General features: G+C 40.9%; 1 long non-coding RNA gene and 1 other non-coding gene across 2 annotated transcripts; both read left to right on the top strand.

Moving 5' to 3' along the window:
* The first annotated feature begins 23,009 nt into the window (after window positions 1-23,009).
* LOC121805333 lies at window positions 23,010-24,919 on the top strand. The gene is made up of 2 exons (XR_006051453.1): window positions 23,010-24,489; window positions 24,560-24,919. It is a non-coding gene; the product is annotated as an uncharacterized LOC121805333 (long non-coding RNA).
* A 10,868-nt stretch (window positions 24,920-35,787) lies between these two features.
* LOC121806106 lies at window positions 35,788-35,894 on the top strand. The gene has a single exon (XR_006051639.1). It is a non-coding gene; the product is annotated as a small nucleolar RNA R71 (small nucleolar RNA).
* The last annotated feature ends 36,195 nt before the right edge of the window (window positions 35,895-72,089 follow it).

Below are 72,089 nucleotides of genomic sequence, written 5' to 3'. Positions count from 1 at the left end.
GTTGCTTAGTTAGAAAGGGCGATTGAAGAAGCGCTGCAGAATACTTGTTATCTGTCTGCGTTTTCTAAAGTTTCCCGCCGAGATTCTTATCGGTTTTACCCGCTTTCGTAGTTTCCAAAGTTCTAGCTTAGTTTAAATTTCTCGTTGTACTGTTCTCAGTTTTAGTTTAATCAAAGTTATTTCGTTTTCATCCTCGCATTTAATGTTACGTTTTTGCCTGCAATTCACTTAACCCAGTAGTTAAATTGACCTTGATCAAGAGCAAGTTTAATTCCGCCTAGAGTAAATCAGTAGTTAAAAACTCCCAAGTTAAAGCGTGGCAGCAGCCAACCCCCCTCCCCCATGTTCACTACTCACACACTCGACACACCAACTTCTCTGTGGGATCGACCCCGAACTTTCCGCTAGTAGTGCAAAATTGGGAATTTATAAATTACATTGCTAGGAACGAGTGAGAGCGAGTTTGCATCGATCAAGTGGCAACGACATTTGCTAACTAATCCAATCGGTTCAGTTATCTTCAATATAACTTGGTCTGAATTCGCTGTGCATCTCGAGGCCGTCCAAAATGGCGCCGTTGCCGGGGAAGCATGGTGTTACTTTATGTTTGTGCGTAGTGCGTAGGTGTATATAATCTTGTTTCTTTGTTTTCTCATTTTGTTTTTTTTTTACTGTTGATGAGAAGGTACCAACGTGGTAGACACTGGAATCATCCCTTTCTATACAGAGAGGCTAACGCTCATTGGAGAGTCCAGGAAGCCGGAGTTGTCACCACTCGTTACAGAGTAGCATTATAAGCCGCAACAGCCGCTGAACAGAACACACAACCACCACCACCACTCGAACAAGCAGAGATGGCCCTCGTTGTTGACGACTTAGGAATTGGCTCTCTGCACGTTCATGATGAGAAGGAGCCCACACATGCCATTGCTGCTACTCTTGGGATGCGGACCATCGCGATCAAATCGGGAGTACTGTCCGTTTTGTCCCACTTTTACGGTCTTTCGAAGGAGTGTCCGTATGCATTCCTGGAGGAGTTCTGCAGATACTGTGATATTCAGCCCGTGCCGACTGGATCCACATCCGAAGATTACAGGCTCAAAGCTATTCCCTTCGTTTTGAAGGGCGATGCGGGTGTCTGGCTGTCAAGGCTGCCAGAAGGATCCATCAGAACCTGGGATGAATTCCGCATGATATTCCTACATCGTTTTTTCCCAGCATCGAAGACAAGTGCCCTGAAAAGGGAGATTACAGAAGCTAGGCAGGAGTACGATGAACCCCTCGGACAATACTGGGACAGATTCCAAGGTTTGCTTCAAGCATGCCCCAACCACAAGATGGAAGAGAAGGAGATCTACTCTGTTTTCTACAGTGACTCACTGTGGATAGCAAGAACGACCTCAACCTCAACCTCGCGGCGCATGGGGATTTCTCGAAAACCGCATTTAGCCAATCCAAGAATATACTGGAGAGGCTGATCGAGGCTAAGCGGTCGTACGAGACGTCTCGAGGGAAGTATAGGAGAGGAGCTGTGCACGCAGCAGAGGTGCGCAACGATGAAAAACTAGAGGCTCGATTCGAGCAAATGGAGAAGAAGCTGCTTGAGGCAGTGGAGAAGGTCCGACCACCACCACCACCAGCACCAAAGGAGACACAGTATGTGCCGCAACCGTCCCCACCAGAAGAGCATCACTATTATTACTGTGAATTCCCCCCTGAGGTAGAGCCGCAGGCCCAAGTGAATGTCGTTGGCCACTGGAATGCAAATGGCAACTGGATCCAGGGGAAGCAGAGAGATGCTCCATGGAGAGACCACCCAAACATTAGGTGGACTGATCAAAATCAAAGCCAACTACCCTCGATTCAGCAGATACAACCCACTGACAGGCAACCCAACTGGCCTGCTCGAATCCAAGAGAGGCCAAACACTAGAGGGAATAAAATGCAGGGAAGTCGGGCAGGGTGGTCAAGTGGACCTCAAGGGAACTGGTCAAGTGGAGGACAGTTCAACTGGTCAAGCCGACAATAGGAAGGAGATTGGGGGTACCAGCACCAAGTCCCTCAGTTTAGCAATCAGGGGAGGCAGCCAAATAATCAAGTGGTGAATTATGTCCCGCAATACCAAAGAGGAAACCAGCAACCCCAAGGGAACCCACAGTACTTCCCAGGGAACCAACAGAATCATTTCCCCCAGAACCAACCGGAGCAGTATGGACCTTCCGGCTACTACCAGCAAGGCCAGGGAGGAGGCTGATTTAATCAGAGATATAACATGCAGCAAAATAAAGGTTCAGAAGATGTGGTGATCCCGCATCAACCCCAGGATGCAATGCGAGAAATACAAGAAGCTCAGAAGGAACAGAGGGCTGCACTCGAGATGCTTACAAAGTAGTTATCTCATGTCGCCATGACACTAGGCGAACTGAGAGGCAATGAAGGAAAGATTCCGGCTACAGTGCAGCAATCTACTAGGCAGGAAAATGTAAATATGGTCACTCTGAAATCAGAAGGGGTTTATCAAAGCTCATCTGCGAGTTTTCCAGCACCCAGACCCAATAATAACGAGGGCCTTGAGTCCAGTGCCCTTGATCAAGTCAGAAAAGAAGAGGAGTCTAGCACTCGTAAACAGGCTGCTGGGAAAGGGAAGATGGTCGAAGCAGAGAATGAGACCGGTGTAATCCAACCTAGTGATCTCCCCCCAAAGAAAGCTTACCCAGGGGTGTTTACGCTTCCAATCTCCATCAGAGACGTTCTAATGGAGCAAGCAATGTGCGACCTATGGGCTTCCATCAATGTTATGCCATATTCTATGTATGAAAAGCTGGGGGAAGCAAAGCTAGTCGAAACCGATATGGTGATACAGCTAGCGAATGGGTCTTGCATTTACCCCGAGGGAATTCTAGAGAATGAAATCGTCAAGGTGAACAAATTTGTGTACCTCGCCGACTTCTTTGTCATAAAGATGACAGAGCCAGAAGCGGAGGAGTCCGTTGGAATTCTCTTGGGAAGACCTTTCCTATCCACCGCCAGCACAGTCATTAATGTTCGCCATGGGACGATTTAATGGAGAACGACTTACAGTCGACATTAATGAAGCTGCAAGGAAGCCACGGGACAGCGGAAGCATACAACAGGTAGATACCGTCAGGCCTCTGGAACAAAAGAGTCTGGATGCTGAACTCCTCATTAAACCATCTTCTGATTCCACTGATAATGAAAAGCTTAAGAGAGAAGCAGCTGATTGGTTCGAAGCAACGATGACTGCGAAAATGGATGATGAAGCCATTGAAGAAGCAATTATGAATTTCTGCAAGCCAACACGACCAGCCAAGACAGAAGAAATCACTCAACCAAGAAGAATCGAAAAACCACCTGACCAAGCCATTCCACTGAGAAGAAAGCTGGAAGCGAGTCCCTCGCCTACGAGGCAGCTATTGTCTTTACCTGGGTCGCCAGTTTCTCTCAAGGATTTTTCCAATCAGAAGAATCACAAGCTAGATCTGCAAGAACAGGGAGGACAATTGATGGAAAAACTGAGACCGAGTAGGGAAGGAGTCAAATGGAAAACAGCAGACCTGATGGAGATGAACCCAAATTGGTACATACATCCAGCCACGGTGGAAAAAGGAGTGACCGACCTCTCCTCAAGGAAGGAAGAGCCAATCGGTGAATAGGAAGGGTTACCATTTCAGTATCAAAACAAACTAATATCCAGGAAGCGGAAACCGGAATGGGAGAACCCTAATACCACCATGGCGACATACACATTGGAGGCAAACACGCACAAAGAAGACCCCCCCCCAATTCGCTCTCCTTCGTGGGAAAGGGTCATCGGGTTGAACCCTACAGAGACAAGGCCGAAGCAGGCATGGTGGAAGAAGTTCCACCAACCCTGCCCAATCTCAGCCAGTGACCAGGTAAATGGAGTGATCGGGTACTCCTGTTTAGTCCGCTTGATCAAACAACAAATTCTAAAACTATTAAACTGATCAAGTGACGTCCTAGGGGAACCCGGTCAAATCCTTGTAGCTAGTGTAAATAGTTTTTTCGAAGAGTTAGTTTCTTTTTATGTCTTAGAAAATTAAAAGTCGAAAGTGGAGGCAAGAAACTGATCAAGTGGAATTATTGAGTTTGCATCTGGATTTAACTTACCACTTGATCAGTGCAACGAAAGCTAACCAATGGCCACAGTGATTTAATTGATCAGGGACAGGTGGTGATAGGACATATGGAGTCATTGTAGAAGTGCCAGGCTGCGCCAACTGTCGCAATAAAGGAACGTCCCAGGGAGAAGGAGAAAGCGTATCAGGGAAGCTAAGCCAGCTGGCACTCTGAAAAGGCGCGCCCGTACATGAACAGTCGCAGAAATCTCAACCGTCAGAGATCCCAACAGTCGTGATATCAGTTCAATAGGTAGATCTCAGAGCCGGATTTCACTTTCAACTAAAAGCGACTACAGTGCATTCCTTTTACTCCCTCCACACCGCTCCAAGTTCTGAACCCTCACCTAAAACACTTTCTCCACCAGCACCCATCACCACTATTAGCAAAGATGTTGATCGAGCAAATTCTCACTCCTTCTTCATCATCCAGTGCCGGCGCCGACGGTGGTGACCGAGAAATTTCATCCCAAGGTCGTCAAGGAATTCCTAACCCTTCTACGACGACCACCGCCCCACAGCAAACCAGCACCGCCATTCCACGTTCCGAAGTAGATAAGGAAACTCTACGGAACCTCGATAAAATCCTCCGGAGTATACCCCGCTAGTTGGACGATGCAGCAGCATATGCCGAACTCAAAGCTAGATTTGGGATTTCCCGGTCTAAAAATACTGCTTCGTCCTCTAAACTAAAGACCCCACCTAGCCCTCCTACATCACCTCCACCATCTCCCACCCAACCTACACCTTCGTCCCCAACCCAGCCGATGCAATGCAGCGCAGACGCCTCCAATGAAGAGGGATTGAGAGAAGATTATGGGCAGCCATTCACTATTCCGTCGCCAGCAAGCGGTGGCGGCTCCACTTCGATCCATGAGCCACATTTGACTGAGATCGGTAACATCAACGATGAAGAGGTAGAGGAATTCCGCCCGTTGTTCGACTATGGAGAGACGGAGAAAGAGTAGGAGGAGTCGTTACGCCGTCAAACGAGGCGCACGACAATGGACAAGCTCCTGGAGGTAGCAGAAAGCCTAAAAATTCAGGGTGAGGAGGGAATGGTGGTACAGAGGGAACGCACAGTACAGAGGCTGGTGGATGAAGAGGAACCAGAAGAGCTTCAGATCCAGAAGGCTGGAGAGGAGAGATAGGCTACCGAGGGCAGCCTGGCAAGGGAGAAGAGAGAGAAAAAGAGGAAGGGGAAGGAAAGTGTTCTCCCTACTCCCAAGAGAAGCCGCCCAGCTAACACAGCGGTCGCCGTTGCAGATGCTTCCGCACCCGCTTCCCCACGGCCAGGAGATGAGGGCAGTAATTCGACGGGACAGGAATTGCGTTGGACCCGAACGTCCAGAAGACAACAAGGAAGGCCTGCAACCTCTCCTTCCACGTCCTACTCTCCTCGGCATGTGGTGTTGACCCCTGCTCTTCGACAAAAGATGTTGGAATTCAATGATCCTAAAATGCAGAGGGAGGTACACCAAAGGGTGACTTCCCAGAAGAAGTTAAAGGCGGGGAAGATGCTGCACCAGCCATCCCTGGAAAAGATAGAGATGAATGGGAAGTTTCTGCCTACATTGTTGGCATCAGTTTTGAATGGTTGCTAGAGGTCGATGAGACTCCTGTGCCGGAGGACCTGGCCAAGGAGTTCTTCACATCCTTCCAATTCTCCGGAAGCTCAGATCTGAACGAAAGAAGTATCTCCTTTAGGGTCTTTGGCCAGGACCAACTAATGAGCCTAAATGAATTTTCTATTCGGATGGGCCTCTATACAGAGAGTCAGGTGACTAATGGGGTTTGGGTTGGGCGCGATATCGGTCTCCCACAGAGGAAACCCGAATTCGATCAGCAGGCCGTCTGGAAGGCCATATGCGGTGGACGCGCCCCTATTTTCAGAACCTCTGAATCCAGAGGACATCTTATCGCTGATCCTGCCCTCCGCCTAGCCCAGGTCTACCTGGCCTGTAATCTCCTCGGGCAAGGTAATACACTGGCAATCCTCACTCTAGCCGAGCTCTACATTATGTGGAGCATGACAGAACAGAAGAAAGTCCACCTTGGGTTCTGGCTGGCTTATTCCATAAACCAAATGGCTACCCATGCTGCCCGCCATTTAAACGTCTGCCACCTCCTCGGTGCCTATCTAAGGAGAAACTGGACCGTGAAGAATGTCGGACGCCCCATCCTTTGCCCTAGTCCAGAAATATTTGACCTTGACTTCTTGGTTAGAATTCAGGTTTTAGAGAAGACGCAATGAGGGAATTTCCAGTTTTACGCAGCAGGTCGGCGGGAGCAACAAAGAAGCCAGCCCTAGAGGAGAAGAAGGCTAGATGAGACATCAGCAACCCTTGCCGATGGAGAAAAGGAGGATACACACCACGCGCCCACTCCAAGGATGGAGCAGGAGGAGACTGCAAGCACTGACAGTGCATGGAAGCTCCGAGTGGAGCAGACATTGATGCAGCTGGTGGCTAGGTTGTTGGGAACCATCCAAGACTAGACCCCCTGCCAGACGACCACCACCTCCCTCTACAACCTCTCCTCCGTATCGGCACCCGTCATCCTTCAAGCATACCTTAGTCTCTCCCAGTAATCCTTCCGGAAATCATTGAGTACAACTCCCCCCATCTCAGCTCACGTTAATTTCAAAACAATTTTAGTTTTAATTTGTTTTTGATATGTATAACTGTCATTCTATTCCGCATCACACTTAGACCTGTGTTGGGTCTAAGTGTGAGAAGTATGCATGCCATTTTTCTTTTTTGCCTGCCTTATGTGTCTTTTGTTGTTGTTTTTCTATATTTGTTAGCATGTTTTGATTGTCGGCACTGTCTCACACCTAGCCCAGTGTCTGGTCTAAGTGTGAAAAGTTTCCCTTGTTTGTTGTTATGTCGTTGCCTGTGCCTAACCCTTTTTTCCACTGCATCCAGTCCCTCGAGGACGAGTTCGTATGCAGTGGGGAGGGGGGACGGGTTAGTTACAGTAGGATCACACATGCTTAAAAAAATTTCAAAAAGACAATTTCCAGTTAGTAATAAATAGGCAGTGTGCATGAAATTGAATAGGTGGAAGACTTGATTGCCTTTTGGAAGAGTTAGAAAAAGGAGTCGGTATGCTTACATGTAAAAAAAACTTGATTGCAAAAACTTTATAAGTTTGAACGACGTAAGTATGATGGAAACGCTCAATTTTTAATCAACTGTGAAGCCTCTCTATAAGTGAGTTATAAGCCAAGAATAGAACACTTTCTATTATTTTTACAAAGAAAAATATTACGAGAGGCTATATTTTGATATTGAGATGAAAATTGCACAAGTAGTAATGACTAAAGGCATTAGGACTTAACCAGTTGAGCCGTTTTCTTCTTTCGTTCCATGAAACCCGCCTCATCAAGTAAGGCACCCCTTAGTTAACCACGTTGAGCCCATACACTCTTACCCGTTCTTTGAAGCCTTAAAACCAAATTCAAGTTTCATATCACATGAGGAGAGATGGTCAAAGAGATGAAGTTTTTCAAGGAAAACAAGAGGGGATAGCAATAGAATGGTCGAAATAAAGGGTAGCCGGGTTGGTCAAGTTAGACAATCGGGTTGATCAAGTTTTAAAAAAAATGTGTTGAGAAAAAAGAAAGGGCAGGAAAAAGTTATAACCTGACCCAGGAAATCAAAAGTCAGGAAATAAGCCAAAAATTTGAAAGGCTAAAAAGGTTGAAATTTGACCAAGTATCCAGTAGAAAAAAAATTAATATCCCACTCTGATCCAGCAAGTTTAGTCAGATCTTTGGTCTTTTGACTCATGTGGTTTTCTTTTTACAGTTTAAATTTTTATTTTTAAACTTAGAACCCCTAGGACCCTACCCAATACTCTACTACCCCTAAGCCACATTACGACCCAAAACAAAGACCTTAAGGAACTATCTTGTGCAGTCCGAATTCAAGGTATTAAATTTGTGGCAATACCGAGTGAACAGTCCTAACATCTCTGGTGGGAAATGAGCGACTGAGTGAATCCAACAGTGGTTTAAATTGAGCAATCTTGACAAACCGACAACTTGATCAAGCAAACGCGAAAGAGAAGAAACATAAGCTACTGGCAAATGAATTGACCTCAACCTCGGGTATGATTGTTTGAAATTTATTCGGTCTAATGCATACATGTAAATATATGTTTTTGGTTATTGTTTTTCTTTTCGTCTTCCTTTTTACTTTTGTGAAATGAGCAAACCATGCCTGAAATTTGTCTTATCTTTTCTTTTTCTTTATAATTCAGGACAAATATGTTTTAAGTGTGAGCAGTTTGATAAGGCTCATTTCATGCATCGGTTTAAGGGTAAAATATAGGCTACTTGATCAGTTTTATCATGCAAAACAAGTGTTAAATGTGCAGAAATGCCGCTTGACCAAGGCAACTGGGTCAGACTAATCAAGCAAGTACAAAAGGCGATAAAAGGCCAAAAATGGGGGGAGTTGATCAAGGGGGAGTAATCAAGCAGTTAGGCAGGGACCGCTGGCTTCTAGAAGAAGAACACGTGAGGAAATGAGCTGGATGTGGCGCACCATTCTGTTATCAAGGACGACGTTCTAGAAGGGGACACGTGCTGGCATATGAGACGCAAGGACGGAGCTGAGCCATGAATCTGTTACTCAAAAGCGTCGTCATTCTAGAAGAAAGGCACGTAGCAATCAATGAGTCGCTCATTCTCAGCATGAGTGAATATTCCCTGTCAAGATCGTTATCCAGCTGGAGGCCGAATCAAGCTTATAAATAGAGGATGTGCCATCACAAGAGGGATGGGATCCTTTACTTTCCGTCTAGTTTAGCTTAGTTCAGTTCTCTAGATAGCTTAGCTTAGCCTAGACAAAGTGTTGCTTAGTTAGAAAGGGCGATTGAAGAAGCGCAGCAGAATACTTGTTATCTGTCGGTGTTTTCAAAAGTTTCCCGCCGAGATTCTTCTCGGTTTTACCCGCTTTCGTAGTTTCCAAAGTTCTAGCTTAGTTTACATTTCTCGCTGTATTGTTCTCAGTTTTAGTTTAATCAAAGTTATTTCGTTTTCATCCTCGCATTTAATGTTACGTTTTCGCCTGCAATTCACTTGACCCAGTAGTTAAATTTACCTTGATCAAGTTAGAGTAAATCAGTAGTTAAAAACTCTCAAGTTAAAGCGTGGCAGCAGCCAATCCCCCCCCCTGTTCACTACTCACACACTCGACACACCAACTTCTCTGTGGGATAGACCCCGAACTTGCCGCTTTACTGTTAAAGTAGTGCAAAATTGGGAGTTTATAAATTACATTGGTAGGAAACGAGTGAGAGCGAGTTTGCAACGATCAAGTGGCAACGACATTTGCTAACTGATCCAATCGGTTCAGTTATCTTCAATATAACTTGGTCCGAATTCGCTGTGCATCTCGAGGCCTTCCAATGGAGATCCTATTGGAGTTGGGACCCAAAAGAAACTTGTGCCTTTATTACTAGGATCATATTTGCAATTTATTTACATACTCAAACAAATATATAATAAAAGGGTACAAATTCAGCAATTGTAGCGTTTATTGGGTTTCTTATAATTTGGATATGCTATTTTGGAGTAAATCTATTAGCAATAGGATTACATAGTTATGGTTCATTTACATTAACATCTAATTAAATTCAAAAAGGAATTCTTACTACTTACGAATAGGAATAGAAAAGCATACAACACATATGAATATCACTTTGTGTGAACTAACGAGAGCCCCGTGACTTTGATTCGCGAGACTCTTGCTAGTTCAAATTCATTTTTTTTTACTTAACCCAAGATAAGAAAAAGCCTTCTTTTTTTCTTTTTTCATTGTACAACGAACCTTTTTGTAAACAATAAGATCGTTTTTTTTTTTCATTTTTTTATCAATAAAAAAACGATCTATAAAAAGAATTAGATAGGATAACTTCAACCTTTTCAACTGATAGTGAAAGAACGAAATCTGGGTATATACCAATACCGAGTACGGGTAAAAAAATAGAGATTGAAAGAAAAAATTCTCGCGGCCCAGAATCAAAAAAATAAGAGTTTGGGCCGTTAAATATCTTGTATCCATAGAACATCTGGCGTAACATAGATAATAAATAAATAGGGGTTAATATCATTCCAATTGCCATTACAAAAGTAATTACGATTTTTGTCATTAAAAGAAATTTTGGACTAGTAACTAATCAAAAAAAGACTAGTAATTCGGCAACAAAACCACTCATACCTGGTAATGCGAGGGAGGCCATCGAAAAACTACTGAACATCGTGAACATTTTTGGCATTGGGATAGCTATTCCACCCATTTCATCAAGATAAAGAAGGCGTATTCTATCATAAGTTGTTCCGGACAAGAAAAAAAGTGCAGCACCGATAAATCCATGAGAGATTATTTGTAAAAGGGCTCCGTTGAGCCCGATATCCGTAATAGAACCAATTCCTATAATTATAAAACCCATATGAGATACAGAGGAATAGGCTATTCTTTTTTTTAAATTCCGTTGACCCAGAGATGTTGAAGCTGCATAGATTATTTGCATTGCGCCCACTATTATCAACCAAGGAGAAAATAGCGAATGAGCATGAGGAAATAATTCCATATTGATCCGAACTAATCCATACGCTCCCATTTTTAATAAGATTCCGGCTAGAAGCATACAAGTACTATAATGCGCTTCTCCGTGGGTATCTGGTAACCATGTATGTAGGGGTATGATTGGTAATTTGACAGCAAAAGCAAGAAAAAATCCAATATAAAAGAATATTTCCAAGGCCACCAGATAGGACTGATTAGCCAATATTTCCAAATTTAATGTTGGTTCAGTAGAACTATATAAGCCGACGCCCAGAACTCCCATTAAAAGAAAAATAGAACCCCCTGCCGTGTACAAAATAAATTTTGTAGCCGAATACAGACGTTTTTTTCCTCCCCACATGCAATGGCGGATCCAGGAATAAAATGTCGTGGGGTCGAAAGAAATAATAGAATATACTAATATATACTTATAAAGATACATTATAAATGAAATATCTCTATTTTATATGTACTTCTACGATATTATGAAACTGTCAAAATTAGTTGCGAAAATATCTTCTAGTTGCTGTTGTTTTTGTTCGCCATTAGCATTAGAAGAGTTGATGGAAACTCAGAGATTTTTTCAAAAATGAATACTCTATTAGTCCTATAATATGAGTCACATTTGATGTAGACATGAGTTTTAAGAAATGTAAAGAATAATGGGTAGAAAAAGTGAGTGGAACATGAGGCCCACTTTTTATATTGATTTTTTATAATAAAATGTGAGTGAAGTGAGTCAGTGGAATGTGAGACCTATTTACCATTTATGATAAAAGTTAAATGTGACTCTTATTGTAGGACGGACCGAAATGACAAAATATGACTTTTATTGTGGGAGGAATGAAGTATCTATTAATCTAAAATAGAAGGAAACTAAAATCAATAATTAAAAGTAAAAGATAGGTATTACTCCATCCGTCCCATAAAAATAAATACATTTTCATTTTGGAATGTCACATAAAATTATCTCCTTTTATAGTATTTGGTAACTTCCTTTTCTAGTAGATGAGCCACATTCTCCACTAACAATACTATAATTACTTTTTCTTTCCATTTCTCTCTTATTTTAACAATTGTACATTAATTTCCGTTTAATTCCAAATATTCATATTTTTATCGGAAGGAGGGAATATCTATTAAAATTAGGTTAAAATTTATCGGTTACTATGATAATAAAATAAATTAATTGATAAAACATGACTACAAGATGTTCAATAAACTATACTCCTATAATATAATGCACCGAATCTTTTTTTGCACAGCCTATGCTCTACGCCTCAAACCCTTAATTTGAATTAAAATTAATTTAGATACCGAGCAATCTTTGTTGTAATTTGGTAAAGAAAGTATTAACCATTATAATAGAGATAAATTATTTATGAAGAAAGTATTCCCTGCATGTTTTAATTAAAATAAATGAAAAGGCCTAAACCTAAGCTCGCGCATAAAAGATTTAGTAGTAGAGGAAATAACAATGGAGGTGCAAAAGCTGCCCGCAACTTGAAGATGAATCATGGGGCAGAGTTTCGAACGCTGTTGGGTCGGGGGTCGTTGGGAGGAGTATTCCGGCAGTTCAACAGGGATGGCGGTGGGGTCGGCCGACCCCACTCGACCCCACCTCCATCCGCCGCTGCCCACATGGATACAAGTAGATAAACGGGAATTAATTCTAACTCCCACATGAGAAAAAAAAGTAAAAGATCTCGAGAAGAAAATAATCTTATTTGTCCACTGTACATTGCTAACATCATGAAATGAAATAATTGAGAATCTCGAGTAACCGGCCAAGCCGCTAAAGTAGCTAAAGTAGTGATGAACCCCGTTAGTAAAATGAGTCCTATAGAGAGTCCATCTATTCCTAATCTCCAATGAAAATCCAAAAAAAGGATCCATTTATAATCCTCCGTTAGTTGGATTAATGGGTCGTCTGATTGAAAATGATAGCAAAATGCATAAGTCGTTAGAAGAAGCTCTAAGATGCATATACATATAGTATACCACCGGATTACTCTATTTCCCCTATGTGGAAGAAAAAAAATTAAGCAACCTGCAAATATTGGCAAAACCGCAATTATTGTTAAACAAGGAAAATGGTTCATGGTAAAGACAAGATACACTTGGGCCAGAAAAATCCGTGCTCAATTGAATTTTATTTTGAGCACAGATTTTGTCGGTAAAAAAAGGAAAAATGGATTCAAGTAGAGTTTTATGGAATGTATTAATAAGCTAGACCCATACTCCGAGTTGTTTCATGCCATAAATAAACACGGGCACTCAAAAAATCCGTTGGACACATTGATTCACACCTCTTACAACCAAAGCAGTCTTCGGTCCTTGGGGCAGAAGCAATTTATTTATCATTACATCCATCCCAAGGTATCATTTCTAATACATCGGTGGGGCACGCCCGGACACATTGGGTACATCCTATACATGTATCATAAATCTTTACTGAATGTGACATTGGATCTATACATTTTGAACGTCATAAATTTTCGATCTAGAAAACTAACTTATAAATGAATCCTCTAAGTTAGATACCGGACGAATCAATGAGTGATCATAATCAATTTACTTCCGAATTTCTTTATGAAAAAGGACCAAAATACTTTGATTTCTTGTGTTTTTGCAACCACGATCATACCTTACCCGTCTCAAACTTATTAATTTGAACTTATTTCTAAATATTCAAATTTCCACTGATATAATGAATACTATTTATTCAATAAGTTTGATTGGTGAATACGAGTTGATTTTTTGTTACGATAAATTGATGAAACAATAGCCGGTCCAATAGCTGCTTCAGCGGCTGCAATAGTTATAACAAAAATGGAAAAAATGTCTCCTCTTAATTGACGATTATCAAAAATATCAGAAAATTTTTCAAAATTTATATTAACTGAGTTTAATAGAAGTTCAAGGCACATAAGGGCTCAAACCATATTTCGACTTGTGATCAATCCATAGATACCAACAGAAAATAAATAGGCACTCAAAACAAGTATATGCTCGAGCATCATTAATCAACTCCTTATCAATTTTGATTTGTTTTAATCTGAACAATAATTGAATAGATTCGATTTTGACAAATATGAAACAGGGAAATAGATTAGTAATAGATCGATATAAAACGAAAGCCTTTCTATTCGATTTAAAAAAAAGTAATTCAAATTAAATTAACGAATTCTAACTTTTGTGTTAGTTAATTCTATTTGAATTACTTGTTGATTTCTTATTGACGAGCTATCGAAATAACACCTATTAAAGCTACTAAAAGGATTATTGAAATGGGTTCAAATGGAAGAAAAAAATCGGTTGCTAAATGAATTCCAATTTATTGGCTATTACTTATCAAATCTTGTCCTAAAATATGATTTGATTTTGTAGTCCAGCTGATGCCATACCAGGCCGTATCTGGAATAGTAGTAATTAGTGAAATAAAAAGACTTGTACAAATCATTGAATTAACCCCATCTCCTACGGTCCAAAGATGAAAATCTTTGTAATATTCTGAACTATTCATAAACATCACATCAAAAATTATCAAAACATTTATAGCTCCTACATAAATAAGGAGCTGCGCAGCAACTGCAAAATATGAGTTCGATAGAATATAGAATAAGGATATACAAAACAGAACCAATCCCAAGGAAAAGGCCGAATAAATTGGATTCGGAAGTAATACTACTGCCAGACTTCCTAATATAATACCTTATCCTAGAAAGACTAAAAGAAAATCATGTATTGGTCCGGGTAAATCCATTTGATTTTATAAAAAAAATCGAAATATTTCATGTCTTTGTTGACCTGACCAGGAAAAAAGAAGTTATCCTTTTTTTTTATTTTAACATACTTCTAAATTGAATTAAATTTCAATGAATGGGGATGATTTGGATTGATGTAAATATAGGACTCCTTTTTTTGAGTTTCGAAAGCAAAGGTTAAAACTTTATCTTTATATTTTATATTATTCGAATAGAAACTCGTTTTAAATGAAAATCAAGCCGCGACCCTCACCAACGAATCTTTCTTTTGTATTGACCAAGTAAAAACCTCATTCCTTTAACTCCAAAAAATGGCAAAAGCTTTTTTTTTTGAATTTGTAAATGTTTTGTGAATTGAGAGTTTTATACATTGTTGAGTTGAGGTAAATTCGAAGAAGTTGTGCGAATTGTGTAATCTTCAATTATTGATACCGGTAACTGACCTAAAGCAATTTGATTATAATTCAATTCATGACAATTATAAGTAGAAAGCTCATATTCTTTGGACATTGATAAACAATTTGTTGGACAACACTCAACACAATTACCACAAAATATACAAATTCCAAAATCAATACTGTAATTAAGTAATCGTTTCTTTCGAATATCTGTTTGCAATTTCCAATCTACAACGGGTAAATCTATAGGACATACACGAACACATCTGTTATTTGAAATGCTGACGTGACGCTTACAAAAGAGTTCGTAGCTGAATATGAATAATTTTGGGAAGTCAAAATTGTCATTAATGTTTGACACCACATACGAAACACTATGCTTACCAATTCGAAAGAATGGACATTACTATTACTATGTTAGTCATGTAATAAATTATAAGAACTTGAAATCTCAGAATATCTTCTATTCAAAGTTAGGTTTAACTTTACTGCATACCAAATACTATGATTACCTATTAGAGTATCCACAACCGTGCTCTTGCTAGCGGCACGATTGTGGGCCCGACCCCACCTTTTCTGCCTGCTCTCTGGCAATAGCACAACACCCACAGCTGTGCTCTTCCACAAGGACGAGCACAATTAATTTAAAATTAAATTACACAAAAACATTTCCATAATACTAAAATTCATTAAAAAACCACAATAAATATTACAAATTACAAATAAAATAAAAAAGACATAATTAAAATCCTAAAAATTAAAAATTACATAATTAAAATCATAAAAATAAAAAATTACATAATTAAAATACTAAAATTTAAAAATTACATAATTAAACTCATAAAAATTAAAAATTACATGATTATTGGCTAATATTACCCCAGGAAGACTACGCATCCGGCGGCACCAACCCCAATTGTTTTTTGAGACCCAATATCATGTCCTCGTACGTTTGAAGTTGCGTGGGGGTCATAGTTGACCTATCAGCCATATTGAGTTGGGCCAAAAGGGCCCACAACGAGTTGTTCGGGGGTGGAGGTAGAACATATGGTGCGGGTTCGGGGGCGGGGGCAGATGGAGTCGCGGCGCGACGGCGTTCGGCCGCCGCCTTCTTCCTTCCTTGCGGTCGGCGTCGGGAACCGCTTGGTCCGGCGTCGGGGCTACCCAAGTTAGCTTCGGCGAGTTGGCTAGCCACTTCTTCGCCGGCGTCGGATAGGGATGCCGACCGTGGCCGTTTGGAGGAGCCGCTAGAGGAGGATGTTACGCCTCCCAGATACTTCGGGTGCGTCCTCGTTTCCAGCCAAACATTTAGGTACTTGAACGACTTACCGTTCATGGATTGGTAGGTGCTCAGCGCCGCAGTGATGATGTCGACCTCGCTCCGGCCGCTCCCGGAATTCCGCGACTCCTAGAGGAAATAGCCATTGAACTTGTCAATTTCGTCGTTGGCTCGGCCGATGCAGTTGCGCACCATACTCTCGTTGCACTCGATCGTTCCCGACGGCCGGTTTGCATTGTACCGCCGAGAGACGCGCCACCAAAAGTGATCGCCGGATTGGTTCGTGCCAACCACCGCATCTTCGGAGATTTCCAAGTACGCCTTGAACAATCTATCCATCTCCGCCGGTGAGTACGGTGTGCGGACACCGGCGCGAGATGGAGGAGTCGGAGTTTGGGAAGGGACGGGAGGCCTAGGCTCCGGTGTCCACCCGTATCGCTCATCGGAGGCACCTTGCTCGTCGACCGGGTATGGCCGGTAGCCACCCGGAACGCCCGAATCTTGGGTGAGAGGAGCGGTCGAATAGTCCGTTTCTGGACTAGGAAACGGTTGTGAACCGAACCATTCGGGGTTCCAACCGTGGGAGCCCGTAGGGTTATCGTCTTGGCCGGACATAGTGATGTTGTAGGGTCTGAGAGAATGAAGATGAAAATGGATATGAGAGATTGAAGATGAAAATGGATATGAGAGAATGAAGATGAGAATTGTGTAGTTTGAAGTGAATTTTTGGGAGTGAAATTGGGGGTATTTATAGATGAAAGTGTGCATTTTTGGGGTAAAAAAATGAAAAAAAAAATTAAAAAGTGGAAAAAAACGGTTATAAACGGATATATTTTTTTTGGGAAGTGAAATTTTTTTTTATTTTTTATCGGTTTTTTTAATTAAAAACTGATTTTTTAATTAAAAAAAAAATTTAAACACAACGGCTATGCCGTTGACGAATCCCAGCGCGCCACGTCAGCTGCTCGTTGGCACGGCGCTGCTCGATGCATCGAGCAGCGCCGTGCCAGCGGCGCGAGCGCAGCGGCGGCGGATAGCGTCCGTGCCAGTGGCGCGGACGGCCGTGGCGACGGACTCCACCGTTGTGGATGCTCTCAGATAGAATAGACATCCCCATGACTATATTAGTTATGTAATGTAAATGTCTTCCATTTGAACTCTGCATATCTATTCTCTAGTAGTAATAAATAATCTGGCGCGAGCGCAGCAGCGGCGGGTAGCGTCCGTGCCAACGGCGCGGACGGCCGTGGCGACGGCCGCCACCGTTGTGGATGCTCTTAGATAGAATAGACATCCCTATGACTATATTAGTTATGTAATGTAAATGTATTCCATTTGAACTCTGCATACCTATTTTCTATTAGTAATAAATAATATGACTGAACATATTGATGCAGTATTTGCACTTTATTCTAATTTCTAATCCTACTTTTATTTATATTATTGAATTTAGATTTGCATGCCTAACATTAATTGTCCGGTTGTGCCTAATCATGCATGCCTAAACATGTCAAAAATAAAGCCTTATTAAAAACCGGACCAGACCGGCCGGTTCGACCGGTTCAACCGCGAACCGGCAGGTAGTCCGGTCCGGTTCACCCCTAAAACCCACTAGCACATTGAATCGCCGTAAATCGGTGGAACCGGCCGGTCAGACCGGTCCGATCGTGAACCGGAAACCGGTTTTCTACTTTTTCAAAATATTTTTTTAAAATTTGTTGTTGCTAAGACTTGAACACATGACCTCATCTCTAAATACCAACTTCTTTGCCACTCCACCACATGGTCATTTTGAAATATTATGAATATTAATTATCCTTATACATTAAATTGGAAATTCTTTTTCCACCGAAACTAATAATTCATTTTAATTTTCTATTCATTTAAGATTATTCATTTTAATTTTATATTCTTTTAAGAAATTGTTAATTATAATATATTTCTTATATTTTAATTATATTTTTACAATAACTAATATTTTACAATATAGGAATTTATAATTATACATAGAGTTTAATACTAATTTTTAATATTATGTATTATAATTTATTATTGTATTCAAACTTAACGTCATTAAATATTCTAATATACTAGTACAAAGACTTGTTTCTATAATAACACTATTAAATGTATTATACTATAATATTTATTGACAAAACATTTAATTAAATTTTATCATTTACTACTAAATAAATATATATATATATGTATAAACAGTATTCCGGTTCAACCAATGGTTCGACCAGTAAACCGGTTGAACCAGTGAACCAGTACCGAAGCCGGTTCGCTTGCCGGTCCGGTTTTTAAAACATTGGACACCACATACCAAACACTATGCTTACCAATTCGAAAGAATGGACATTAATATTACTATGTTAGTCATGTAATAAATTATAAGAACTTGAAATCTCAGAATATCTTCTATTCAAAGTTAGGTTTAACTTTACTGCATACTAAATACTATGATTACCTATTAGATAGAATAGACATCCCCATGACTATATTAGTTATGTAATGCAAATGTCTTCAATTTGAACTCTGTGCATATCTATTCTCTAGTAGTAATAAATAATATGACTGAACATATTGATGCATTATTTGCACTTTATTCTAATTTCTAATCCTAGTTTTATTTATATTATTGAATTTAGATTTGCATGCATAACATTAATTGTCCGGTTGTGCTATTCAAAATCAGAAATCACGCAATAAACACCCTTATAATAACCAATCTATTTTATTATTTTATCAAAAATTGTATACCTGTTCAATTTATGTAAGCACCCTTAACTTTAATAGCCCATACAAATATGCAATAATGATATGCCAATGACCCTATTCCTCTACGTAAATATTTGTATGCAAATGCAATAATGAAGAGCGTATACGGGACCAATCAAGTATTTAGGTAGGCCTAACTTATATTCAATAATTTACCAAACATAATTTAATCAGTTTAGGATATCTCGAAAAATTAATTTCCCTATTTTAGAGCTTAGAAAACTTACTCTATAAAATAGAAATTAGAAATGAAGTTGATCAGTAACAAAATAAGTGGAAAAAAGAAAAATCGGAATGGAAATTAGCAATATTATTTCAATGGAGAAAATAAAACCCTCTTCACCAACACCTCCTCACCTTAGAGTTTACAACACTTCTTTGATAGATCAAACTATGATTTATGGGTACGCCTACTTAGTTTTATACTACTTGGGCAATTACAGCAAAGACAAAATTCAACATTTGAAGGAGTCACTTTCTCGAACTCTGGTCACATTCTATCCCTTTGCCGGAATTATCAAAGATGCCCTCTCTGCAGATTGTAATGACCAAGGCCTTCCATTCTCCGTCGCCAAAGTGGAGGCCCGAATGAGCGATTTTTTGCAAAACCCAAACGTTGAATTGATGAACAAGTTCTATCCTACAGCGGAGAAACTGCTAGGTATGGGTGATAGCATAATGGTGATTCAGTTGAACTGTTTTGACTGTGGCAGCATAGCCATGAGTATCAAGTTTCATCATCTAATTGCAGACATGGTTTCAATCTCCACATTTCTCCAACATTGGGCTGCCAATGCACAGGGATTAGGGTTAAGTTTTCCTCCCTTGAATCGTATAGCCCAATCCTCCTTTTCACAAAAGCCCTCATTGTCAAACAATCAATTACCTTTCAACTATTTTTCCAAATACTTAATCTCCAGGAAGTTTGTGTTGAGAAGGTACGTTTTCGATGCCTCTGCCCTATCCATTCTTAAGGCTCAAACAAGTAGCTTTCGTGTCTCGCGAGTGAATGTGGTGACCGCTGTGATACGACAATGCTTCATAGAGGCTGTGACGGAAGAGTCTGCCGGGAAGGACATGAAACCTATTTTGATGAGTCAAGGGGTCAACCTGCGGAGAAAGGCGATGCCCCCATTTCCAGATGATAGTTTTGGTAATTTAGCATGGAATAGCAAGAGCTTGTGGAGCTTCCCCAAAGAAAAGGAGTTGACGGAGTTGTTGAGGGAGGTGAAAAAAGAGATAGCAAAGATAGATGGTGAATTTGTGAGAAGATTGGGGAGCGAGGGTGCGTATGATTTTTTGGAGGAATTGAGGAATGAGATGCCTCAAGAAGCTACTTTTCTTGCTATGACCAGTTGGGCAAATATTGGTCTTTCCGAGATTGATTTTGGTGGGGGAAAACCTGTGTGGATGTCAAGCTTCATTCCGCATTCCTCTGAAGTTGAGAAAGGATGTAATTTGGCGATCTTATTGGATTCAAAATCCGGAGGAATAGAAGCATGGACGACTCTTGATGAAAAATACGTCGCAGGGTTTGAGAAAAATGATTATATTCGAAAATATGCTCGTTTTAACCCTAGTGTCATTTGAAACGCTTATACCATGAATAATCTATGTTGTGAGTCTGTATGTCCAATAGGGAAAATAATATTATATCTCTAATGCCATGTTTGTATGATACAAATGTAAAATTAACATGGAAAATAATTTTTGGGAAAATAAATCCAAAAAATACAATTTCTAACAACTTTGCTTTCCCATGTTTGAAAAATTATCAATATTTTAAAATTCATATAAACATTAAATTAAAAATATACTCCATCCATCCCACTTTAAGAATCTCAGTTTACTATTTTTGGGTGTCCCACATTAGGAGTCTCAGTTGAAATATTCTATAAATGACAACAGGCCTCACATTCCACTAACATTTTTCCACTCACATTTTATTATAAAACTAATATACAAAAGTAAAATCCACATTCCACTATCTTTTCACCAACTTTTTATTACATTTCTTAAAACTCGTGCCGAAATCAAATGACACTCTTAAATTGGAACGGATGGAGTAATAAGTAAATTTTTCATTATTATCAGATTTTATAAGTAAAAATATTATTAATAAATTAATAATTATTACTCCTTCCATCCCTTTTAAGATGGCGACATTTCCTTTTTTGTCCCAATTACGATGGTCACTTTCGAATTTTGGAAATAACCTCATCTCTCCTCTCTCTTCATTAAAATATTAAACTACTTTTTTTCTCTCTACTTATTCCACCTTACAACACTTCCTAAAATATCGTGCCACTCAAGAATGTGGTCATCTTGAGTGGGACGGAGGCAGTAAAATATAGTAATTAATTATATCAATTATTAAAACAAATAATATACTTAATTTAGGCGTAAGTAATTATTTATTTAGCGTGTATGCATTCCTAAGCGTCTGCTCATTTTTACTTCTTTTTTCTAAATCCATAAATCTTTAATCACTACGGTTCATTGTTGTAGCACCCCGAAAATTTGCGACTTTTGTTTTCTTTAATGTGGTTGTCGATTTGGAATTTCATTCATGGAATTTAATTTCTATGTGTTTGAGTTAACGATGTGAGTTTTAATTGTTGTGAGTTATGTGGAATAATGTACTATATTTTTCCAATGTGGGAAATTAATTAAATGGGATCATGCATTTTGTTCTAGCCATTTTATTTGGAATTTTCGGCCCCTTCAAATTATTGGAACTAATAATTTCCTTATTGGATTTAATTAATTGTTTTGGGATATTTAGGGTTCAGGATATTTAAGATTTAATTAATTTCCTCCCTCTCTTCACCCTCTCCACAATCCTTCACCAATTCCTTGTTCTTGCATCATTTTGGAGTTGGAAACTCAAGATTCATCGAAGAATCGCATCATTCGTCATCCCTACCGATTGTTTTTGTAAGAGAAAGGTTTACTTGAATCATCTTTCTCATTCTTACCATTGAATCCATGTTTCTTGATCCCCTCATGCATATAGTGAGTGTAGAGATCGTAGATCTAAAAATTAATCGGTTGGGAAGGTGTTTGCATGAGAAAGCATGTGTTTGTGCGTGTATTTATGTGTGTGTGTGAGTTTGTGGATGATTCATTGGTGAATGCTATGTGTAAATATGAGATTATGGTTATGAGGTCGTTTTTGAAGCATGAATATGTGTGGAAAGTATGAATAGGTATATGTGGATGAATGTTAGACAAACCCTAGTTTGTGAATGTTGAGCATGGATTCTGTGTTGTTCGGACAGTAGGTTCCGACGAGTGTTTGACCGACCAAACGATCTTATTTTGGCACGAATTTTTATTCTCGTCTAGTGAGTTTCGTTTTTGATTTGACCGACCTAAAGATGTGATTTTGGTGTGAAATTTTAACTGGATGAACTTTGATGAGTATACTATGTGGTGACCAAATTTTAGCTTCAAATGATATCGGATGGATTTTTTTATGATTTTTACAAAACGACTGCGCTGCTCTGCCAGATTTCTGTTTTGTTAAAATAATCATTGTTGTCAAGTTTTGAATGATTTACCTGGTACATGTGTGATTAAGGAACGTATCCTATGATGTGGTTATGTGTTATACTTCGATGCATGCTAAGGCGTTCGTTTCGTTTATGTTGGTGAACGTTTGGGATGGGCAGTATAAGAGAACGATGAAAGGAACGATAGGGCATGCACGATAAATGTATTGATGGGAAAACTGATTGTGTTATGGTGTTGACATCGATTGTTGTGCGCACGTAGGTACAAAGAACGAGGGTTGCACTAAACTTGTGATTGTGTTGTATAAGCAAGCAAGGTGGACTTTCTTTTACTAAAACTCTTTTATGTTTCAAAATATGATTATGGAGCTATAAGAGTGGTTTAAAGTGTTATGTCATGCCATGATTGTTTTGATGTTGAGATTGTTGCATGATGTCTAGTTCGTCTGAGTTTACTCCGTTAGGCTATATGGCTGTGTGTGAAATGAATTCGGGTCTGAGTAGGGCCGCAAACCCTATCAGGCTGTGTACACTGGTGGTATCGGGAGCCGTCCATGCTAGTCGGCCGGTCTCGTGGGCGAATAGTGTGGCCACACTTTCGTCGCACTGTGGAAAGATGATGTGATTGTTGGATTGTTGAGAAAGTGGGGGAGATTGTTTGCCTAGCCAGGCTGTGAAACTGTTTTTGTGATACTCGATGATATTTCTTTCTAAATGTAAATCTCGAGTTCACTGTGGTATGGATGGCATAACTTTTATAAAATGTTTTCGACATGAGTCCACTGAGTGCATTAAGTACTCAGCCCTGCATTTCTTTTAAAAATGTGCAGGTTGAGTGGGATGTTGCGACGGATGTTGAGTCGAGCCTTAAGGAATTCGGAGGTGTCGTGTCTTCATACATGGGCGTCGTCCTATGACTCTCCCTAGATACTTGTTTTCCGCTGCCTTTTCTTGAATCGTTTTGATAAAGTCTTTCGTTTTACTCTACACTATTTTTACGATACCAATTACCTTGAGACATTAATCCGCTGCCTAACTTTTTGATAAACTAAAATATTTCTTTTGGAAGTTATTGAGTTTTGTTCAATGTCGTCTTTTATTGTTTCCCCATAGTCACAATTTTCCCGTCTTCGCTATCCTTAGTAATGGCGGTCGTGACAATTGTCAAATCTAAATCCTCTTGGATTTAAACATTGAATTACATTAGAATACTTACTTTGACTAATAAAAGTCCCATTTAATTATTTACTGAATATTATATTGACATGACTAACATTTTCCTTTCTTATGTGGCTTAAGGAATTTTTAAATCCCAAATTTATTTAGGGCGGTGGCCCAAGGAAGATTTAATTTAAATGGTCCAACAATTTAGAAGCAAGGCCCAGATTTAATACAGCGGCCCAATCCCTTTATCTCTCTTTTTTTTGAAAAGGAGGCCCAAAAGGATTTAATTGACATGGCCCGAACTTTATTTTTCTTATGAGAGGCCCAATTCAGGGAGGTCCAAATCAAGTATACTCCCTTCCACCACCGTCGGCCTACCCTTCTCACTCCCCCATTTCGAATTTTCCTAACCCTAATCGAAGAAATCGGCGCTCCTTCCTCTCTTGTCGACACCGTAGGGTGGCTCAATCGCCACCGCCCTTCCGCCATGGTCTCCGAAACACTGCCTCTCTCTACCTCCCTCCGGTTTCTCCCCTCTCGTCCAAACGATTTAAGTCCTAAACTGAGGGGACTCGAACCCTAGATCGCCTATCTCCCCCTCTCTTCTCTCGTCGGCACCTTGCCGCCGTGCCCCTCGCCGTCGTCGCCGTCTCCCTTACCTTCACCTTAAAGCGGCAGTCCCCCAAGAGAGAAGCCTTGAGTTCGAGGGATTCGGCGTCTTCCTGTCCATCGTCGTCTCCGCCTTCGCCCGAACAGCTCCGTCGGCGTCATGGAGTCGCCGGCGGCTAGTTCCTCTGCCTCTGTTCAGCTCCGTCCCTCTTTCGGCCGAGCTCGCCATTCTCGGCAGGTATGGTGGCACCCTTACCTCTTTATTACTCTTCTTCTTACATTCCTAATGCTTAAGTCTTTGGTTGTAGGGGTTGTTGTTTTGGAATGGTAGAATGCCTCGTTTGCTCTATCGACGGCACTAGGGGGCGGGGTTGCTCCCCTCTAAGTCAGAGCTGCCGAGAATCTGTCCTCAACGAGTCCATACCCCTGAGCTAAGTTATATAATTGGTGCCTCCTATAGTTTACTTATGATGTGGGTTTGAAGTTCTTGAGTAGTTTATCTAATCCTGTCCATGATGTTCAAAACGAGAGAGAGTGTATTTGTGTGTTTATTTATTTTCCTCTCGTCGTGTTATCGTGCTGCTATGTGGATAGTTAAATTTTTCCCTACAATCTGGGTATGCTATATGCTATCTAGAGGCCTAACATACTGTGCTTAATTTCTTTTCCATGAATGTGTATAATCTGATCTATCACTTTGGGCGAGTGTTGGTTACCTATTGAAAATGAGGCTGTGAGGGGTTGTGTACAATCTGGCCGAGCTTACACGAGCTTCCTGGCTTGCTATCCTGCTGAAAGCCTGAAACTTCACTGATATGTGGGAGGAAGTTTGATGAGCATGGAGGGGTTCTTTTATAGAGGAGGGTGTACTAGTGGGGTCTAATCTAGCTGTTGCATTCCTGCTACATCCTGCAGCTCCTTTAACCGCATTTGGCGTCTTGTAAGGCCATCCACAACCCTGTTCCTATACCGTTCCTATACCGTTCCTTAAACCACTATTTGAGGGCCCCACTGTACTTTTTTACTCCATTCCTTAACTAAGGAACGGAACCTGCAACCCTTCGTTCCTTAACCGTTCCTTAACCGTTCCTTAAATTACTATTCATTCAATTTCATTTTTTTTATTTCCAACCCAATTCAATTTAAATAAACACACTTTAATAAAAAACAAACACACTTTATTAAAAAACACACAACATTAAAAAAAAATTCAACTTAAACTTAAAAAAATAAAAAAAAGCACACAATTAAAATCCTAAAAACATAAAAAACACAAAATAAAAAACACACAATTAAACGTGGGAAAATAAAAAAACTACTCCGCCGGCGAATCATCCTCCGGAGGCGGTCGAGGTTGAGGGGGAGTCGGAAGGCCAAGTTGTGATGCCATATACACAACTCCGTTCCACCAGGCCGTGAATTGGGCGTACGAGAAGCGGGAAGTGTCCGCCATTGTGGCGGTCATGTACGCCACCATAAGTGTGTCCGAGCCTCCCCGCGAGCCCGATCCCGAGGCCGACTGGCTTGATTCGCCTCGGCCCTTCCTCGCTCTAGCCGTCTTCGCCGCCTTCGTCCCTTGCGGCCGACGGCGCCCACGGCTGGATCCCCCGTATTCGTCGGGCATTGGATCCCCCGTACCCCCAAACACCTGCGGTGTACCCTCGCTGGCCTCACCGGTGTCACCAGACGAGTAGCGGCCGCTCGCCGTGTGCTTCGTGCGCTTTGAGGTTGAGCCCGAGCTCGAGCGGACACCGCCGGCCCACCTTTCCTCGTCCTTGACGAGCTGCCAAATATCAACATATTTGAACTGTAGGCCGGTGTCCTGGTAGAAGACGCGCAAAGCCGCCCTCAGAATGTCGGCGCCCGAAGCTCCGCTTTGGTAGTTCGCCGCTTCGGCCGCGTAGATGCCGCAAAATTTTTTGACCTGTGCGTCGACTCGGCCAAAGTGAGCACGGAGCATTGTATATTTGCGCTTCCGGGCCCCTTTCGGCTTAGTCTGGTGGTAGACATCACGGACCTTTTCCCAGAAGCACTTGGCGGCTTGTTGGTTCCCGACGATGGGATCGTACGAGACGGTGAGCCAGGCGGTGTACACCGCCTTAGTTTCTTCGTTGTTGTACGGATATCGGCCCAGATCCTCCAGTTCCTCCTCCTCCTCCTCCTCGGGTGCCTCAGACGCAGCCCTAGAGCTTCCACCGCCTCGGCTTCCTCCCTGGGTGGGTTCTACGGGGATATCCTCCCGAATCTGGGACAAACCCTGAGAAAGCCGCGAGCCGGGTGGTCGAGCGTAGGCATCCACATCGAAAGTGGGTGGTTGGTACCCACCCGGCGTCGCCGACCCCTGGGTGCCCGGCGTCGACGACCCGGAACCACCTAGTGTGTTGTACATGATCTCCCAATCGCCGAACGCGTTGAGATCCCACCCACCGGAGCTCCACCGCCGTAATTCCCGTCGCCGGACATTTTGTGAAGGAGATTGAAATAGAAAATTGGAGAGGAATTGATGTTGGTTTAGGAAGAGTAGATGTGTAGTTGTGTGTGAAATGTAATAAATTAGGTGTATTTATAGAATAAGAAAATAAAAATAAAAATAAAAAAAATTAAAAAAAAGTTAAAAAAACGGTAATATGACCGTTTAAAAAAAAATTTATAAAAATATATTTTTTTTAAAAAAAAATTAATTGTTGCGTCATCGCTGACGTGTCCCACTCGCGGGCCGGCGAGTGGGAAGCACGCACGAAGCGGGGAGCGCCACGTTGCCCGAGCGCGTGGCGGCACAAGCCGTGCCGCGTTCCGTGCCGTCGGCACGCGGAACGGAATGGGAACGGAATGGGAGCGAAACGGTGCGCCGCAACGCGTTCCGCGGCGAAACCGTTCCGGCGGAACGGCACGTGGAACGCCGGCGGCACGCGTTGCGGGTGCCCTAAGGGCATCCACAATAGTTTTCGCCCAGCCATAGCCTAGCCACAAACTCCTCCTGCCACATCATCAGCACTAAAAATCCTCCTGCCACATCATCAAAACAAGCAAATAGCCCAGCCACATCATTCAAAATTATATAAAACAAATAATGAACAATCACACAAAATACGGAATTAAATTTACGCCACAGATATGGGAAAATGCAACAATTTTAAATTTAAATAAAAACTAACGTCTTGCAATCCTCCGCGCCCACAACTCTTCAATTAAATTCTTTTGGAGTCGAATATGAGCATCCGTCTGACGCATGTCGGCATGTGCTTGAAAGAGGGCTTCTTCATCGTGAGGTACTCCACCTCGTACGTTGGCGGCGGCGACGCCGTGGCTTGGATCGGCTTCATTATCGTCGTTGGCCCAATCAGTCAGTTGTACACCTTCATCTTCGACAATCATGTTGTGCATGATAATACAAGCATACATTATATCAGCAATGCAGTCGACATGCCACAAACGCGTTGGACCCCTAACCGCCGCCCATCGAGACTGGAGCACACCAAATGCGCGCTCCACGTCCTTGCGCGCCGACTCCTGTCGTGCCGCAAAGTAGGCCTTCCTCTCATCTGATGCGCATCGGATCATCTTCACAAACACGGGCCACCTAGGGTATATCCCATCGGCCAAGTAGTAGCCTATATCATGTCGGTTGCCGTTGGCGACAAAACTGATGGCCGGCCCGACGCCTTGGCACTGCTCGTTGAAAAGGGGCGACGAGTTGAGGACGTTGAGGTCGTTGTTCGACCCGGCTATCCCAAAATACGCATGCCAAATCCACAGCCGGTAATCAGCTACGGCCTCGAGGATCATCGTGGGATTCTTTCCCTTATAGCCGGTCGTGTAGAACCCCTTCCAGGAAGTGGGACAGTTCTTCCACTCCCAATGCATACAATCTATGATGCCTAACATTCCCGGGAACCCATGCTTCTCCCCGTGCATCTGCATCAGATCCTGACAGTCTTGGGGGGTAGGGCTTCGAAGGTACTGATCACTAAATATTTCAATCACGCCCTCACAGAAATACTTCATACATTCCAGGGAAGTCGTCTCACCGATGTGGAGGTACTCGTCCAACATGTCTGCCGCGCCTCCGTAGGCCAACTGTCGGATTGCCGTAGTGCACTTTTGAATAGGTGTGTGGCCAGGTCTGCCAGCCGCATCGTGCCTGAAGCGGAAATACATATATCGCTGCTCCAAGGCGTTAACAATACGCATAAACAGGGCTCTGCTCATCCTAAAACGTCGCCTGAAAAGGTTGGCGTTGAACCGCGGCTCCTCTGCGAAGTAGTCTTCATATAGGCGCTGATGTGCAACTACGTGATCACCGAGGTACCGCCGGCTGCAAGGCGCTTTGCATCCATTGGTCTATCCCGCGGTTGGTATATGCCTCAAGCGCTTCGGCCATTTGACGTTCGTACTCCTCAGCGTCCCCCCACTACCTCCACTACTACCACCCGCGTTACTCATTTCTCGGTGTTGATCTTGTACAGAAATTAAGATAGAGAGAGTACTCGTTAATACAAGTGGTGCGAATGAAAATGAAGTGCAAATCGCGTATATATAGTGTTTCGAAAAAGAAAAAAAAAAACCGCTGGGCTATGCGCTGGGCGATCCGGGCGCTGCAATGGCGCCGAGCGGATCGCCCAGCGCATAGCCCAGCGGTTTTTGACCGCCTAGCGCTAGGCGAAATTCATTTCCGAATAACCGCTCGGCGGTTTTCGGCTCCTGCAATGGTTCGCCTAGCGACCGCCTAGTGCCGGCGCTTGGCTAGGCGCCATTGTGGATGCTCTAAGTGCTTAGTACCTTGTTCATATATGGATCCGTCTCTTGTGGCAGGTGCACAATCTGGAAAGCAGTCCGATTGTCTCATTGCAGCCTTTATTCAGGCTGGGAAAAAGTGAGAGGCACGGTCCCTCATCCTTGCCCATTTTGGGTAGGTTTTGGTCTTTGTAGGAAGGTAGTTTTGTCTTCTACTTCTACTCACTTGTTTGCTAGCTAATAACATACTAATGACCTCTAAAATGGAACAACTTTATCTCAACTTTTTCATCTCCTTTAGTCTCTATTCATTAATTCACAAAACAACAATAAAAAAAATCCCGTGCCGATTTCCAATTATTTCATATTTAATGGGACCGAAAGAGTATTAGTTTTATAATAAAATATGAGTGAAATAAAGTAATTGGAATATGAGATCTACTACCAAAAGTAATAAAAAAACAAATGAGACATTTATCGGTGACATACAAAAGTAGCAATATGGGATGAATATTGGTGGACGGAGGGAGTATTACATTTTACCGTTAGTATTTATTTCTCAATTTTTCAATTAAAATTCAATTATTTAAATGCTGAAAAGTTGGGGCTGGTTGCATTACAGCTAATGGGACTGTTTGAAATGCTGACGTTCGTAGCTGAATATGAATAATTTTGGGAAGTCAAAATTGTCATTAATGTTTGACACCACATACCAAACACTGTGCTTACCAATTCGAAAGAGTGGACATCACTATTACTATATTAGTCATGTAATAAATTATAAGAACTTGAAATCTCAGAATATCTTCAATTCGAAGTTAGGTTTAACTTTACTGCATACCAAGCACTATGATTACCTATTAGATAGAATAGACATACCCATGACTATATTAGTTATGTAATGTAAATGATAAGAAGTTGAAATCTAGAAATGTCTTCAATTTGAACCCGTGCATATCTATTCTCTAGTAGTAATAAATAATATGACTGAACATATTGATGCATTATTTGCGCTTTATTCTAATTTCTAATCCTAGTTTTATTTATATTATTGTATTTAGATTTGCATGCATTACATTAATTTTCCGGTTGTGCTATTCAAAATCAGACATCACGCAATAAACATGTCAAAAATTAAGCCTTATCATTATAATCACCAATCTATTTTATTATTTAATCACAAATTGTATACTGTACAAAGTATTTAAGCACCCTTAACTTATCTTTAATAACCCATACAAATATGCAATAATGATATGCCAATAACCCTATTTCTTAACGTAAATATTTGTATGCAAATGCAATAATGAAGAGCGTATACGGGACCAATCAAGTACTTAGGCAGGCCTAACTTATCTTCAATAATTTACCAAAAATAACTTAATCAGTTTATGACATCCCAAATTAATTTCCCTATTTTAGAGCTTAGAAAACTTACTCTATAAAAGGGGAATTAGAAATGAAGTTGATCAGTAACAAAAAAAAGTGGAAAAAGGAAAAATCGGAATAGAAATTAGCATTAATAATAATAATATTATTATTATGTAATACTATATGATTCATAATTAAAACATATATTAATAAAATAATAATATTAATTATTATTATTTAATACAATGTGATTAATAATTTAAATATTAATAATAATTAAATACAATACAATTGTAATTATATTTAAATATTGTTCATAATAGTAGTCATGTTATGTTTGGTTTTGCTAAGATGCCAAGTTAAGGACCCTTTATCTGGACATATCTAATGGTTGGTCTGCATTTAGGTTAAGGGCCCTATGAAAGGCACCAGGCCCAGGCAAAAAGTCATGCAAAGGCCCTAGGAGGCCCCGTTTATTTTCTTGCGTCGAAACTTGGTCCCAGTTAAGTAGGTCAATTTACCCATTCACCCTCCATTTCAATTAAATTAATTCACTTCTAAGAGCATACATTACTCCTCACTAGCTCTGTACTATTATGAGCGCATTATGGTCTTTAAACGGGATTCCTCTATTGCAAAGTTGTAAAACCACACAACAGATTATTTTTCTCGAGTCGGTACGGTCCAAACACCCACTCATGAAACAAATACTGTGTCAAACCATATCCTTTTTTCTACCCAACAAAATAACTTCGAATGTCATGATGAGCAAACAGATAAGGCTTCACGTGCTTTTGGGGGGAGATAATGCGCAAACTTTGAGTTAAAAGTGTGCAGGTTGCTGCTAAATCAAGTAGATTGTTCAAACTAACCGAGAAGATGCAGATCAAGTAGAAATGGAGTAAAAAGGTCGAAAAGCCGCCTAATTAAACAAGTAGAATTATCAGAAGAAGTAGGCAGTGCAAGGAGTAGGACAGATGAGAGAGAATTCAAAAATACCCTTTATTTTAAGTGTACAAATATCAAATCATGGAAGGTATACACTAGGGATTAGAGCATCAAGCCGTCCACTCCATATTGCTATCTGCTTCCTAGCTGGGTGGAGAGAGCACCTTAATTAAGGAAGTTATATTAAAAATGCTAAAATTTAATTCTCATTCATATCTTCTATAAGATGTATCTAAAATAAATTAAATTATTTATATCTTGGACAAATATGAAAAATTAAATTTAAATTAATTCCTTGTTCAAGATTAGGAAGAGAATACTTATATTATTTAATGTACTATATATCTATCCTTATTAGGATACTAGATATATAATATTTTGGAAGCTATTAAAATATTTTGGTTCCTATCATCTAGGAATAAATAAAATATACCTAAAATCTAGGGAAATCTTCCCCAAAATATATTTCAACATTAAATAATAATATTTTAATGATTGCTTTTAATTACATGAATTAATAATCTTAGAAATAATCCCTTCATCGATATCTCATCTTTCGAGGTTTGAACGATGGATGACGAAGAACACTGGTGAGTTCATCGCCCGAATCTAATACTCACAAGGCTCTCGGTGCTGCGTGCCTGATTCTCGGCCAGTCGCCTCACCAGGCGTCGAGTCTCGGTGCTAGAAATCCCGACCAGCAGCTTACGCACAGGCGCCACTGCTCTCGGCCCTGACTCCGACTCCTCCCACTGCTACAGCCGACGCCATGCGTTGAGGTGCGTCGCTATCGGCCAGCTGCTGGAGCCCCGATTCGATCTTCCGCTTAGGGTTACGAACTTCCGGTGGTGTCCTCGTGCTACTCTCGGACAAGCAGTCGCATCTCCTCCAGCTGCGACCATTGCACGCAGTTTCTGGAGCCGCTAGGATTTCGTGGTCATGCCTGCGGCGTGCACGAGCCCTAGCGCGTTCGTGCGTCGCCACTTGATCACCTCTCTTGCTCCCACTACTTTGACGTCCCTTCTTCGAATACACGTAGCACGATCCATCTTGATACGAGCACTGACGGATAGCACGTCTCGTAGTTCGAACAATTCAAGTTCTTCGATTCAATAGTTCTTGAGTTTATCATGCATTAAATAATAACAACTAAATACAAGAACATGCTTCGAAATCAAATAACTCATGCATACATGAATTTCACGAAATTTAAATCCAAATAATCAGAGCCAAAGACTGGTTGTGATACCAATTGAAGGGGTTGGTAGCGGAAGCGCATACAAATAAATCAGATAAATATTATTAAGCAGACTATTAGACAAATTCTATTTGCGTAATTATCACATGTATCATGCTCATAACTTGAATTAAAAACATGCTTTAGAATACATCAAACCTAAAACATGCTTTTCTACGGAGTAGGAATAATACCTTGATGATACTCCAAAGAATCGAAGATCGCTACTTTTCCTAGTGAAGATGTCGAGTACTAGACCACTGATCTTCTGGCTGGTTTTCGAACTGTATTCCGATATCGGGGTGGGCTGATCTCACCGGGATACTAGTACTCAAATAAAAGAGACAGAAAAACAATCTCATGGAAGAGAGCTGAAGGAGAAAAAATCGTCCCCTACTCTATGAAGGAGTGGACAAAATTTTTGAGTTAAAAAATGTGTGTGTGTGTATTTTATGTCTCATTTATCCTCCTATTTATATTAAGTTCCTTTTGGGCCCAGACAGAGATCTATGGAAGAATTTCGATATGGCCTCCCCAATTAGCTTTTTACTAATTAAATTGAACTCAAAATTTAATATAAGCTTATATTGGAATATTATGAGCAGCCACTACAGAAGTAATATTGACTTGCTCATCCAAATTCGAAATTACAAGTAATCCGGGTTTCCGTTTTATCTTTTATTTCCCTCGCTTAAGATTTAAATATCCATTAATTAATTGAAGTATGCTATGGACTTAATTAATAAACATCTTATTAATTCTAAGAGTGGAGTTAGCATGAAATGGTTATTTATTATTCATAGAGTAGTTAAACTCCAACTAGTTAGGTTTCGAATAATAAAACCTTGTTTCGTGCTCCTCTTGTGGACATTATCAAACTAGGCCCACCTCGCGCACGTTTCAGAATAATAGCAATCCTAGCACCCTAGATATTAAACACCACTACCCAATATATTAGGATTATTGGGTTGCGAAAAACCCGCACCATTTGATAAGTCAAAGTAGTGCATAATCAATACCATATGCTCAATGCTAACATATATTGATTAAAAATATTTATCAAGACCTCGTATTTCAGTAGATAGCATAAAGACATGTCTCGCTGTTAGATCCGTTCAGTGATGTACCACACTAATGTCATCTTATTTCAGTAAGGCTTAGAAATATGCGGGCTAACATTGCAACCTTTCACAATAGGTAGTCTAAGTCTATCTAGGTTGTGAAATTCTATTTTTTCTATGTTCAGAACTAACCATGTTACCTTAAAGTGGATGACGCCCACAACCGATCTATTTAAACCAAGACTTAGACTTTGTTAAGATTCTTATACTTTTAAATATGTAATAAAACAACAATTAAATGTAAACTATAACAACATTACGACAAAGATAATCTGTTTTATTCCTTGGAAAATAAAATAAGAGTTTTTATAGTATTCAATCACTCGAAAGGTGGTATCTAGTATACAAACTCTAACAGGTGGATCAACGACTCTCTTGCTATAGGAGTCGACTAGATGTAGAAGCTTTTTCTTCCTCTCTGTTCTTTCTTACAAAGGTGTCTTAGCAAGTTTAGGCTTGCTCTTTTTGGGAGGTTGAGGCTTGCTCTTTTTCTTCCCCTTCTAATGGCCTATAAGGCTTTGACTTGTCAGTCCTCATCACCACCCTGCATTCTTGCTCCATTTTCACTTGTTGCGCTTCTTCATATTTAAGCATTGCACTCTCGATTTGGTAGGTGGATCTACTGTAATTGTCATTTATCGTGATCTCGCCTTTACCTACATCAATAAGAGCTTTTCAAGTGGCTAGAAAATTTCTGCCCAAGATTAGAGGTATTTGTTTATCTACTTTCATATCAAGTGTAATGAAGTCGGTAGGGAAAATAAAGTCATCAACCTTTACCAACACATCTTCGATTATTACCACGGTTTTGATCGCGGAGTTATCTGCCAACCTTATGATTACATGATATTTTGAGTGGTCCGATGTTTAGCTTCTCAAAGTACTTCAGTGGCATGATGTTCACACTTGCTCCCAAATCGAAAAGGGCTTTGTCCACCTTGCCTTTCCCAATGGAACATCAAATGATGAATTGGCTGGGATCTCTTTACTTCACAACCCCCTCCTTTTATATGATCTCGCTGCAGTTGAGAGGTAACTTGAGGTCGGCCTTTATGAGTTTTTTCTTCTTCATCACTGCCTCTCTTAGTAGCTTAGCGTACCTAGGAATTTCCTACAACGATTCAACGAGAGGAATGTTAGTATGTACCTTGCAAAACTTATTTAAGAAGTGCCTGAATTGTTCTTCAAGCTTAAACTTCCTATTTGGCTGAAAAGAGAGCACAATCCCATTGTGCTGCACAAGTTGCTTGGATTTGGGTGCTTCTGCCTCTCGGGCAGATGCCCGCTGCGGAGTGTGAAGCGGTCCGCCGGGAGTTGCACAGTCCCCAGATTTCTTTTCGGAGGTGCTAGCTTCATCTTTTTTCTGTTTTGCAACCCACTTCTTGTTGATATCTGCAACCCGTACTGCTGCCTTGGCCTTATCCTCCTCCATCATTTGTTGGACTTGGTCCATTTGAATTTTGATGTTCGTGATGGCGGAGGCAATGGTGTTTATCCCTGCCTCGAGGTTGTTCAACCTTGCTTCAACGACTCCAATCTTGGTGTCATTGATCTTCCTATCTTGCACTAGCACATCCAAAATCTTCATGATCCCCTGATCGTATTTCTCCTCCTTTTTGATCGGCTCAACTACTCCACCATTGCTCACATCAAACCTTGCAGGGGGTTGCAAAAAGTTGTTGTTAGACTATGAAAGGTTAGGATGAGGACGATTTCCATTATAATTATTGAAATTACCGCCCCCTGACTAGGGCGATAATTTTTGTTATATGGCCTATTGAGACCGCCTCCTTCAATCGGAGTAGGAGGAGTGTCGGGTTTGGTGACCTCAATGACGGAGGTTGGTGGAACCGGATCCTCTCTTCTTGACGTGTCCATTTGGTCCACACTGACTCTAAGCTCAGCCAATTCCTTATCAATGGAACTCTCTTCGACCTTTTCCATGGCTCTAAGTTATGCCTCTCCTTTGACCACCCCCTACTATTGGTGGCGAATTACTCTATGACTACCATGGCCTCCGGTCCACTCTTCCTTAGAAACCCCCCAATTCGCCCCTGAATCCAACATAGCACAAATATTTTCAATAAAACCGTTGTAAAGGATGCCTACCTGATGGTCCACGGAGAAACCGTGGTTGGGGCATTTGCAGAGGAGGCCTTTGAAGCGTGCAACTGCCTCATAAAGTGGCTCGTCATGGCTTTGCATAAATTGGAATATCTCACTCTTGAGCTTTATAATGGTTCCCGGAGGAGAGTATTTGTCGAGAAAGGCCGCCACTATGTCTTTCCATATGGAGACTTGCTCTACAGGTAAACACTCAAACCACTCTTTTGAAGAATCAATCAAAGAGAATGGGAAGAGTCTTACCCTAATGGCAGCGTCGTCGACACCATTCAACTTCAGAGTATTCGCAATGTCCACAAACTTGGTAAGGTGGTGGTTGGCATCTTCAGTGGTCCTACTTGCAAAATGTAACATCCCAAACTTTTGTGACTCTTTTAATACGTTATTGGAATTTATGAAACTTTTGTTTCTATGTGATTAAGTGAGTTGCGTGAAATAAATTGTCGTGGTTAATGTGAATGATGAGCTTGAGTTTTTATATATTTTTTTTCCAATGAGGGGAAATAATTAATAGGATCATGCATTTATTCTTTCTCAAGTCAATTCATTGAAAAATTCGGCCCTCCCTAATTATTGAAATAGTACTTCTTTTTGTGAATTTAATTAATTGTTTTGGGACAGTATTCCAAATTAAATCCAAACCAATGGACCTTAAATTACACTACATGAAATTCGAACTCCATCCTTTTCTCCTTGGGAGTTTCGAAAATCTCCAATAGGAGATTGGATTATTTTTCATTTGATTTAATTGGTGCTTTATTGACTCTCTTCTTTTGAATATAATCCAATTAAATCATGTTATATTTTATTTCTTCACCCCGAAATAAATAGAGAGTTGGGATTTTTGCCTTGGCTATTTGAGCCTAATTTTTCGGCCCCCTCCAATAAATTTTGGAGAATATTTTATTTGTTTCCTATTTTGTGGAATCCTTTTTTTTTTATTCAAATAAATTCCTATGTCTAATTAATTGGGGGTGTGAATATTTTCCTTCTATTCTCCTCCATATCACACGCCCCTATGCTTATATTTTTCCTTGTGGGAATTTAAATAATTGTTACCTATTTTATGGGAGCCTTTTCCATAAAAAATTACCAAATTTAAATCCCATTCTATTTAATTGGGGATTTAAATAATTTCCTTGTGCTTTCCCCCTCAAATTTTCGTCCACTACACTATTATTTCCTACTTGGAGATTTAATTTATTTTTGTTCCCTTGTTTATGGAATATTCACCTTTATTTCCTAATTTATGAATATTCTCTCCAAGTAAATATTGCTATATTTCCTTGTAATTAAATCAGCAAAATTTTGACTTCCCCACCTTCAAACCACACGCCTACTTTTTATTTTAATTGTGGGAATTTTATTTTTTTTATATATCTCCCCCAATTTAATTAATTCCTTATGTGTGGGATTTTAAACCTAACAAATAAATAGCAAATAATCAAACCCTAGCCCCCATTCACCTAAAAAAAATCATCCCCTCTCTTCTCTCCCTCCCCCACACGTTTTTTTTCCATCTCCCCCACTCTCCCATCTCCAAAAATCCTCCATCCAACTCGTGTTCTTGCAATCCGTTGAAGTTATTTTCAAAAGTCTCCGACGAATCGCTTCATCCATCGTTTCTACCGATTCATTTTGTGTCAAAGAAGGTATATTGCTCACTTCTTATCATCCTATCCGTTTTGACCATGTTCTTGAGTCCTACATGCATGTAGAGGGTGTAGGTTCGATAGATCGCAAGTTTTAACGGGAGGGAAAGTGTGCTTCGTAAGAACTTGTTGTTTTTGCGTTGTTGTTTGAAATCTTGTGAGTTGGGTCGATTTATTGGGTGAATAATATGAGTTTGTATGAAAATATGTGTATGAGGAACGTGTAAGCATGATTATGTGTTTTCGAGTATGAAAAATCGGAGGTTGTGTTGTGGAAGTTTAAAAACCCTATTTTCGAACTTGAACCAGAAATCTGTGATGCACGACCAGTGACTTATGATCTGTATTTGACCCATCAAACGAACGAATTTTGCTATGAAATATTTACTGAGTAAACTTCAAGGTGTTTTCTGTGTCTCGTGTGAATTTCAGCCTGTTTTATCGAAAAATGAATTTTTTAATAAATTTTTGAAGTTGACTGCGCAAATCTGCCAGAAACGTGAGTTCTCGCCATGAATGTTTCGTTTTCTGTTTGACTGACCAAATGACCTCCGATTGATGTGATTCTTGAACTATATGAAAAGTTGAAGTGTCTTCTGAGTCGTGTTAAATATTCAGCCTTTTTGGGCATCGGATGAATTTATGGTGAATTTTTCAAATGAACTGCGCAATACTGTCGGAAATTGTATGTTACGACCAGAGAGTTTAATATGTGATATGACTGAATAAATGACGTGATTTCGGTGTGAAAATTTTCATGTATGAACTTGAATGTGTCTTCTGTATTGTGACCAAAATTTAGCTTCTTTTGAGGTCGGGTGAATTTATAGTAATTTTTACAAAACGGTCGCGCAGTTCTGCCAGTTTTCTGCCTTGTTAAAATAACTCTTATTTTCAAGTTTAAAAGTATTGTATGATGCATGTATGTCCAAGGAACGTGTCTAAATGGTGTAAGCACTTGTGATAAGTTTTAATGCGATACGTGTGTCTTTACACCTTTTTGACGTATGTTGGGTTGGGGGATTGAGAAAGACGATGAGAGAGAGACGATAGGACATGCATAGTAATATGTTGAAGTGTGAGGCTGACTTATGTTGTCGTTGACAACGGTGTTGTGTATTCGTGAGCTCGAGGATCGAGAGTTGCTAAGTTGGGTTGTGAATTGCTAAGCGAACGAGGTGGGCTTCCTTTTCAAACCTCTTTACTTTTCCGAAAAATATTATGTGGAGATATAAGGGTGGTTTAACTGTTATGTCATGCCATGTTGTTTTTGTTATGAGATTGTGTGCCCGATGCCTAGTTCGTATGAGTTTACTCCGTTAGGCTATATGGCTGTGTTGTGAAACGAATTCGGGTCAGAGTAGGGCCGTAAACCCTATCGGGCTGTGTATACTGGTGGAATCGCGAGCCGTCCTTGCAAGTCTGCCGGTCTCATGGGCGAATACTGTGGCCACACTATCGTCGCACTGTGATGTGATTGATGGATTGATGTGAAAAGTGGGGAGATAAATTGTCTGGCCAGACTTGAATATTTTTGTGTTTCTCGTGATATTTTCTTACAACATAAAACTCGAGATCACTGGTATGGATGACATAACTATTATTTAAATATTTTCGGCATGAGCCCATTGAGTACAACAAGTACTCAGCCCTGTATATTATTTTCTTATGTGCAGGTTGAGCGGGATGTTGCGGTGGATGTTGAGCCGGCTTAAGTACTTAGGATGCGTTGTGTCGTCATACATAGGCGTCGTCCTTGACCCTCTTTAAACCGTATTTTCCGCTGCTATAACTTGAACTATGGCTCAAGACTTAATCTTTCCTTTATGTTTTGTGTTTGAACATGTATGGTGGTGATGAGTTTTAAACTAGTGTTTACGTTGTCTTTTGAAAATTTTATTCTTCGAGATTTAAGTTAAGTATTTGTTCAACTTTAGTTTTAGTTGTTGTATTTCTTAAGTCTAATTTTTTTCCCGTTGTCATTTTTAAAAGTATTTTACCTTATGTCTTTTCAAAAAAAAAATTTAACTTTAAACTCTTTAAACTAAGTTGTTTTCTTCCTTTAAGTTAATCAAGATGTTCTTTTTAAATTGTTATCCATGCATGTCGGTCACGATCGCCGCGTTGTGGTACCCTTGTATGGGCGGTCGTGACAGAGTGGTATCAGAGCTTTGTTCTTTCGCTCTGGTCCGAGAGTCTTCTATCACTTTAAGTCTAAGTTAGTGAACCCTTATTTGACTAGAAGTGTCACGAAGGCTCAACATCCAAAGCATCACGCTCAACCGATGAAAGTGAGGTATGTTTAAATTGTTGAAAGTATGGAAGATGGATGCATGAAAATGGATGATGATATGATATGACGTTTGAAAAGTTTATGCATGTGAATTCACGATATGATGAGGATGTTTTGGGCAAAAGAATGCATGAGCATGTAATTACGTGATGATGTGATGTTATTTTCATGTTGAAATTCGAGAATAAATGATATGATGACATACATATGTTGAATGTGAGCATGATAATTTAAACGCGTGTATTATGGGTGAAAACAATATTGTGATAGTGTGAACATGTGGAATATGAGCATGAATTGAAAAGATGAGTAATCTAAAAATGTTGTTTTAAACATATATGTGAAGTGCATGAGTGTTTTGTTTGGAATGCAAATGTGTTATGAGTTTTGCAATATTAATGACTAGTTGTTCTAGTGGGAAAAATATTTATGTTGTGGAAAGTTGTTGGAACTTTTTGGAAAAAAAAAAATCTTTGAACTTTAAATGAAAATATGTTAGTTCTGTCTTTTGAGAAAATTTATTGATCAATGGAAAATGTTGTGTTTATGAATTGTACAAAAAAAAAAAATTGAGTTTTGACAAATTTTTTTTTTCTTCGTTTGGAAAATCGAGCTGTGGAAGTGAGATGTTATGTATGTTATGAGGTGCGAAGTATGATGCGTTATTCTATAGAGTGTTTTTTTTACGGATGATGAAAGTTGATGTGAAAGTACGTTTTAGTTTGAGTCAAAACTTTTATTTTTAAAAGTGAGATGTGGAAAATTTTTAGGAAAGTGTGAAAGTGTAAAGAAAATTGTTTCAAAAGTTTTGAATATAATGTGAAGTTCGAAAGCGTTTTGCTATGGGATGTGAAAATGTGGTGTGTTTATCTTGAGGTATGAATGACGTAAATTGAAGTAGATGATGATCTATGAGATGATGAATTGTGTTGTGAACTTAGAGTACCTAAAATATAAGCCTAGTTGACCGCGCGAATCGTAGTTCTAAGTTGAAAACTTAACAATTGCTTTTCCGAGCAATGAAACGTACGAGAATATGAGAGTTTAGGCAAACGCTTAAGTCAAGGTGCGAGACAAGAAGAACCGATGCTAAGAGATGTTTTCATGCAACGACGAGCGATCCTACTCGCGATTTAAATATGTATAGTTTAATCTTGCATAAGTGGAAGCACGATGGAGATGATCTCCATACCCTGCTAAGGAGCACGAGGATGATAACCATGTCCTACGAGGATAGTCATTATGACAGGAAAAGAATTTTATGAAGATATGGTTTTCAACTATCGTTATTAGTGGAAATGACACGAAGAATCTCAGCGTGGAATCCACAGTTCTTAGAGCGATGTTACCAGTTTCGGCTTGCGAAAGATGAACAAGGAGGTGCGACTTTAATAGCTGGAACAAACTATTCTAATCAACAGTTCTTACTTGGATTATAAGAAGTTATCTTTCAGGACCTTTCAAATAGCCGTGAGCCATTGTCTATTTAACAGCTTGTTTCATTCGCCCCTTGCAAGTGATGCATGTTGTTTCTTTTCCTCCATTGAGTCATAACTCTCTTTTAGTTCTTGGAAAGTGGTGTTGCCTTCATAACTTTGGACACTTGGTTTGATTGTAGTCTTCTTTGACCTATTATTTATACGGACCATACTTTGACTCTGTGAGCCTTTACTATTGAGCTTCATTCCTAAGACTGCTTGCAGTTATGTCCTTCAATACGATCACGTTTCGCAGACATGTTTTCTGTGGGATATTTCTCTTAGAACTTTTGTTCAACTTTTCATTTGGTCACCATGTCTGTGTCAAGTTCTTTCTTTCAGGGTGAAATTCTTTTTGGTTAAGTTCATGTATCCTTTCCATAATAGAACCTTTCTTTCTACAAAATGAAGTTAAGGCCTACATTTTGTTCCTTGCCTTAACAAACTTAATCCACTTGATTTTTGTTTTCAATAGCCCCTTTGACTTTGGTTGCCTTTCACAAACTTATGAACCCATTGATGTGATTCTACCATTCCATATTATGATTTTCGTTGAACCATGATCAATACCATTTTGTGACAATTGCCTACATTTCTCAATACTCATGCAACTGATCATTCTTTTTCTTAAACCTATAAGTCATTATCCATTGATGTGTGGACCTTTCAAATTCGGTCGAACAACAGAATTATCTTGTTTGGTATCCTACCATGAGAATTGAGCTCCAATTCGATTCCATCATATATTTATATCTTATGTTCCTTCAAGCCCCGTGGGGATGATTATAACCAATTGTTACAATTCGAAATCGGTTCATATCCAGGCTAAGAATGTTTGAGTATATTTTTGACTTCGTGATTCATATTCTGATTAAGAAACTTTCAGCAGTGTTGCTACACTTTTGAAATCATTTGATATCCTAGTTAAGACTGTTTGATAAAATTTGAGTTCTTGATACACATTCTGAGTTCTTGATGCGACATTGCATGGAGAGGCAAATTTCTTTTCGAGCACCTAGCAATGAGCCAATTATCTCGTATGGAATTTCCATGAATAGACGAACCTCAGTAATATCTGTCTTGCAAGCAACCACGATGATAAGAGAAGAGCGTCTGACATATCTTGTATATCTGAACGGAGAGGAAAAAGGGGAGTTGAAAGTGGAAGACGTGGAAGTAGTACGAGACTTTCCCGATGTGTTCCCTGAAACCTTACCTGGACCACCGCCCGACAGACAAATGGAGTTTACAATCGACTTAGAACCCGGATTTGTGCCAGTGTCGAAAGCACCATACCGAATGGCCCCCTAAAGAGTTGGCAGAATTGAAGATTCAGTTGCAAGGACTGTTAGACTTGGGTTTTTTCGACCCAGTGTGTCACAGTGGGGAGCACCATGTTGTTCGTTAAGAAGAAGGATGGAACGATGAGGATGTGCATCGACTATCGTGAGCTTAACAAAATGACGTTGAAGAACAAGTACCCACTGCCGAGGATCGATGATTTATTTGACCAACTTCGAGGAACAGGTGTATTCTCGAAGATGGATTTGAGATCAGGGTACCACCAACTAAAGGTCCGACGAGAGGATGTGCCTAAGACTGCTTTTCGCACTCGTTATGGCCATTATGAGTTCGTCGTGATGCCATTTGGGCTAACCAACGCCCCAGCCGTCTTCATGGATTTGATGAACCGAGTTTTCCACGAGTATCTTGACAAGTTTGTGTTAGTCTTCATCGACGACGTGTTGGTATACTCGAAGAACGAGGAGCATGGACAGCACCTACGAACAGTGTTGGAAACGTTGCAAAGGGAGAAACTTTATGCCAAGTTTAGTAAGTGTGAGTTTTGGTTGACTCGAGTGAACTTCCTTGGTCATATTGTGACGGCAAATGGGATTCAAGTAGACCCAGCAAAGGTCGAGGCCGTACAGAATTGGAAATCGCCGAAAACGCCAAGTGAAATCCGTAGTTTCTTGGGATTGGCGGGATATTATCGACGATTTATCGAGGGATTCTCTAAGATTGCGAGACCGATGACGCAACTACTAAAGAAATGAATTAAGGTGGTTTGGACGCCAGAGTGCGAGGCGAGTTTCCAACTATTGAAGGAGAAATTGACTACAACACCAGTCCTAGCGGTACCAGGACCCGACAAGGACTTCGCCGTCTATACGGACGCGTCGAAAGTAGGACTAGGATGTGTGTTAATGCAAGATGGGAAGGTGATAGCATATGCTTCCCGACAGTTGAGACCGAATGAGTTGAATTTTCCGACGCACGATTTGGAGTTAGCAGCAGTGGTGCACGCACTAAAAATTTGGAGACACCATCTCTATGGAGTGAGATACGAAATCTATACGGATCACAAGAGTCTCAAGTACTTTTTCGAGCAAAAAGAGCTAAACATGCGCCAGCGACGTTGGTTAGAGATCGTGAAGGATTATGATTGTGGTATTAATTATCATCCGGGCAAGGCAAATGTGGTCGCCGACGCTTTGAGTAGGAAAAACCAACCGCAATTGGCTTACTTCCTAACGCAAGAAGAAGCGTTGATTCACGAGTTTGACAAGATGAGATTAGAGATAGTGAAAGCGCCCGAGACAGTAGAAGCAAGATTGGCGACACTAGTGATTGAGCCAGATTTGAGAACCAAACTCATAGAAGCCCAGCGACGTGATGAAAAATTGGAGGAGTTACGTGCAAAGGTGAGAGCCGAGAAGCTTGATCATTACCGTGAGGAGGCGGATAATGCTTTGACGTATGATGGGCGATTGTGTGTACCGAGCGATGAGACGCTAAAAGAGGAGATTTTGAGTGAAGCGCACGACACACCTTACACTGCTCACCCCGGAAGCACGAAGATGTATCGGGATTTGAAGCAAAGATTTTGGTGGAATGGAATGAAGGGAGACGTAGCGTCATATGTGGAACGATGTCTAGCATGCCAACAAGTGAAGGCCTTACACCAACGGTCATATGGGAAGTTACAACCGCTTGAAATTCCCGAGTGGAAGTGGGAACATCTAGCTATGGATTTCGTGACGGGTTTGCCAAAGTCACAGAAGGGCAACACTGCGATCTGGGTGATCATTGATCGACTTACTAAAAGCGCGCACTTCTTACCGATCAAGATTACTTATGGCGCGGACAAACTAGCAAAGCTCTACGTGAACGAGATTGTGCGATTGCACGGAGTGCCAAAGACCATTGTATCTGACCGCGATACGAAGTTCACATCAAAGTTTTGGATGAGTATGCAACGCGAATTGGGCACACAACTGAACTTCAGCACTGCATATCACTCGCAATCGGATGGGCAGTCAGAGAGGACGATTCAGACACTTGAAGATATGTTGCGAGCAGTTGTCTTAGATCGAGGGGAAAGTTAGGAAATGGTTCTACCATTGGTTGAATTCGCCTACAACAATAGCTATCAAGCGACGATCGATATGGCTCCGTATGAAGCCCTGTACGGCAGAAAGTGTCAATCCCCACTTTATTGCGATGAAGTTGGCGAGAGGAAGATGTTAGGACCCGACGCTATAGAGGAGATGACCGAAATTGTGCACCAAATCCGCGCAAGGATCAAGGAAGCTAAAGATAGACAGAAGTCGTATGCTGAGGTGCGTCGAATGGAAATCAAATTTGACGTTGGTGACAAAGTGTTCTTGAAAGTATCCCCGACGAGAGGAGTTGTGAGATTTGGAGTGAAGGGCAAGCTGAAACCGCTTTTTGTGGGACCGTACGAGATCATCGACGAAGTAGGTCCTGTAGCGTACCGATTAGCGTTACCTCCCAGCTTTGGAAACGTGCACAACGTATTCCACGTGTCGCAGTTGCGCAAGTACGTAGGCAGGATCGCGATCACATGAGGCTTCACATCGCAGGCGGTTTGCCCTGGAGTAACGACTATGGCTTGCGGGGGTTCTCCTTCCAACCGTGGTATCTCTTCTGGTATCGGTCCCTCTATGGTGCCCTTCTCTTCGTCACTACTCGTGCCTAGGTCAGACAAGGTGGTCGACAGGCCAGAACGAGTGGTTACGAGTATAGATCCTCGCTGAAGTATCTTCGGTCTCCCCTGGTCAGGAGCCGAACTGCTTCTCATAAACTGAAATGAAAAGAAAAGAAAAAGAAGATTATGCACAATATATACGCCAAAGTATCACACACAAAAGTAACTAGTAACGCCATCCATCCCCGGCAACGGCGCCATTTGAAAGGACCTCAGGGCGCTTAGGTGTCGTTCAAGCAAGGATATATCCTACTGGTCAGGATAGAGATCCTAACTAAGCCTAGACCCTGGTTTCAAAAATTCCTCAACCCACTTCTACTGATCAGTATAGTGGTGGTAAGGGTCGAATCCCACAGAGATGGTGCGTTAAAACTGTTGTGGTGATATTCTGGATGGTTTGGTTAGCTACCACGCTCGGGTTGAGTCTCTACCTAGGTAAGAACTTAAAGGTAATTTCCTACTGACTGGAATGGGGAAAGAAGTGTAGGGGTGCAGCTGTGTACGTGGAAATAGGGGGACATTTTTATAACAGAAAATATTTGGAAGGTACGAGATTCTATTTTGGGCTAGACAGAATATTCAGAGGGTAGTGGTGGTCATGGTGACTAGGCTGACAGATCTGCAGGTTATAACTAAAAGTAAAGGACAAAAAGCAAAAAGCATCTAAAAAGCAAAGTGGTCCCCAACATTAGACATGGACATCATCTTCTCCAACAACACAAACTAAAAATCAGAAAATGCTTCCAGATTCAACACGGAAACACAGTTTATCAATTCGCGAACACAGATCCACAAATAAGAACACCAAATCTGAAATCCAAAACCCAGAAAATGCAACTCCGCGAACTGGTCAGCAGGAAAACGAAAACGAACTCAAACAAGACTTCACATGCAGCGATTCACTCACGATCAATTGTTCCACATTTAACTAAAGGAATTTTGACGGAAACAAAGAAAGGAAAGTTTCAGCACTTAAACACCAAGGAACCTTAGATCTAAGCTAACTAGGCGGAGTAGGAAGGAAAAGAAATCAACACCATAACTGAAACGGAAATCAACTTCATATCATAAACACGTTCGGATCTTCCACAAGTACTTCAAAAACAGAAAATATCCATAGCAAACAAAGATCCAACGTAAGGAAAGCAAGTAAATTAAACTACGAAAGCGAATAAAAGTGTTTTGCCACTCCGGGCGATGGAATCTCTAAGTTACGGTCTTGCTGGCTGGAACGGACGATTTGGAACTCCGGGAACATCTAGATCTTCAAGTGACCATGGCAGTGGCGAGGAACGAGATTCAGGACTGGGCTGAATGACTTAACTCCGTGAGAATTCTACCTAAGAGTGATGATGATGAATTGGTTGATGATCATTCTCTCTCCAAGTGGCTTCCTTTTATAGGGAGGCTTATCCTTGATTTTTAGGGTAAGACCTTGTGGTGAAATGACTTCTTTGGCCTTAATTGTGATTGAGCAGTCCCAGCTATCCTCCTTCTCCATCTCGAGCCATTTTTGCATGTATACTGGTCAGTACGTAATCGCCCTTTTCACTTGAAGTGTCTGAAACTCTGCCTACTGGCTAGAACGCTTACCCTGCACGCTTAAGCAACTAGTTTTGCAGATATAATTCAATTATGCACATCATACTGACCCGTAACCTAGGCCTAGAATACGACTTATCAAACTGCTCACACTTACCACATACTTGTCCTCAAGTGTGAAGAACAAACAAAAAGGAATAAGTCGAATTCTAGCCTGGTTACTCCCCTGACCGACTCTACCTAAACTAGACTCTATACTACAACGACGCAAAGAAAAACACTAGGTCAAACACAGAAAAACACACAAACACAAATAAAAACTAAAACCCAAAGATTGGGCTATATTTTCAACCATCCCTTACCTCGGGATCTGGTGCAATCCGGCCTTAGACAGCCTTGAACTTCTGCCACCCCCCATTCCTTCCTGGTCAGTATATCCGCTTGTCAAGATCGCCCAAACTCTCGGCCAAACACTAGATTCACTCGGTCTCTCATACCTCACCAGGAATGTTGGGACCGCATTCTCTCAATATGCTCAACCACGCTTGCTTCAGACTTGGATCTCACGTGCAGCTACTGAATGGCTTAAAGGCTTGTAATGGGGCTATTGAGTTATAGTGTTTTGGGGTAGATGTTCCTAAGGCTCTAAGTTTCAACATTTCTATTTTATTGATGTGGGGGGGACTGTGTGCATTAGGCTTCTGATCAGTTGCTTCTTAGTTGGCGCTTCTGGCTTGGGTCTCCAACTGGTCAGTATCATCTTGTGGCTTTGCCACCCTTATTCCTTCTCTTTTTTTCTGTGGTCAAGTTTCTGACCATTTTTCTCCACATTCTTCTCTTTCTCTTTTTTTTCTTTTTTCTTTTTTTTTTCTTTTTTTCTTTGTGGCTTCGCCACCCTTATACCTTCTTCTCTCCCGTTTTCTTCTTTTTTTTTCTTTTTGTGGACCCGGGATAACTCCCTGGTCGATTTTCTTCTGAACCTTCTTGCCCAGCTGAGTCTGCTTTCTTGTACATCTTTCTGGCCAGTAAGCTTCATTCGCCTCACGCCTTGCACACACACAGCCCCAGTGGCTAGGGGTATTTATCTGGGTAACAGAGTTGGGAAAAAAGGTTCTAAGTGTGGTTTTTTTTTTTTTTTTTTTTAACTGATGGGGGGTTTCCTACTGCTTTCAGTGTTTGCTACCCGTGGTCACTTCATCCTAGGCAATTTGTGGCAGCCTCTCTTTCTTTTCAATATTTGTGGAAAGTGGTTCCACTTTAAGCTTATAACTCACATTTGAAGAGGGCTTTTGCGTTTGGCTCTAAGTATGGGCTTTTCTTTCATACTCACATCATCTATCCTGACTAGGAGGTACTAGGGAAGGTGGTTTCGGTTTTCCAGCATGTCCTATCTCCCTCAATTCCCTTCACCGTCAGCTCAAGACGGTTGAGTTTTAAGCCCAATCAACACACAAATTAAAAAAAAAACTAAACTTAACAGGACACTAACACAAGCACGAACAAAAACTACACATATACACATATACACATATACACATATACACATACTCATCATACTGGTCATTGCGTCCCCCCTCCCACTTCACAAGTGTCTGCCCTCAGATAAGGCTGTGAAGCGGAAAAGGTAATGACCAGTATGATGGACACATAGACAAACATACAGAAACAACAAATTAAAACTAAAACTTCTCACACTTAGACTATGGAATAGGCTAAGTGGGAGAGTTTGAAAACCTAAACAGACCAACAAAACACACATATATATAAAACTCCTCACACTTAGGCCGTGCAACGGACTAAGTGTGAGTCAACATGCGTACGAAACAAAAGAAAAAAAAAACAAAAACATGCTAACACCAACAAAAACTTAAAAACAAACAAAAAGCTAAAAAAAACTAACTTGTCAGGGTGGGGGGTGGTCTAGCGAAGTCTCCTGCTCCTCCGTGGGGCAGGTGGTGTAGGCTGCTTTTCCAGGGTTTCCTCTTCCGTTCCAGTGTGATCCTCATTTTCCTTCGCCGGTTCCTCGGCCTCTGCCTGCACCTCGGCGTTCTCTGCCTCGGTCTCTTCTATCATTGTTTCTGGTGGGTGGGTCTCATCGTCCTGGCCTCCATGGCCGCTTGTTCCTGTAGCTGGTTCCTTCTTCCGGCTGGTCACTTCTTTCAACAACACATCTATCACGGATGCCATCCGGCCCATCTCCGTGATCAATCGATGGTTTTCCTCCCCCAAAGTAGTCACTAACGTCTCCATAGCGTCTTGCTCTCGAGCCAATGTCCTCTGCTCTGCAGATCCTTCCAACATCCGTTCCACTACTCCCGCTAGCTTGACCATCTCTGCCTTCAACTGCTTATTCTCCTCTCTAACTTCTTCCATTTCCTTCTCCATTCTGGCTTGAAACTGTTCCTGGTCTGATGCCAATCTGATCATTTCTGCCCTTATCTGTCTGCTTCCCTCCGCTATTTCCTCCACAGATTTTTCCATCCCCTCTTGCCTTTGGTCGTGTGCCGGTGCTTCATGAGCTACTGCTAAACGAGCAGTGGGTACAGCTTCCTCTCCCATCGCATAGAAGTGTGGCACGCCTTGCCTCATGTACACCGCATTCGTCCGGACGAACAGGGAGGTATCAAACAATCCTGGGGCGTCCACCATCGTCAAGGGGGTTAAGTCTTCGTCCTCTGAAACGGTGATGTTGTTTTTCACAAAGATTCCCAATATATGACAGAGGGAAATATTCCGTGCTGGGTGGGTAGCGATGAGGTGACATGTGTATGCAGTCCAGAACCCTAAATGCAACTTCTTGCCTCTCTTGGCACACCACATAAGATACAATTCCGTCATCGATGTCCGGACTGCCGAATTCGACTGTCCTAAAAGGTTGTAACCCGAGAAGAGTTGAACCAGGCGTAGATTAGGATCGTTGAGATGGATAGATCGGGAGATAGTGGACTGAAACTGTCCTGCCCCGGGGTGAGTAAGCTCTTCCCAAGCTACCTGGGGCTCAAAGTCCACATGCCTGCGGGGAATCCCCCGCTCCCTATCTCTCCACTCGGGCCCTATGGCCTCCTCCAAACTGCATATCCCTAGCCGAACAGTCCATTCAATCAAATTCATCCTAATCTTTCCTCCAAATACTCTGAAACTGATACACTCTACATCCAAATCCGTTGTTACCTTGAATCGAAAGGTCGCAAAAATTTCTTTGGCCAAATCGACCGGAACATTCAAATTCTCATTCCTTAACAGCCATTCAAAACCCAATTCATGGAAAAGGGCGAGAAACGATTCCCGAACCTTCAATTCATCTAACGAGGGGAGATGAATTACCTTTCCACACTTAACCTTCTTGCCTTTTGCGTTCTTGGTGCGATAGATGGATTGGAGCTCCTTGGAGTCAAAAAATTGCATCCCCTCCACCACGTCATCTGTGAGCTCCACCGTCCAACGCTTATATGGGAGTGGTTCTGCAGGTGGATGCAATAGTTCCCGATGATCGTTAGGGAGTTGCTGCTCCTTGTACTCCTCATCTTCCATGGTCGTATCGCTATCGGATTCAAAATCTTCACTGATCTCATATTCACTGTCACTCTGTGTTTGCCGGTTTGATGGGGTCCTCTGGTCAGCCTCAGTGATCACGATGCCTGTGTTCACGGTACGCGGTTTTTTTGTACTCGGCTTGTTCTTCACAACGGCTTTTCCTTTCCTTTTTCTTTCCATCTGGTACTAGGCTTCCTCCTCAGCTTGGAGTAAGGCCTCGTCCTTCTCAGATCCAGCAGACCTTCCTGACTCTGATGTGAGGTTCGGTCCCCCAGCCATTCCTTCTGTTGTCGTGCCCGGTTCGTTCTGCGATCTCTATGGGGTCCTCCGCCGTGTTCGGTTTGGCCCTGCTGGAGGCCCACTTACCTAAACAACGTTGCGATACCCTCTGCGGCTTGGGCGAGTCTGCCTTGGGGTCTGCTTTCACCACCAGTTTTCGCCTGACCGGAATCGGTTTTACAACCTGAGGTGCCACTGGGGTGGGTGCCTCTACGTCCGGCTCTGCTGTCTCTGTTCCTGCATCCTTGGCTTCCGTAGACGCAGTACCTTCCTCTTCTACTTGTACTTTATCATCCCCGGCTTTCACTTGGGGGTCTACTGGTTCTTTTTCTTTACTCGGTACCTCTCCTTCCCCTCCTACCAACTGGGAAGATCGGCCTCCCGGTATGTTTCCTGATGTGGCTTTCTCCCTGTTTCCTACTACCCCCAATGCGAGGTCTAGACCCTCAGCCATTGGTGCAGTGTCCTCTTCTCTCTGGTTGACCCTGTTCAGAATCGAGTCAAATTCTTCGTCTGTCATGAGGCCTTGTTTTCTGGCCGATTCATTCAAATCTATTTCCGGCGTTCTCACTTCTTGAAATACCGGTTCGACTTTTTCTTACGCTCCTCAGAGTCGGAGTCGTAATGTGCGGCGATAGCGTCGAGTTCTGCCGATTCCGGTACTGAATCTGCTGCATGACTTACCGGCGCAGGCGAAGCTTCGCTGGATGTGGTTCCGACGCCCCCCGTTTGACCAAAACCAGTCAATGCCGCCGTCCAGTCCCGAGTAGGGTCCTGTTGGCGAAGAAATGCCATCATGGCATCCAAGGAAACCATGGGCGATGGCTGTGGTCGTGCCTCCGGGGTTTCTCGGCGGCTGGGTTTGTTTTTCTTGGCGAATGCCTTCTTACCCATGAGCGGAAATTATGATCTGGAAATTAGGGTTGGGAGTCGGCGGAGATGAAAAAGGAATTTTTCGAGAGAGGGTGTAATTGCAAAATGAGGGTTTGTGAGGGGGAAAGGGTAAAGCGGTATGGTTATGTGGGAGAGAGAATGCAGTTCCGGTGGTTGTAACCGGTTATCAGGGGTAGCCGGTCGCGACGTTTCAGACGGGAAGGGCGGTTGAGGTTTCTGGCCTCTGACTGGTCCGCGCGTCTTTTCCCTCTGCTCACGCGCCATTTTTCCTGCTGCCACCCTGCAAAAGCTGCACAAGCTTTAATTCAAATTTTCGTCCTCTCCATAACTTCTCCCATACTTACCTAAAAAAAGAAACTAATTCAAATGGGCACTTAAATAAAATTTTGAAATAGCACCAGATAAGTAATCCCTTGGTCAATGTGCACTTCAAATTAAAATTAAGGCCCGAAAATATTTTTGAATTTTTAGGAATTATCTAGCGTGCAAAGATTAATTACGTATTTACAATATTTACAACTTCCTTAGGCAATTTGGAATTCAACTTGGCCAGTAATATGCAAACTATTTTCAAAGGGAAACTGGCCGCGCGGAACTCCAAATTCATATCTTACTGATCAGTATGAAACCGATGGAAGTGGCTGTAGTGGAATTTCATCCACCACATCCACCTCGCTATTATCCCTGAATATTTTCAACCTATGCCCATTTACTATGAAAGGTTCAGAGTTAGAGAAACTCCCTGAAATTTCCACTGCCCCATTAGATCGGAGCGCAGTTATGATGTAAGGTCCTGTCCACTTGGACTTGAGTTTCCCTGGCATAAGCTTCAATCTTGACTGGAAGAGTAGTACTTTCTGGCCAACATGGAGCTCCTTAGTTCTCAGATTTCGATCATGCCATATTTTAGTTCGTTCTTTGTACCACATGGCGGAGTCGAATGACTCCAATCAAAGTTCCTCAAGCTCCTGCAGTTGCAACTTCCTTTCCTCTTCACAGGCTGTAGCATCCATATTCACTTTCTGTATTGCCAGTATGCTTGATGCTCGATTCCAACTGGTAAATGGCACATCTTTGCAAAAACAATCCGGTAAGGGGACATGCCTATGGGGGTCTTGTAGGCTGTTCGATACGCCCAGAGAGCATCCACTAACCTTACACTCCAATCCTTCCTAGAAGTGTTCACCGTCTTCTCCAAAATTTTCTTTATCTCGCGGTTAGAGATTTCTGCTTGACCATTTGCTTGCGGATGGTAAGGGCTGGATAGTCTATGGTGCACACCGTATTTCTTCATCAAGGCTTCAATTGTGCGATTACAGAAGTGTGTACCTTGATCGGATATGATCGCCCTGGGTATACCGAATCGGCTGAAGATATGACTCTTTAAGAACTTGGCCACTTCCTTGGCTTCACACGTGCCTGTGGCCTTGGCTTCTACCCATTTGGAGACGTAGTCTACAGCAACTAGGATATACAGATTCCCATAGGATGAAGGAAAAGGTCCCATGAAATCCATTCCCCATATGTCGAATAGCTCGCAAACTATTACGGGTACCTGCGGCATTTCATCCCGGGCAGATATTCCACCGGTCAGTTGGCAACGCTCACAGCTCCTGCAAAACTCGTACGCATCTTTGTTGAGGGTTGGCCAATAAAAGCCGCTATCCAAAATCTTCCTTGCCGTCTTCTTGGACCCGAAATGTCCTCCGCATGCTAATGAATGGCAGTGGGTTAAAACATCCTGCTGCTCCCAGTCAGGAATGCACCTCCTTATCATTTGATCGGACCCTACCCTCCACAAATAGGGGTCGTCCCAAAAGTAGTATTTCGCTTCACTCTTGATCTTCATTCTTTGGGCCTTGGTAACACTCGGCACTTCTGGAAGCTCTCCAGTCACTAGGTAGTTGGCCAGGTCCGCATACCATGGTTCCTGCCCTACCTTCTCTTTTCCTTTTGCTGTATCATTCTGACCAGTAAGCTTGAACACTTCTTCCCAATCAATTCTTCTGGGCGCAAAAATCACCTCACACAAATGTTCCTCTGGAAATTTATCGTGCACTTCGTCACCGTTTCCATCTTGCACTATTCTGCTCAAATGGTCTGCCACCTTGTTCTCGACTCCTCGCTTATCTTCTACCTCCCAGTCGAATTCTTGTAACAAGAGTACCCATCGGATCAAGCATGGTTTGGATTCCTTCTTGGCAATCAGATACTTAATCGCCGCATGGTCAGTATACACTATGACTTTAGATCCCAACAAATATGGCCTGAACTTCTCGAAAGAATACACCACTGCCAGCATCTCCTTTTCAGTGGTATCGTAATTCCGCTGGGCTTGATTTAAAGTCTTGGACGCATAAAAAATTACGTACCTCTTCCCGTCGATCTTCTGACCCAGCTCGGCTCCTACCGCAAAATCGCTGGCGTCGCACATTACTTCGAAAGGATGGTTCCAGTCAGGAGCCCTTATGATAGGTGCGGATGTCAACTTTTCCTTAAGAAGGTTGAAAGCAGCCTTGCATTGCTCATCAAAGATGAATTCCACGTCATTCTGAAGTAATCTAGTAAGGGGCTGGGCGATCTTGGAGAAATCCTTGATAAATCTTCGATAAAATCCGGCGTGCCCCAGAAAACCCCTTATTCCCTTCTGATCAGTAGGGTATGGTAATTTGGATATAACATCTACCTTGGCTCGATCCACTTGGATACCTCTTTCTGAGACCACGTGTCCTAAAACTATCCCTTCGGTGACCATAAAATGGCACTTTTCAAAGTTCAAAACCAAACTCTTTGCTTGACATCTTTCCAAAACTATATCCAAATGGTGAAGGCAAGAGTCGAACGAGTCTCCGTAAACCTAAAATCGTCCATGAATATCTCTATGCAATCCTCAATTAAATCAGAAAATATGCTCATCATACATCGTTGAAACGTACCTGGAGCGTTGCACAGGCCGAAAGGCATGCGACGGTATGCATAGGTTCCAAACGGGCAAGTGAAAGTGGTCTTGTCCTGGTCCTCAGGGTCTACGTAAATTTGGAAATACCCGTTGTACCCATCTAGAAAGCAGAAAAACTTCTTCCCAGCTAATCTCTCCAACATTTGGTCGATGAACGGCAAGGGAAAATGGTCCTTCCTGGTCGCATTGTTCAGCTTACGGTAATCGATGCACATTCGCCAACCCGTGACTAGCCTCGTTGGGATCAGTTCATTCCTCTCATTCTGAACTACTTGGATGCCCGACTTCTTTGGGACCATGTGGATCGGGCTGACCCACTCACTATCCGGTACTAAATAGATAATCCCTAGCGACAACAACTTCAAGATCTCCTTCAATATCTCTTCTCGCATGTTAGGGTTTACCTTCCTTTGAGCATCTCGATGTGCCTTCGCTCCTTCCTCCAACCTAATGTGGTGCATGCAGACATCGGGGCTAATTCTCACTAAATCTGTAAGACTCCAACCAATCGCCTTCTTGTTCTTGCTCAGCACGGTCAGTAGCCTAGCCTCTTGTTCCTTCGTAAGGCTGCTACTGATGATCACTGGATATGAGTTCTCATCTCCGAGGAAGGCATACTTCAAATTTGGTGGTAACTTCTTCAGCTCAACTTGAGGTGAAAGTGTGTCTTCGGGTAGAGGGTTTTTCTTAATCTCTCCTTCTTTTTCTAAATCTCCCTCCGATGGTTCTTCTATACTGGCTGGTAGCTGAAACCCTGCGGCTCCAATGAACTCCGATTTCTGACATAATTCCTTGATTGCTGCTTCTATTTTCTCATCAGTTAACCCTTGGCTACTGATCAGATCGCACCATGCAGCAGCTTCGATGTCAGCCTGCTCACAAACATCTAACGCTTGGAGTTTCTCCTGCAATAGTTCGGTCTCAAGAAAATCTTGGACAAGGGGGTCAATCACATCAACATAACACAAATTCTCAGAATCAATCGGTTTCTTCATGGCTTCATTGATATCAAAAGTGAATTTCTCTCCATGAAAATCAATGCAAATTGTCCCCTCGGCCATGTCCACTATTGTCTTAGCCGTTCTCAAAAATGGCCTTCCTAACAACACTCCACTAGATTCCCTAGCTTCATGCTCACTCATTTTGATCACATAAAAATCAGCAGGATAGGTAAAATCATGCACTCTTACTAACACATTTTCTAAAACTCCCTCAGGACTTATGCACGACCTATCAGCCAGTTGGATCAATACCCTAGTATTCGACAATCTAACTCCCTTCAATCGGTTATAGATAGACAATGGCATGACATTTATGGATGCCCCCAAATCACACATTGCATGTTTGACCTTCACATCTCCTATGGCTATGGGCAGAGTGAACATACCTGGATCGGCTCTCTTGGGTGGCAACTTCTCTTGCACCATGATCTTGCCATCCTTCTGGGCTCTCCCGGCTATGAAGTCCTTTATGAATTTCCCAAGAGGGGGTAGCTTCACGGCTTGGAGGAATGGTATGGTGACATCCAACTTCCCAAAAATCGACAAGTAGTCAACCGGGTTCTCTTTCTTCCTCTTTGTAACAAATCGGAATGGGAATGGTTTCTCCCCTTTTTTCTCCTCTACTGGTTCCTCAACAACCTTCTTGGAGTTTTTCTTGGGTAGTTCCTGGGTCTGAGCCTCCATTTTGGGCTCTACCTCTTGAGGAGGTTCTTTCCTGGTCAGTAGGGTGTCGGGTTCACCTCGTACACTTGGTGTATCATCCAAGAAGAATGAATCTTTCATCCGAGGCATAGTTCTCCCTAATTCTTCCGCTGAAATGGTATCACCTCCTATCTTCGTTCCATTGGATCCTCCACCAGGTTGTTTCGGTTGAGGCGCGTCATAAGTGGTTCCTGACCTCAACGTAACCTTACTCACATTTGCCTTTTCGGGCATTTGGACTGTAGATGGAAGTTTCCCTGCATTTCCCTTCAAATCACCCACCGAACTGGCCAGTTGAGCTAACTGTCTATTCATCATATCCATGTTCGCCTTATGTTCCTTCTGGGCATTTTGCATCCCCTGCACGACTTCATTATGGGATTGCAATTCTCCTTTGATACTCTGTTGTGACGCTAGCATTTCACCCATCATGTCCTCAACGGATCTCCTTGACCTGTTCGAGTTTTGGAAGTGACTTGGCCCTTGGTGTTGATAGTTCTGGGAATTTTGCTGGCCTTGATTAGGCGGGTATTGGTTATACTGGGCAGGAGGGGTGTACTGATCTTGAGGATATTGATTCTGGTGCTGGCCTTGGAATTGATTTTGGTTCTGATGGTTTTGGGGTCCTGGGTTTGGCTGATTTTGGAAGTTTTGGAAGTTTCTCTGGTGGGGTGGCACATAGACAGGGTTCGGGTTTTGTGGGTTTTGGTTTTGGGGATGTTGGTTTCTTCCTGACCAGTTGGGCTGGTAGTCTGGGTTTACTGGTCCACGGTTAGGGTTTTGGTTCGGATGAGGGTTATACTGGTTCTGACCTTGGTTCTGATTTTGGCTCCCGTCACCCCATCGGAAGTTCGGATGATCCCTCCATGGTGCATCCCGTTGCCATTGAAGTACCCCGCAGCATTAACCTGCTCCATATTCCCGAAATCATTAGGCTGATCATAGTTCGGTCCTTGATTTCCCTGCTCTGCACCCTTGTAATTCCCAGCTGGGGAAGGTGGTGGAGTGCTCTTCTCGATCGCACTCAGAAGTGACTTCTTCAGCTCATCCATTTTCAAATCCATTTTCTGCTCCAGTGTATTTTCCTGATCAGTAACCGAGGCAACGGCAGCCCGCCCTCGGTTGTATCCTTCCCTTGAATGGTCATACTCTTTCTTTGCATTCAGCAGCTTCCTTAGAACTCTCTTTGCTTCGCTAACCCGCAATTGCGTGAAGCTTCCTCCTGACGATGAATTTGCCAGGTTCTTGGTTACCGCGTTCATGCCTTCGTAGAAAGTATGATGTACTTCAATGTCCGCCATGCGATGGTTGGGACATGATTCCAAAAGACCCATGTATCTTGCCCAATAATCACTCAAGGGCTCATCATACCCTTGCTTCACATTAGTTATTTCTCTCTTCAGCGCGTTTGTCTTGGATGACGGAAAAAACTCGCCCAGAAATGCTGACTTGAAATCGGCCCAAGTCTCAATAGAGTTGGGGGGCAGGCGCATGAACCAGGTGTTAGCTTCCCCCTTGAGCACAAATGGCAAAGTCTTCAGCCTATAATCATCCTTAGTTGCTCCTGCTGGTCTCCTCTGCGCCCTACAAATTTTGCAAAACTCATGAAGAAACTCATACGGCCCTTCGTAGCTCTTCCCGCAGTACGTAGGCAGGATCGCGATCACATGAGGCTTCACATCGCAGGCGGTTTGCCCTGGAGTAACGACTATGGCTTGCGGGGGTTCTCCTTCAGTGTGCGCGTTCAGCATCCCGATCTCCGGGTCCTCATCTCCCTGGTTGGCCATTTCCCTTGGGTTGCCTCCCAACCGTGGTATCTCTTCTGGTATCGGTCCCTCTATGGTGCCCTTCTCTTCGTCACTACTCGTGCCTAGGTCAGACAAGGTGGTCGACAGGCCAGAACGAGTGGTTACGAGTATAGATCCTCGCTTAAGTATCTTCGGTCTCCCCTGGTCAGGAGCCGAACTGCTTCTCATAAACTGAAATGAAAAGAAAAGAAAAAGAAGATTATGCACAATATATACGCCAAAGTATCACACACAAAAGTAACTAGTACCGCCATCCATCCCCGGCAACGGCGCCATTTGAAAGGACCTCAGGGCGCTTAGGTGTCGTTCAAGCAAGGATATATCCTACTGGTCAGGATAGAGATCCTAACTAAGCCTAGACCCTGGTTTCAAAAATTCCTCAACCCACTTCTACTGATCAGTATAGTGGTGGTAAGGGTCGAATCCCACAGAGATGGTGCGTTAAAACTATTGTGGTGATATTCTGGATGGTTTGGTTAGCTACCACGCTCGGGTTGAGTCTCTACCTAGGCAAGAACTTAAAGGTAATTTCCTACTGACTGGAATGGGGAAAGAAGTGTAGGGGTGCAGCTGTGTACGTGGAAATAGGGGGACATTTTTATAACAGAAAATATTTGGAAGGTACGAGATTCTATTTTGGGCTAGACAGAATATTCAGAGGGTAGTGGTGGTCATGGTGTAACATCCCAAAAATTTGTATGACCTTTATTTAATAAATGTCGGTTGGAAATTTCATTTATGAAATTTAAATTGTTGCTACGTGTTTGAGTTTGGTTATGTGGAATAAATCATCATGGGGGAATTGGAATGAAGTGCTAATTAGATTTTAATGTGGGGAGTCAATTTAAATAAAATCATGCATCTTGTTCTAGCCAAAAAATGGCTATTGTCGGCCCCTCCAATTATTGAGAATTTATTCTTTCTTAGATTTAATTAATTGTTTTGGGATATTCATCCAAATTAAATCCAATTAAATCTTGCCACATTTTATTCCCTCGCCCCAATTGAATTAAGAGTTGAATTATTTCCTTGTGGCTAATTAAGCCAATTTTCGGTGTCCCTATTTTTTAGAGGAGAATATATTTGTTTCTTATTTTGTGGAATCCCTTTTATTCAATGAAATACCAAATTAATACCTAAGTCAATTAATTGGGGATGTGAATATTTCCTTGTGTCGCACGCCCCATTTTGGTTAATTTCCTTGTGCAAATTTATTTAGTTGTTGCCTATTTTATGGGAGTCTTTTCCTATAAAGAAATTACCAAATTTAAATCCTATTCTATTTAATTGAGGATTTAAATAATTTCCTTGTGCAATTCCTTATGGAATTTTCGTCCCTTCCTCATTATTTTCCTACTTGGAGATTTAATTTATTTTGTTCCCTTGTTTATGGAATATTCACTTTTATTTCCTAAGTTGTGAATATATTCTCTCCAAGTAAATACCAAATAAATTCCTTGTTATGCTCTACATGGAATTTTCGAATTCCTCCCCATCCTACATGCCTATTTTATTCTTTTAATTATGGGACTTTTATTTCATTTGGCCATTATGTTATCCCTCCATAATTAATTAAATAATTCTTTAAACTTTAACCTAATCCTATACAAACACCTAAACTAAACCCTAGCCCCCATCTCCCTCAAAATTTCGTGCCTCCCCCCTTCACTCTCCATCCTCTCCAAAAACTTCTTCCCTCATTGTTTCTTGCATCAATTGGAGTGGATTTTTCAAGAGTTTCGACGAATCGCCTCCATCCTTGTTCCTACCGTTCGTTTTCGTGATTCGAAAAGGTATAACTAAGTTTTTCTTCTCATCTCTTCATTGAAACATTATTCTTGAATCCTACATGCATATAGAGGGTGTAGGATTAATAGATCGAAAAATTTATCGGTGGGAAAGTGTGATTGCATAAGAACTTTGATAATATTGTGTTTTTGATTGAAATCATGTGATGTTGGATTGGAATAGTTGGTGAATGATGTGAGTTCATGTGCAAATATGTGTGTGAGAAACTTTTAAGCATGATTATGTGTGTTCGAGCATGAAAAATCGATGTTTGTTTGATGGAAGATGAAAACCCTATTTTCGATCTATGAACCTGAAAATCTGTGGTGCACGACCAGTGACTTATGATCTGTGATTGACCTATCAAACGAACGAATTTTGCTATGAAATATTTACTGAGTAAACTTCAAGATGTTTTCTGTGTCTCGTGTGAATTTCAGCCCGTTTTATCGAAAAATGAATTTTTAATAAATTTTTGAAGTTGACTGCGCAAATCTGCCAGAAACGTGAGTTCTCGCCAAGAATGTTTCGTTTTCTTTTTGTCTGACCAAATGACCTCCGATTGATGTGATTCTTGAGATATATGAAAATTTGAAGTGTCTTCTGTATTGTGTTAAATTTTCAGCTTTTTTTGGCATCGTATGAATTTATGGTGAATTTTTCAAATGAACTGCGCAATACTGCCAGAAATTGTATGTTCCGACCAGAGAGTTCAATATGTGATATGACTGACTAAATGACGTGATTTCGATATGAAAATTTTCATGGATGAACTTGAATGTGTCCTCTGTATCGTGACCAAAATTTAGCATGTTTTGAGGTCGGGTGAATTTAAAGTGACTTTTACAAAACGGTCGCGCAATTCTGCCAGTTTTCTGCCTTGATTAAATGACACTTATTTTTCAAGTTTAAAAGTATTGTATGATGCATGTATGTCCAAGGAATGTGCTTAAATGTTGAAATCACTTGTGATAAGTTGAAATGTGTTACGTGTGTTTACACCTTTGAGATGTATGTCGGGTTTGGGAAATTGAGGAAAACGATGAGAGAGAAACGATAGGACATGCATAGTGATATGTTGTTGTGTGAGGCTGACTTGTGTTGTCGTTGACAAGGGTGTTGTGTATTCGTGAACTCGAGGATCGAGAGTTGCTAAGTTGGGTTGTGATTTTGCTAAGAGAACGAGGTGGGCTTTCTTTTCAAACCTCTTTACTTTTCCGAAAAATATTATGTGGAGATATAAGGGTGGTTTAACTGTTATGTCATGTCATGATGTTTTTGTTATGAGATTGTGTGCCTGATGCCTAGTTCGTATGAGTTTACTCCGTTAGGCTATATGGCTGTGTTGTGAAACGAATTCGGGTCCGAGTAGGGCCGTAAACCCTATCGGGCTGTGTACACTGGTGGGATCGTGAGCCGTCCTTGCAAGTCGGCCGGTCTCGTGGGCGAATAGTGTGGCCACACTATTGTCGCACTGTGGTTGTGATTGATGGATTGATGTGAAAAGTGGGGAGATAAATTGTCTGGCCAGACTTGAATATTTTTGTGTTTCTCGTGATTTTTTTAATACATAAAACTCGAGATCACTGGTATGGATGACATAACTTATTAAAATGTTTTCGGCATGAGCCCATTGAGTACAACAAGTACTCAGCCCTGCATATTATTTTTCTTATGTGCAGGTTGAGCGGGATGTTGCGGTGGATGTTGAGCTGGCTTGAGAACGTAGGATACGTTGTGTCGTCATACATAGGCGTAGTCCTTGACTCTCCTTAAACTGTATTTTCCGCTGCTATAACTTGAACCATGTCTCAAGACTTTAATCTTTTCTTTATGCTTTGTGTTTGAACATGTATGGTGGTGATTAGTTTTTAAACAAGTGTTTACGTTGTCTTTTGAAAATGATATTCTTCGAGATTTAAGTTAAATGTTTGTTTTACTTTAGTTATTAATGGTTGTATTTCTTAAGTCTAATTTTTTTTCCGTTGTCCTTTTTTAATGTATTTTTCTTATGTCTTTTCAAAAAAAAAATATAACCTTAAAATTTTTAAACTAAGTTGTTTTCCTTTCTTTAAGTTAATTAAGTTGATCTTCTAAATTGTAATCCATGCATGTCGGTCACGATCGCCGCGTTTGTGGTACCCCTTGTATGGGCGGTCGTGACACATGGTGACTAGGCTGACAGATCTGCAGGTTATAACTAAAAGTAAAGGACAAAAAGCAAAAAGCATCTAAAAAGCAAAGTGGTCCCCAACATTAGACATGGACATCATCTTCTCCAACAACACAAACTAAAATCAGAAAATGCTTCCAGATTCAACACGGAAACACAGTTTATCAATTCGCGAACACAGATCCACAAATAAGAACACCAAATCTGAAATCCAAAACACAGAAAATGCAACTCCGCGAACTGGTCAGCAGGAAAACGAAAACGAACTCAAACAAGACTTCACATGCAGCGATTCACTCATGATCAATAGTTCCACATTTAACTAAAGGAATTTTGACGGAAACAAAGAAAGGAAAGTTTCACCACTTAAACACCAAGGAACCTTAGATCTAAGCTAACTAGGCGGAGTAGGAAGGAAAAGAAATCAACACCATAACCGAAACGGAAATCAACTTCATATCATAAACACGTTCAGATCTTCCACAAGTACTTCAAAAACAGAAAATATCCATAGCAAACAAAGATCCAACGTAAGGAAAGCAAGTAAATTAAACTACGAAAGCGAATAAAAGTGTTTTGCCACTCCGGGCGATAGAATCTCTAAGTTACGGTCTTGCTGGCAGGAACGGACGATTTGGAACTCCGGGAACATCTAGATCTTCAAGTGACCATGGCAGTGGCGAGGAACGAGATTCAGGACTGGGCTGAATGACTGAACTCCGTGAGAATTCTACCTAAGAGTGATGATGATGAATTGGTTGATGATCATTCTCTCTCCAAGTGGCTTCCTTTTATAGGGAGGCTTACCCTTGATTTTTAGGGTAAGACCTTGCGGTGAAATGACTTCTTTGCCCTTAATTGTGATTGAGCAGTCCCAGCTATCCTCCTTCTCCATCTCGAGCCATTTTTGCATGTATACTGGTCAGTACGTAATCGCCCTTTTCACTTGAAGTGTCTGAAACTCTGCCTACTTGCTAGAACGCTTACCCTGCACGCTTAAGCAACTAGTTTTGCAGATATAATTCAATTATGCACATCATACTGACCCGTAACCTAGGCCTAGAATACGACTTATCAATGATGAGCTTGAGTTTTTATATTTTTTTTTCCAATGAGGGGAAATAATTAATAGGATCACGCAGTTATTCTTTCTCAAGTCAATTCATTGAAAAATTCGGCCCTCCCTAATTATTGAAATTGTACTTCTTTTTGTGGATTTAATTAATTGTTTTGGGACAGTATTCCAAATTAAATCCAAACCAATGGACCTTAAATTACACTACATGAAATTCGAACTCCATCTTTTTATCCTTGGGAGTTTCGAAAATCTCCAATAGGAGATTGGATTATTTTTCATTTGATTTAATTGGTGCTTTATTGACTCTCTTCTTTTGAATATAATCCAATTAAATCATGTTATATTTTATTTCTTCACCCCAAAATAAATAGAGAGTTGGGATTTTTGCCTTGGCTATTTGAGCCTAATTTTTCGGCCCCCTCCAATAAATTTTGGAGAATATTTTATTTATTTCCTATTTTGTGGAATCCTTTTTTTTATTCAAATAAATTCATATGTCTAATTAATTGGGGGTGTGAATATTTTCCTTCTATTCTCCTCCATATCACACGCCCCTATGCTTATATTTTTCCTTGTGGGAATTTAAATAATTGTTACCTATTTTATGGGAGCCTTTTCCATAAAGAAATTACCAAATTTAAATCTCATTCTATTTAATTGGGGATTTAAATAATTTCCTTGTGCTTTCCCCCTCAAATTTTCGTCCACTACACTATTATTTCCTACTTGGAGATTTAATTTATTTTTGTTCCCTTGTTTATGGAATATTCACCTTTATTTCCTAATTTATGAATATTCTCTCCAAGTAAATATTGCTATATTTCCTTGTAATTAAATCAGCAAAATTTTGACTTCCCCACCTTCAAACCACACGCCTACTTTTTATTTTAATTGTGGGAATTTTATTTTTTTATATATCTCCCCCAATTTAATTAATTCCTTATGTGTGGGATTTTAAACCTAACAAATAAATAGCAAATAATCAAACCCTAGCCCCCATTCACCTCAAAAAATTCGTCCCCTCTCTTCTCTCCCTCCCCCACACGTTTTTTTTCCATCTCCCCCACTCTCCCATCTCCAAAAATCCTCCATCCAACTCGTGTTCTTGCAATCCGTTGAAGTTATTTTCGAAAGTCTCCGACGAATCGCTTCATCCATCGTTTCTACCGATTCATTTTGTGTCAAAGAAGGTATATTGCTCACTTCTTATCATCCTATCCGTTTTGACCATGTTCTTGAGTCCTACATGCATGTAGAGGGTGTAGGTTCGATAGATCGCAAGTTTTAATGTGAGGGAAAGTGTGCTTCGTAAGAACTTGTTGTTTTTGCGTTGTTGTTTGAAATCTTGTGAGTTGGGTCGATTTATTGGATGAATAATATGAGTTTGTATGCAAATATGTGTATGAGGAACGTGTAAGCATGATTATGTGTTTTCGAGCATGAAAAATCGGTGGTTGTGTTGTGGAAGTTTAAAAACCCTATTTTCGAACTTGAACCAGAAATCTGTGATGCACGACGAGTGACTTATGATCTGTATTTGACCCATCAAACGAACGAATTTTGTTATGAAATTTTTACTGCGTAAACTTCTAGGTGTTTTCTGTGTCTCGTGCGAATTTCAGCCTGTTTTATCGAAAAATGAATTTTTTAATAAATTTTTGAAGTTGACTGCGCAAATCTGCCAGAAACGTGAGTTCTCGCCATGAATGTTTCGTTTTCTGTTTGACTGACCACATGACCTCCGATTGATGTGATTCTTGAACTATATGAAAATATGAAGTGTCTTATGAGTCGTGTTAAATTTTCAGCATTTTTGGGCATCGGATGAATTTATGGTGAATTTTTCAAATGAACTGCGCAATACTGTCGGAAATTGTATGTTACGACCAGAGAGTTTAATATGTGATATGACTGACTATATGACGTGATTTAGGTGTAAAAATTTTCATGTATGAACTTGAATGTGTCTTCTGTATTGTGACCAAAATTTAGCTTCTTTTGAGGTCGGGTGAATTTATAGTAATTTTTACAAAACGGTCGCGCAGTTCTGCCAGTTTTCTGCCTTGTTAAAATAACTCTTATTTTCAAGTTTAAAAGTATTGTATGATGCATGTATGTCCAAGGAACGTGTCTAAATGGTGTAAGCACTTGTGATAAGTTGTAAACGTGTGTCTTTACACCTTTTTGACGTATGTTGGGTTGGGGGATTGAGAAAGACGATGAGAGAGAGACGATAGGACATGCATAGTAATATGTTGAAGTGTGAGGCTGACTTATGTTGTCGTTGACAAGGGTGTTGTGTATTCGTGAACTCGAGGATCGAGAGTTGCTAAGTTGGGTTGTGAATTGCTAAGCGAACGAGGTGGGCTTCCTTTTCAAACCTCTTTACTTTTCCGAAAAATATTATGTGGAGATATAAGGGTGGTTTAACTGTTATGTCATGCCATGTTGTTTTTGTTATGAGATTGTGTGCCTGATGCCTAGTTCGTATGAGTTTACTCCGTTAGGCTATATGGCTGTGTTGTGAAACGAATTCTGGTCCGAGTAGGGCCTTAAACCTTATCGGGCTGTGTACACTGGTGGGATCGCGAGTCGTCCTTGCAAGTCGGCCGGTCTAGTGGGCGAATAGTGTGGCCACACTATCGTCGCACTGTGATGTGATTGATGGATTGATGTGAAAAGTGGGGAGATAAATTGTCGGCCAGACTTGAATATTTTTGTGTTTCTCGTGATATTTTCTTACTACATAAAACTCGAGATCACTGGTATGGATGACATAACTATTATTTAAATATTTTCGGCATGAGCCCATTGAGTACAACAAGTACTCAGCCCTGCATATTATTTTCTTATGTGCAGGTTGAGCGGGATGTTGCGGTGGATGTTGAGCCGGCTTAAGTACTTAGGATGCGTTGTGTCGTCATACATAGGCGTCGTCCTTGACTCTCCTTAAACCGTATTTTCCGCTGCTATAACTTGAACTATGGCTCAAGACTTAATCTTTTCTTTATGTTTTGTGTTTGAACATGTATGGTGGTGATGAGTTTTAAACTAATGTTTACGTTGTCTTTTGAAAATTTTATTCTTCAAGATTTAAGTTAAGTATTTGTTCAACTTTAGTTTTAGTTGTTGTATTTCTTAAGTCTAATTTTTTTCCCGTTGTCATTTTTAAAAGTATTTTACCTTATGTCTTTTCAAAAAAAAAAAATTTAACTTTAAACTCTTTAAACTAAGTTGTTTTCTTCCTTTAAGTTAATCAAGATGTTCTTTTTAAATTGTTATCCATGCATGTCGGTCACGATCGCCGCGTTGTGGTACCCTTGTATGGGCGGTCGTGACACAAAAGGATACTGCTCAGCCCTTTGTATAAGGGACATTCGCAGTTCAAAATTATTAGCATCAATGCGAGGGCCTTCAGGAAAAGTAATTGTGTTCCCATGATTAAACATATGCATCACGGGTACTATTTCTTTGTTTTTCTTCTCCTGCTCCTCGCGGGCAGCCTTCTCTGCATCATTCTCCTCTATCAACTACTTTACTTAGGCATGCAGTTTCTCTAACTCTGGTCTAGTGTTGTCCCCCATTGCGCTTTGATCACTTCTTATTCTCATACGTGTCTTCTCAAATTCGAGATCGAGCGGCTCTAAGATGTTCTTCCCAGAACGCGTTCGCATACACAACTTGTCGAAGACAGAAACGATGATAAAACTAAAATTAAAAATTAAAAGCAATTAAAATCCAAAGTAGTAAAATAGTCCGTTTGAAAATAGCAATCACGTAGTGAATGTATCCCCCGGCAACGGCGCCAAAAACTTGATGGACTTTTTATTAGCACTAAAAATACCTGCAAGTATACAGGGTATAAATAGTATAGCTAAAGGTCAATACCGGATATCTAACCCAGGGAAAACAATCATAGACTGTCTACCTTTTACTAAGCTTCTTCTCTTGAATAGAAACTTAGAATAGAAACGAAGTAAGAACAAAATGATATTAAATAAAAATGAATTGTATAACCAAAGTAGTTACTAACACATCCCTAGAATTCTATGAATTTAGTTACATATGATAGAATAATCTAAAGACATAGTTTTTAGGGAAATCAAAAGAACATAAGAACTAAAGCAAATAAAACCCAAAGGTTGAATCCTTGTAGCCTTGATTTTCTCTTGAATCCTTCTTCAAAACCCTTGCAATTTGATAAACAAAGATGAACTCTCAACTATTATGCTCTGGAATTATGTAGCAAAAAGAAGATGCTTGTTGAAGAGGTTTGAGGGGGTATATATAGCCATAAAATCGTGCCCTTTAATTATGGAAAAAAATAGCCAAGTATGGTAAATTTTGAGGTGAAAGTAGGTCAAATCTGTGCACAACATTTTCCCAGCGGGCCGCTGCACCTTGGCCAGCGGTCACTGTGGGTTGATCAGTAGCCTCTGCCTCTTGAACAACGGCTGCTACACATTGTTTCAGCGGTCGCTGGCAGTCATCCCGTAGCTTCTGGATCTCCTGGAGCGGTCGCTAGGCGTGTTCCTCTTTTAGCACAACTTTCCCAGAGCGCCGCTATTGGCTCAGCGGTCAGTGGTCGCCAGCGGTCGCTGACTCGATTTCAGCGGACCGTTGGACGTCTCGAAAGCTCTAGATTTCCAACTTCGACTTTTAGCTATCTTTTTAGGCTCAAATATGCACATTTATCACAAAACACGTTAAAATACGAAAATAGATAAAATATGCAATTAATGGACGTGTAATACAACTTTGACACTCAAAACGGACCAAATAAGGGCCTTAAAACAATGCAAAATCCGAGTTTATCGGACGGAGGGAGTACTATGTTTTGTGCGACCATCGTTCTTTGGTTCGTGTATGTTTTGATGTGATGTCATGTTTGTTTGATCGATAATTAGTGCTTGGATTAACAAAAAGGTACTCCCTCCGTCCCTGAAATTTTGTCACATTTTTTCCATTTCCGTTCCTCCCACAAAATTTGTCACATTTATTTTTTTTACCATATTTAGTAGTGGATCCCACATTCCACTAACCTATTCTCACTCACATTTTGTTATAAAATTAGTACTTTAAAGTATGACTCACATCCTACCAACTTTTACAACTCAATTTTCATTATATTTCTTAAAATCCATGCTCGGTCAAATTGTGACATATTTAAAGGACAGATGGAGTATTAATTTTTTGTTTGTTCGGACGTTGTGTTCGCAAATTAAAATACATGGAAAATAAGAACAATTATTTTCCTAAGTCCTTAGGACTTAGAAATAAATTACTTTTGGGCTTACCTAAATAATTAATTCCAGCCCAAATAATAAGTAAATAACATCTCAACAGGTAGGGTAAACTAAATATGCGATGTGTGACATGTGTGCAACAATGTAAATATACGCTCGACTCCAATTCATAAAATTAAACTAATTATTATTCAATTAAGCTTGCAGGCACTGATGGGCCATGCGGCTCAGCTTCTTCTCTGCGCGATGGGCGCGATGGGTTGATCATTGTTCGGATCGTCGACTGCCAACAGTATATTGATATTGTCCGCTTTGGTTAAGTCGGGACGAATTTGTTTTTTTTTTCCCTCTAAAAGGCCTCAAACTGATTAGGGTTGGACATGAATTATATACACCTTTCAACATCCCTCAAACACCTGAAGTGGAATAGATTTGTACTCAACAATCATCATTAGGCTCGGTTACAGGCGCGGGTGCATTACTAGTAGTCTCGTATCTGTTTCCCCAGCCATGCTTCAGATGAAGTTAGGTGGGGCATATAGGGATGTCAATCGGGCCAGCCCTACTCGGGCTGCGGGTCAATCGGGTGCGGGCTAATTGGGTTGTGATTTCTTTCGGGTTATAAAAGTTCAACCCTAACTCTAAAAGCTCAGGTTTCGGGCTAGCCCAACATGTTAATCGGGTTGCTGCCGATAATATTAACATGCGATCAATCCAATAAATAATGATTAATATTATTTATATTTATACAATGTAAAACATTTAATTATGATATATTTGACATATATGTTTAAACTCAATCATAAACAAGATCAAATACCAATATTTGAGATATTTCGTGGAATTTTAATGCATGTTTTAGAAATTTAAATATTTTTTTAGTGAATTTGAAAATTTTAATTTATTTATCAATTAATATATTAATAAAAATTTAATATATAATTTGTATATTTAATATAAAATTGAATGTTGTTTTTTAGTTATCTATATTATAAAATTAATCAATAAAGTGTCGAATTAGGAGTAAAAAAAATAGAATAATAGAAATTTTATAGGGTTTTCGCCCATCGGGGTTTCGGGTCTGGCCCTAACGGGTTGCGGGTTAATCGGGTGCGGGCTAAACGGGTTTTGATTTTATCGGGCTAGAAATTTCCAGCCTTAATCCTATAAATTTGGCGGGCTATTCGGGCCAACCCATGAGTTGCGGGCTACATTGACATCCCTAGGCATATCAAGATGCAGATTTTGCAATTCATGAACCAAAAGGTTTTTTCCCCGCCAAGGCCTACTACCTATGTGTTGGTGAAATAAACAAGCAATGCTTATCTCCATACTATTCTAGGACAGAAACATTGCTTATTGATAATTTTTCTTCTACGCATGTTGCCACCAATAAATCAAGTCTTTTATGTCCATTTGATGTATATTTTCTGGTTTCATTTTTCTTTCATAAAACATTAAAATGGAAGCAAAGGAATATTTTTTAATATCACACCAATCTTTATTACACTGCAGGTCGTTTAAAGTACTTTGTTAAACATGGCAAAATGAAAGTTTTAATCCTGAAAATGATTGACTCCTTTTTCTTTACATGAAAAGTATAGTAGTTTTTGGATTTCTGATGCTGATTAGCTCCAGTTGGAGAGTTAAGCCCATGTCTACGTTTGCTCGGATTTCGCGGCCTCTTCATGTTAGTTATTTGTTCTCTCATATTGCTCTGCCGAAATCTGTTGTGGATGCAAGCTCTGTAGTCTCCTGAAAGCCAAGTCTCTGGCCTTCTCCGCTCCAAGTTTCTCGTCCGCAGATTTTGAAACTCGCCTCTCTGAATCTGAGATTCGCTCGTTGGCTTCCTGTTTCAGACGTCCGTATTCCACTTGACTCAGCTGGATCATTACATTCGCGGCCTCAAGAGTTATTCAATGTAGTACAACGCTTGAGCTAACGAGGCGTGAAAGGCTCGTGATTCAAGCTCCACTGCCTCACAAGTGAGCTCAAACGTCTCGAGCGTCTGCCTCTTGAGTCGCAGCCCTAGCTTTGAGATGTTCCGTCTCCTCCTGCATCGCGTGCACGTCTTGATTCAAGACGTTCATTTTCATCTGCATATTATGCTCTTCGTCCTTGGCCGACTTGATGCACATCTCGGTCGTTCCCAGCTGCGCTTGAAACTCGGAAATGACACTGTTCGCATTGGCAACTCTGGCTCTCGTTGCGTTTAACTCGGCTTGACTCTTTTCGAGCTCATCGATCAGCGGTCGAGAGTCTAGCCATGACTGCACGGCTTCTTCATTAGCTTGTTTGAGATCTTCCATTGCCTTTTCGAGTTCTGCAGTTTTTTCTGTTAATAAGTCGTTGCTATCATCGCCTTGTTCAACTGTGTTTTCACCCATTGCTTTTTGTGTTTAAGTGTACAATTGATTCCATCTGATTTATAGTAGTGTTGATTGAATAGTATACCTTTTATTGGTGATTTTAGCATTGTTATCATAAACTTCATTCTATACATTTGATATATCTGTATGTCAGCTGATATTCTAGTTAAGATGTTGCCGCAGCTCCATTTAGGAATTTATTACATGTAACAAGTTAATTACTGCCGAAAGGCGAGCTTAAGAAATAACAATAATTGGTTGTTGACTCATTTAAACAAGAATTTAGGCTGAGGTTTAAATCAAGTATTGTTAGTCTAAAATTAAATACAACTTAGAATAAGGTGACATAAAATGCGCGATTTTGGTTAGAAAAGCGTGAATCGAATTGCTTAATGGTTTGATAAGACTGCCAACATACATAGAGTTAGTTAAGGATATCAATTCAAATGAAACTGATAAGTTAGCTTCACTCGTGAATCCGTGAGCCGAATGTCGGTGAGAGAAATTTTATTTAATTTCAATGAGAAGTAATAAGTATTGAGATATGGATGGTTGTTGAACAAAAGGAGTAGAATGTATAATTCCTCCCTCCGTCCGCGAATAGACGTCTCATTTCTTTTCAGTATGGGTTTTAAGAAGAGTGAGTGGAAAAAAGTTAGTGGAATATGTGTCTCACTTGTATATATTAGTTTTATATGATACTCTCTCGGTCCCATAAAAATATGTACACTCTCCATTTCCGTCTGTCCAATAAAAATATGGACATTCCATTTATGGAAAGTTATCCCAATATATTACCCATATACATCAAGTTATTTACGACTTATACCATCATCAAAACACTAATAATAATGTGGGTCTCACTATCCACTCACACTACTTTAACTACTCTTCTCCTCATCTTTCTTACGTTACCAATTTTTTCTTAATTCTCGTGTCATATCATCCGCCCATATTTTTATGGGACGGAGGGAGTATGTGAGTGGAATGTGGGGCCTCTTTATCATTTATAGTAATAATGGACCGGGACTTCTATTCGCGGACGGATGGAGTACATGAAGAATCATGGCTACGCAGAAATCATAAAATTTATGATCGAATTATAAGTACATTCGCAATAAAGCAGACTATACATCCGCCCTATCTCCATTTTTCATATGCCACGTCAACATTTTGTCTTGCGGCCCATACACCTATAATAGCCCGGACTATACACACTGACTATAAATTTGTCCTATCTTTTGACAACCATTTGTATTTCTTTTTTATTTTTTGTTTTCAAATAAAATAAAATAGCAAAATAAAACATATATTTTAGTGGACAATATGAAAATCTTCGTGATATTAAAAAGACAAAACTGTAAAACGCTAAAATAACTAAAAAAGCTAAAAGCAAGTTTCAATGGTTATTACATTACCAAACTTTTTTTCGATCACATCGTCCTGGAGGAGAGAATAGGCTTTTTGGTCACGCATTGTAGTCCACTGTAGGCCA

This window comes from Salvia splendens, chromosome 5 (genome assembly GCF_004379255.2).
Source record: "Salvia splendens isolate huo1 chromosome 5, SspV2, whole genome shotgun sequence".
NCBI classification, from domain to species: Eukaryota; Viridiplantae; Streptophyta; class Magnoliopsida; order Lamiales; family Lamiaceae; genus Salvia; species Salvia splendens.
Note: the sequence above shows the minus strand (reverse complement) of the source record. Positions and strands in the feature narration are given on the sequence as shown.